At 46.9% G+C, this 53,222-nt stretch overlaps 2 protein-coding genes across 5 annotated transcripts; both read left to right on the top strand.

The window, feature by feature from the left end:
- The first annotated feature begins 2,886 nt into the window (after positions 1-2,886).
- LOC104557022 (galactosylgalactosylxylosylprotein 3-beta-glucuronosyltransferase 1) lies at positions 2,887-34,331 on the top strand. Of its 4 annotated transcripts, none has more exons than XM_062005033.1 (7): positions 2,887-3,064; positions 7,041-7,099; positions 22,786-22,934; positions 24,490-25,028; positions 26,341-26,637; positions 27,132-27,239; positions 31,045-34,331. In XM_062005033.1, the coding sequence occupies exons 3-6, from the start codon at positions 22,823-22,825 to the stop codon at positions 27,216-27,218; spliced, it is 1,035 nt and encodes a 344-aa protein (XP_061861017.1). In that variant the 5' UTR covers positions 2,887-3,064; positions 7,041-7,099; positions 22,786-22,822; the 3' UTR covers positions 27,219-27,239; positions 31,045-34,331. The 4 variants fall into 4 exon arrangements, with proteins under 4 accessions (XP_061861017.1, XP_061861043.1, XP_061861026.1 ...); XM_062005059.1 differs by having other exon boundaries at positions 24,493-25,028; XM_062005042.1 differs by lacking the exon at positions 7,041-7,099.
- Positions 34,332-38,910: 4,579 nt separating this feature from the next.
- LOC104554733 (beta-1,4-galactosyltransferase 3) lies at positions 38,911-52,915 on the top strand. The gene is made up of 6 exons (XM_010197872.2): positions 38,911-39,701; positions 46,666-46,901; positions 47,638-47,828; positions 48,390-48,512; positions 51,211-51,315; positions 52,251-52,915. The coding sequence occupies exons 1-6, from the start codon at positions 39,464-39,466 to the stop codon at positions 52,390-52,392; spliced, it is 1,035 nt and encodes a 344-aa protein (XP_010196174.1). The 5' UTR covers positions 38,911-39,463; the 3' UTR covers positions 52,393-52,915.
- The last annotated feature ends 307 nt before the right edge of the window (positions 52,916-53,222 follow it).

Below are 53,222 nucleotides of genomic sequence, written 5' to 3' on the forward strand. Positions count from 1 at the left end.
ACTGACTAAACTGTGATTCTATATGTAGCAGTGAATCAGTCGTGTCAATGATTGCCAATATAAAAGGGAAGCGCCTGGAGTGAAAGTAAACAAAGCCTTAGTGGTTTGGGCTTCCAGAGTTGCCACAAGTCTTGGATCTGTATCTTCCTCCTGCCTTTTCACTCTGAAGAGACTCCCAGGGCTCAAAGTTCTTCTTAACCAACCAGGGTGTTCACCCAAGGACCATCTCCAACTCACTGACCACACAAGACATCCGTGGCTAATAATCTGTCAATTATCTCCTCCACAAATTTCTTCCCCAGCATAGAGGATAAACTCTCTGCCTTGTGTCAGGAGATGCTGAGACGCTCAAAGTCTTGCAGAGGCAGGTAGTCATAGAATCATAGAATCACTTTGGGCTGGAAAAGATCTTTAAGATCATTGAGTCCAGTCACTAACCTCACACTGCCAAGCCCATCACTAAACCATGTCCCTCAGCAACTCACCTATGCATATTTTAAATACCTCCACAGATAGTGACTCCATCACTTCTCTGGGCTTAATAATCCTCTCCATGACAAAGTTCTTCCTAATCTCCAACCTAAACTTTCCCTGGTGCAACTTGAGGCCATTTTCTCTTGTCCTATCACTCGTACCTTGGGAGAAGAGACCAGCCTCCACCTCACTACAACCCCCTTTCAGGTAGTTGTAGAAAGTGAGCATGTCTCCCCTCAGCCTCTTCTCCTCCAGACTAAACACCCTCAGCTCCCTCAGCCACTCCTCATCAGGCTTGTTCTCTAGACCCTCCATCAGCTTCATTGACCATCTCTGGACACACTCCAACACCTTAGTGTCCTTCTTGTGGTGAGGGGCCCAAAACTGAACACAGCACTCGAGGTGCAGCCTCACCAGTGCCAAGTACAGGGGGTCAATCACTTCCCTGGCCCTGCTGGTCACACTATTTCTGACACAAGCCAGGACGCCAGTGGCCTTCTTGGCCACCTGGGCACACTGCTGGCTCATGTTCAGTTCAACCAACACCCCCAGGTCCTTTTCCAACAGACAGCTTTCCAGCCACTGTCCCCCAATCAATTTATTTGGTGCAGCTTTGTCTAAAAACAAGGCTCTGCAGAGCTGGAGCACCCCAGCTAGCTAGTTCTTGGAACAGAGTAATGCTTCTGCCAGTAGTGCAGGAGTACTTCAGGCTTCTGTTGAGCCATCTGTGGGGAAGCGTCTCGCCATTTCCTGACACCCACATGCTGGCTTTCAGCCCTGAGCATGCAGGGACTTTATGCCTCCAACACTGAGGGATGGATGGATGGATGGATGGATGGATGTCTTTGTTCCAGTGAGGACAGCCTGGGATGCCAGGACAGACTCATGCCGGCCCTCAACACGCTTGCTGAAGCACAGCAGAAATTCATGCCCTGGTATGCACCAAGAGGTGTGTGAGGACATAGACAGTGGGTCTGCACAGCCATGAGCATGGCAAGTCTAGCTTAGGGCATCCCTTTGGCAAGAGGAGAAGCAGGTAAGCAAAGGCACTGCCATGCATACGTCTGCTGCTTCACCTGTGTTTGATTCACCTCTGTGTTGCACTTTGTAAATGTCATTTCGGCTGTAAAATGTCACTTGATGTTTTTCTTTTTGAGGTATTTTCAGCAATATCTGCTCCAGAAACATGACCAAGACCTTCCAGCTAACCTGAGAAGATAGACTTCTCTTGCTCTTCTCCAAGAGCACTTTCCAGACAAGAACCTCAAAACATTTTGTCTTATTTACTGCATCCCACAGCAGGAGCTTTGTTACCTGATGCCAAACTTGATCGACAAGTGCTCTCCTGAGCCTGGGATTGTGCTACCTTCTGTGCCTTATGGTTTGCTGAAAGCTGTGGCAACCTCTTCCGTAGAAACTCCTGGGATGTGGCAGTCACAACTCTCAGCAGGGTAAGTGAGGGGAACACACGTGCTGCCTAGCCCTACATGAGAAGCCTGAAAAGAGGTCTCTTAGAGCAGGGCTGACCTCACTTATCCTTCTACTCTCTGTATATTCAGCCCCAGTGAGAGGTTGAAGAGTTTCTTCATGGACCCCTCTTCAAGCAGCATGGTGACTTTATGACCAGGAGACACAGCTCCTAAGGGAGGCAGGCAGAGGGAAAACAAAGTGGGCTTCTCTTCTGCTCCCACATAACCTACTCCTAGGCAGAGGCTGCTGGACAAAATGTTGGCTGTGGCTGCTCATGTAAGAAATCAGCCAGCAGCTGTTGCAGTGGGAGGTGGTACCACTAACACTCCTTGCCAGCCTTAGAGTTCAGAGGGAAACTGAGGCACACAGCAGCCATGTGAGCCATCCAGCAGTAAGTGGGGAGACTTATCGCTGGTCAGCCCTCACAGCCTGCAGCGATGGCAGGTAGCTCCTCCTTGGAGCAGCCTGAGCCTCGGTAGGGAGCGGGAAATCAATCCAACACCCGGTTAGCTGCAAAACGGGACGGACAAAACACAACCCCCCCAACACACACTCCTCCTCGCCTTCAGCGGGGAGAGCACCGGGGAAGGGAAACCTCCCGCTTAGAGGGAAAAGGGCTTCGCTCCCTTACGAGCGTTGGTCGCTCCGGGCGGCGGGATCAGCGCTGCGGCGGTGCCCGGCCCCGCTCGCCTCGGCCCCCGCTCGCTGGGTTCGGGTCGCTTCCTCGCTGCCCCTTCCCTGCCTTCACCGGCTCCGCTCTCGCCCCTTCCCCGTTTAAGGTGGCCCCGCGGGATGCGCGGCGCGCAGGAGCCGGCTTGCGGGCGGCCCTCGGCGCTCCCCCCACCCCCGGCACTGGGTGGCCTTAAATCGGCTCCGCGCCGCGCGTAGCCGCATCGCCGGCGCCGTCTGAAGGCGGTCGCCGCCATCCGCCGGCAGCGCCGACGGGCCGGTCCCGGTCCCGGTGCCCGTGCTGGTGCCGGTGCCGGTGCCGGTCCCGCGGGCGGGAGGGAGGACACGCCTCCGCCCGGTGGCAGGCGATGCTCCTCGGCAGTCCCCGGCGCGGTGCCGCCCCGCGCTCGGCGCTCCGGCATCTCCGCTGTGACCGGCGCATCTCGCCCAGGTAAGCGGGAACCTGTCGCCCACCCACCCCTCGCGCTCGGGCAGCACGGATTTTGGGGCTGGAGGGGAGCGCCGGGGATGGGGGGGGGTGACCTTGCCATCCCCCGGGTACCCAGCACTTGGAGCTGGGAAGGGAACCCTGCCCCGCGACCAGCAAGCCGGCTCCCCAAACTTCATCCGGGCTCAGTGCCCGAACCGGCGCCGCGCTTCACGGGAAGCCCTTGTTCTTGCACCCCGCCCTGGCCCAGGCATCTTCCAGAGAGGCAACTTCCCATTCCCAGACCGTCATTTTCTAGCTGCAGAGGGATGCCCCCAGTCCCAGTGCCTGTCCACCCGCAGCTGCAGCATCCGCCGAGTCAGTGCGCCCGGGATCTCCCACCACATTACCCAAACGCGAGTCCCGGTCACACCGCTGCCCTTCCGACAGATTTTAATCATGCCTCTTCGTGACAGATACCGGGGAAGCCAACGTATAGAGGGGTAACAGGGGTTGTGTGCAGGCACACACAGCCCTGGTGGGGACCCATCTTGAGTGAACAAACCCATGAGGTGCTCTGGAGAGGTGGACTGGCAGAAGGGAAAAAGCAGGAGACTGCCTCTTTGCACCGTTGCTTGGTACATGGGTGTCTGCCGAGGGATGTACTTACTGGTTTTCTGAAGCAGAGTGGATGTTTCTAGGTGAGTTGGAAAGTACTTTTTTTCACTCTCCTGCTCCTGTCACTCACCCACCCAGCCCAGGGAGAGCAGAGGAGCAGAAAGCTCAGCACCCTAGTGCCATGAGAGGGAGATACCCCCAGGTGCTGCAAGTCTGAAGAGAAGCAGATGGTTCCTGAGTAACTCCTCAGGCAAACCTGCCAAGAGACAATTCCTGTGCATGCTTGGGAGAAGGGGTGTTCAGATTAGCAGGGCAGCATCAAGCATCACCGTAGCAGAGCAATACTGACAAGCAATAAATACCCATCCAGCAACCTGAAACTTGCACAGCTCAGTGAGTGAGTGGGGGAGCACAAATGATGCAGCCTCTGCAGGTGCTTTCAGCTCCTTTCCTGGACACAGAGAAGGCCTCTTTGTGCAAAGCACGGTTAACAGCTTCACACGTGAGTCTGATCCTCAACCTCTGCTTGGGCTCAAATCATGTTGGTGCCAGAAGGGGAAAATGGATGGTGAGGTTCATGCCCTGTATCACTAGACTGTCAGCCAGCCTCAGACAGGGCCAGGAACAGGGACTGTATAGCAAGCTGGGAGGTGGGTGCACAGAGGTGGCAGGACGGGATCCTCACAGAAGGGAGGCTATCATTGCTCTGAAACGAGATACCTTAGTAGGAGCTTATGGGGAGACAAGTCTCAGGTAAATAGAGAGGGTGACAGGACAGGAGGGGGCACTGGCAAGGCTGCGGCTGACAGCCTGTATCACACCTGTCTGCTACTGTGTGTGCGGCCAGTCCCCTTCTCTCTGTGCCTTGAAGCAGAATGCAGGGACCCGGATCGCTTTTGGTCCGTGCCTGCTCCATGATTTCCTGGTAGCTATCTGTTAGCCAACATGCCTGGGACACAGATCTTGTGTGAATGCTCTGTGGCTGTGATTCCTCTCCTCCTCTCCCTCCCAGGAATGACTTCAGTATCACTTTCAGGGCGCTTCAGTCTGCACTGAATTAAGGCTGCATAGGGCAGTTAATGCACAGAGGCAGATGTGCTGAGTGGGTAAAGCAGAGTATCGCGTAGTTCAGGAACCGAGTGAGGTCAAACTAAAGCTCTTGGCTTCTTTGACACTTTCAGTGTAGTAATAAGATTAATAATTGCAGTAATTGATAAACCATTTAGGCAACCTTGCACTCTCAAAACAATTCAACCATCTGACACAGAGCACAGCTGACATGCAGCCACCTTTACAGCAATGGCCTCAGCCTGCCTTGCAAGGCACTTAGCAGCCAAGGGGTAGAGAGGAAAATGATTGGGCTGAGGATGCTTGCTCCCATGAGGATGATCTTTAACAAGCAAAGCTCCCGCACCTTTGGGCTTTGTTACAGTGTCATTTGGGAAGGCTGTTGCCTAGGGAGCTGCAAGGAGCTATGGAGCAGCTAAACACGTGCAAGAGAGAGCATACTTCCACAGTGTACAGCCCTTAAATTCACGTCTTTTCCACGGTTTCGGAATGTCTTTGTGACTGGTGCCTGTGTGCTCTAATGGCATCTCCCTTGCAGAGCGTCCGAGGTGGTAGTGGACAGCTCAAGGCTGTGTCTCCTTTGTACCTAGCATCCTTTCTTCTTGTCTGTGAAGCAGGGGTAGTGGTGTTTTTTGGCAGGGACTTCGCTTTGCTTCAGCAGCAGGCCAGGAGATGTCCTTCGTGGCTGAGAGCAAAGTCGTACCTAGCAGGCAGCATGCTGGCAGGAGCCTGGACTAGATTCATTCCCACCATCCCCCTGGATGGCTTTCCTCCTCTCTTTATCACAGTGATCACCTGCCAGCAGCACTGCCCCACATACCCCTTGTTTCTCAGTGCCTTCATAGCTCTAGTCCTGGCTACTTGTCTCCCTCAGGGTGTCATTGCTGCAAGCAGTGTTGCTGTCCCAGCTGTGAGGAACCACCTCATGACCCCCTCTGCCTCCCAGACCTTCTTCCAAGGCCTCTTCTTCCTCCTTTTCTGCTCCCCTGGTTGTCTTTCCTATTCCTGATATTTAGGAGTAATAAAGAGATCTCTTGACGTATGCTGCAAGCCTTCATATGCATGCCTACGAAGGATGAGACATTTGATAGGCTCCAAAGCTGCCCTTTACCAAGCATGCAAAATTGCTCTGGGAAAGCTCTGCAATTATTCTGCAGGATGTACACAGGAAAGATGATATCTGTCCCCTTCCTCCTTGTATTTAATTGTTCCTAATAAAAGAAGAAGCCTAAAAAAGATGGTGATAAGCCAGATTGAAAGCCAGGTCCCACACACCTGCAGGGGCCCTGGAGAAATCTAGACTCGCTCTGCCCTTTTTTGCTCCTGGCCTTTCTGTCTAACAATAAGCATTATGCTCATCTGCACTGCTTCCCATCCCGAGATCTCAAAGTACTCCGCATACGTGATTAAGAGCACTCCCTGCCCACATACAGAGCTGTTTGTCAGGATGACTACCCCCACTTTGCAAGGGAGACACTGCAGCTGATAGTGTCAGAGCTGAGACAGCCCCAGATCGTCTGTCTCCTAGGCAAGGCCCCTGCATCTCTGAGAAGCACTTGCTGGGAGGCAGCTCAGCCTGACACGGCTGTGATTTAAAACCTACCGGTATCGTGAGAGACTAATAAGTAACAGCGTGCAGTGGAGACCTGTGGGCACCAGCACCCTCCTCTCAGAAGCTCCCTCTTTGAAAGAGACATTGGTCAAACTCCAGTAGATTCCTCCAGGTTGAGGTATGTCTCCAAACTGCACCTCAACCCGTCAGCACGCTTATAAAAAACCTTTTTCCTTTTGTGCAGTTTTAAGCTGTACGGGCTCATAATTAAGAGCTTGAAGTCTCTTCTAGCTCACTCTCATGTGACATTAGTGCTCCCAAAGGTCTTTCCTTAAGAGCTCGAATTTATCTACTTTGCCAACATTCCCAAGTGTTCAATCAGCTGCCTTGTTGGCTTCCTCCACTGTGCAGTGCGAGGGGCTGTCTGAGCTCCATCTCCCTGAGTTAAAATACGTCACGCTCTGCAAATTCTGCAAATCTATAAAATGTGAGCTAAATTTCCTCAGAAGACAAGGTTTCCCAGGGCTGGGTCACAATTACTGGGATCCACCACTCCAGCGTGGAGGCCTTTAGGATTGCTTTGCCATTGATCCCTCCTCTGAGCAGGTAATCTCACTAACGCCTCATGCACATGGAGAGGTTCATTAAGGTGGGGCTAGTTAGCTCGGTAGACAAATGAGGAATGGCATCAGGGTGAAAAGCAAAACAAGCAACAATGTAGAAAAGGGAGAATAAATGCTTCTTTACACGTTTTTTTCTTAGGAGAGGAGCTGGATGGCGTTCAGGAAAAAAATGTGAAAAGTAGCGATTTGATGATAAAAGTAAGTATTTTCCCATGCTGTGTGCATAGTGACATATGGAACTCACTGCTACAAGATGCTGCTTGTGCTGAGTGTAGGATTTGGGGGAAAGAGACATTTTGACAGATAGTAGATCATTCAGCACTGGACAGAACAGTCCATTTGAAATAGATCTAAATCTTCAGGCTTCAACCTCTCACAATCGTCTAGCATAGGATTTCTGGTACCTTCTTGAAACTCACAACATTGATCAATGTAAGAGACAAAGGACAAAAGGAGACAGGCGTGTTCAAGTGAAGATCACTGGGGCGTATTTTCATTTCCATGCAGACGCAAAAAATGTGTGTTTTTTCCAGCCTGTGTGCTGACACTTAGCTCTCATAGCTTTTGTTTTTCTCAGCTAGAGCAGGTTTCAGGTTAAGTTCTGATGAGATTTGAGCTGGTCCAGTGGTGCTTACGCTGCTGCTTCCCCTGCCTGTGCTGTTGATTTTAATAGCCTGCCAGCATCCTGGCAACTTTGTCTGGTGCTGGTTTATGAATAATGCTGCATTACAAAAAGAAAATGGTATTGTCCTACTCTTTGGACATTACCCCTTGGCAATGACAGCAAGGGCATTTATTCCCAGCACGGCCAGCCTGTAGCCAAGCAAAGTGCTGGGATTACTTGGAGCTGAGCAGGGTTAGCAGTCAGACAATCTCAGCTCTGGATAAGAGATTTTTGAGTAGCAACGTTGACTTGTTCTATAAGTTCACAGTAGGTTTGCGTGTGGGAGTGCAGGGCACATGGGAACTGTGTTTTGCTAGCAAAGCAGGATTGTTCCTTGGCAGTCCTTGTGTGGGAGAACTTGGGAGGAAAGGCCAAGGATCGGGCAGGCAGCGGTATCTTACAGACCCTGCACCCCCGTGAGGTGACTCTCCCTCTGTGGTATTGCAGGGCAGCCTGTCTCCCAAAGACAGGGGTAGACAGGTTTTAGCAAGGTCCTCGGTGTCTGACAAAAATCTCACGGTACCTCTTGCTATAAACAGCACAGTTGATCCTTGCCTGGCAGGAGCAGAGGTTGCTGGCTCCTCTCCTTTTCATGCCCCAGTCATTAAAACAGGATAGTTAATATTCATCTCACCCTGAGCCTTCCTTATTCCAAAAGCATGCTAAAAAACAGCTGTAAGGGAATATTTCTTCTATGCCTGGCTGATTTCATTTATTGTTATGGTTATGTCCATGGCTATGAGTCGGGCAACAGTGCTGGGCTCTGTGAAAGCCCTGTCTGTGACCACAGCAATAGGATATCCGTTCATCAGGGCAAAATTGCACCAAGTGCCACCTTGGAGACCAGTGCTGAGTGAGTCTGGGTGGCACCGAGGCACCTTGTCCTCTCTGCAGTGCTAGAAGGGCCTTCCTCACTGGAGATAGTAAAGCCTGGTGCATTCATTGGGTCCTTCCTTCCACTTTCCCCTGCACAGATTGCCAGGATGATCTTAGCTTTCTTCCCCCTGATACCCCAAACGCCTGGATCTTTCTGTCCCGTGTCCCTCCCCCCAGCCCAGATCCACACAAAGGTGAAAAGGAAGGAGGCGCCGATGGCTTTCCTGTATCTGCCAGATTCCCTCTCCACCTCTGACGTGAATGAGGCCCTTCATGTGCTCCTCTTGAGCAAACACAGATGCTTTTGTTTTATGGGCTGGTGGGACGGGATGGAATTAATAAATCAGAGCGCCAGTGCTGTGCTGCCACATTCCTGCAATTTTAAGGCAAAATCACACACACACAAAAAAAAAGACAGAAGCAAAATAGCCAATCTCTTCTGAGAGAGTTCAGATGCTTTGACCGTGCCTCCTGCTTGCTGCCCTGCTTGGTTCCTTGCTCTCTCACTCTTGTTTACTCTTCTTTTCTCCTGCTCTCACTCCCCCTCACATCATTTCCTGTAGTTCCCTCTCCTTCCCTCAGGAACCACTTCCAGTCATGCCTACACCCTTTTTCCTTCCTTCACCTCCCTTTCCTCTATGCTTCCCTTACCCCCATCTTGCACTCAAATACTCTACCCAAGGCTTGTGCTTTCAGCTATGAAGTTCAATGTCCTGCATGCAAACTCAAGAGTCAAAACCACCTTGATTCTCTTGCTGGGGACCAAAATGTCTCCTTTTATACCTGCTTCCTCCACCCTGCTTCAGCTTCTTGTCACAAGGAGAATGGTGCTGCCTGAGCAATTCAGTGAATGACTCTGAAGAAAACCCATGGAGTATGATTGTTCTCCTCTCAGACACGGTATTTAACAGTGTTCCTGTGAGGAAAATTAGATGCTGCCCCAAGAACAGGCAGGCCCTCTTTCTCCTTAAAGGACAACCAGAAATACTTTGCCAGGCTTTGCCTAAAATTAATTTTTTTGAGCCAGTTAACAAGTTTCTAACAGCTCTACTTGACTACCATCAGGTGGTAAGGGGCTAGGAGAAGACCTCTGTAATTAGCCAACTGTATGCTCGGCTTCAGGAGGGCAATGCGAACCACGCAGTTAGTATAAGCTACTGTCAAGGGACACATTTTATTCACTGCAAGGGTTGTTTCTTCTCTAATGAGCTTAGGCACTTGAAAATCATTTCCCTGGAGTGCTTATATATTGTTGTGCTTATCTTACCTGTGGGGGAACTGAGGCACTGAAGCAGGTGAAATGATTTACCCAGATCCACATGCTTATGCATAGTCAAAGCCACAAAAAGAACCAAGAAATCTTGTTTCACAGTTGAGTGCTTTATCCTCTGGCCTCGGAGGAGGCCAGCAAAGACCTTTATCTTGTTTAGATGAGTGGGTAGTCATTCCAGGAGGATGCCAAGGCAAGAGTATCTTTCTGTACTAATATGTGTCTTAATGAGTCCTGTTGCTAAGCGGCTTCAATGATAGATCATGCATCTCCTTCACTAAGCATTGAAATAATTTTTTAATCATTAAAGCTAATACAGAATCCTCAGAAACATCCAAATCTCACAGCAGGAGCTCAAATTAGCAAGCAAACAGAAACCAAATCCTGATTATCCCTGTGCACCTCTACAAAGCCCACAGGCGGCATCTGCTAAAAGTCAAACACGAGCCCGGCTGAGCTATATCTTGGGGCTGGACTGGGCAGTCAGAGGTAAGCTGTCAAATCCTACTGCTCCAAGGTCCACAACAAGTTTCTTTCCTCCCTCTGACATGTGTGCCAGCTCCTCTTCCCTGTGGAGCAGTAGGAAAGGAGGCAGGGGAAGCTGAGGGGTATCCTAGCATTTCTTTGCATTTTGGCAAGTGCTATCAAGCGTCAGATCCCAACCTGGCTGTCACTTCTCCCCCACCCCATCTTCCCATTGGAACCACCTTCTCTCTACTACTCCCATCAACCTCTTGCAGCCTCTGTTTTGTCAACAACTAGAGACTCCGGGTGTCCTCTCCAGTCTAGCCTTCACAGTTCTGCCTTCACTCACACGTCTTCCCCTCTACCATGGGATGCCAGCACCTCTTGCATTTGAGCAGCCCATAGGCTTTTCCATAGCTCCTCCAGTAATCCCAGGGTGTTACACACTTGGGTCAGCAACTGATGCTGTTTCCCATTCTCCTCAAACCTGTAGCACTCAGCAGTATGTTATCAAATGGTAACAGAAGCTTTCTTTACAACAGAAGTGATGTTTCTAACTTCTATGTTAGAATGGGACTTCTGGAGCGTTAAGGAAAACACAACAAATCTCTTATTGCTCGATATGCATCGGCAGCTCCATTACAAGGCAACAAACGGGACACTGCTAAGCACTTTGCTAAGATCCAGTCATCACTGACTGACCTCTGTGCTAAGAGGACTTTTGTGAGTAAATATAGTCTACCCTAAAGGATTCTTTGGGTAAAGATAACTTAAAATTGCTCTTACCATCTCCAGGAGCCTTTGTGCATAGCGCTCCCTTCTCTTGTCATCCTCTTGAGAACAAATCCAGTGCTGTTCATGTGGCATGACCAGTCTCCCCACTTGTGCTTCCAGCCACATTACCCTGCTAGAGGAACTCTGCAGCCTTCATTCCACCTAGCAGCCTCCTTTAGGGCTGCTGCAGAGGACTCCGGTGTCCCTTCTGTCACCACGTGCTCCCATTCAGCAGTAGGTAACCTGCCATCAGCAAGTTTTGTTCATAGTCCAGCAAGCCAAGACATGCTTGGCTTGTCACTCTCTGGAAGTCAAACCAGGTCCTGTAGCTGTTAAACACCAGTGCAAAACAGTCACAAGGTATGATTTCTGCTCTTTTGCGCTCCCTTTTGCATCGTACTTATTTATTTCCCTCCTGAATCCAACATGAGTCCTGACCTGAGCATCAGGACAAACACAAATGGCCTAGAAATTAGCTACAGTGGTGGAACCAGGAAGCCAGTTTCTCCCTTCTTCCTACTCAAGAGGTTTTGGGATGTTTCTCCTGCCTAGGAAGTGCTGCTGGCCCTTTGGGGGTATCTTTCGCAGAGCTGGTAAGGGATGGAAGTACTTTACATGCACATGTGAGAAGCTGGGGATGCCTCAACTAGCTTGTTGATCTCTACAAACAACTATCTTTGACCCATCCTGCTGTATCTCAGAAACACCAAGGTGTCTGTCAGGCTGAGACCATTGACAGAAGACCTGCATGCCAGACACCAGCCAGAGATGCAAGGTGTGTGCGTATTTGCAGGCGTTTGTGAAAGAAGTAGGATCAACCTCAGTAACAGCACTCTAAGGTTAGCCCAACTTGGGTAACACCCACCATCCCTCTGCTGGGGGAGAGTTAATTAGCTGAAGGAGACTTGACTGCAGAAAGAGAGAAAAGACTGTTCACCAGTCACATAATGTACAGAATCTGGTTAAGGACAAAGACTGTGAAAAGCAACCAGAAATGGGCTCTGGGGATGGGAGATCATTGTCCAGAAAGGACTAATCAGACCCCTGTTTTAAGAGATTCCTGAGTTTCTAGAGATCTGTTTTCTAGTTATGCAGCTGCCACTTTTACCAGCATCATTATCCACGTGGAGACTACACACTGACCCAATGCTTGGCAAGCTTTTCAAAAACCGGAGGGTGCTTTCCTCCCCACAACACCAGGAGAGGGCCAGGTTCATGCCCAGAGTCCTGAGAGATTCAGATCCACCTCTGAGATTTACAGCAGCAGCCCATTTCTTGTTTCAACGAGAGACTGCTCTTTGTACACCTTGATGTTTCAGGCCAAGCTGATCTGCCTTTGAAGTGAGCTCAAAGGGCTCTCAAAGTACAGAGGAGGGTTCAAAAAAAGCCTGGCTCATCTTTCCCCTCCAACCAGAAGTATCTGTTCCTCACTTATTCTGCCCAAGGCAATCTGGCAACCCGTGGATGTGGAAGGGAGATAGGAAGGTCAGCACTCCCCAGCAGCCCTGAGTGCAGAGATGTAAGAGCTGGGAAGAGGCATCTCCCAGCATTTCCTTGCTGGTATTTTTTTTCAAAAATCACATTCCAAGCTCAAGGGACAGACAGAGCAGAGAGCTTACCAGCTTGGAGGGTAATATCAACCCTTTACTGCATCCAGGTCTCGAGCAGCCTGAGGCACACTAATTCACAGATAAGCCCATGAGTACAATACAGCATAGGGTGACCTCCCTTCCAAGAATGGGTTTACACATACCATGTGCAAAGACCATCTTCAGCCCAGGTTACTCTCACGTGCAATTCAGGAGCACAGCAGAGAGCAATCCCTACAGAAGCAAGCCCTATGCTCTCAGAGAGAGAGAGCAGAGTTTATTTCTTGTGCTGTGAGCTCATCTGACCTCAGTTCCGTCACAGCCTTCCTTGCTTTCCCCGCAAACAGGCCTCATCCATTTTAACAGTGCAAGACAAAGAAAAACAGAAACTGACGCCTTTTCTTTCTGCTAGGAATGGATTGTTGTCAGAAAGGGGCATTTGGCTTTTGCCACTACTCAGCTCCGTCTGTTCATGCCCAAATGTATCCACTGCATATTTTTATTACAAAGGAAAACTTACTTCTATCATGATGCAGGGTTATCTTCTGGGAAGCTGCTGTCAGTGCCCAAGTTAGGTATTTCAACTTTTGCATGGACTGCTCCCCTGGCATTCACATAAAATGGGAAGTGCATGAAGGTCTCAATCGCAGATGCTCTGGCAACTCATCGGCACATGGCCTGTCCGTGGTCTGGAGTCAACAGCTTCCCTGTTGGGACAGGGAAGGACAGCAGGACAGCCTCAGCAGCACACTGGCCATCACCTTCCCACCCTTTCTTTCCTTCTCTCCCTTCCTCGCTTTTCATTTCACACACAGAGGGCAGAAGAACAAGCACCATCATCTTCTGGCTCTCTGATTTTCATTCTGATGCTTCTTTTAATTGAGCCCAAGCTGTACAGATCAGCTGTGTCATTTAAGGTACAAATCAAGCAGCAGACCATAACGTCTATCTGCTGCAAAACACAATTCTCTAGGTGCCACTTTATTTCCCCGTTCTGCGTTTGTTTTTAAAAGTGTCTGACACTCGGATTCTGCACAGCGTGTGGCAAACCTAATGAGTGCTGAAGATTTATTCAGAGGAAGAAATCAGAATTAGCATTTTGGACCATCTCAGCTAGTTACAGAGCGAGCATATTTCACACGGTTCAAAGAGCTGAAACAGTAAAAATGTCCATCAAGGAGACCAAAGTGGTCTTTCTCCTCTTCCCGCTTCTCACTTAACCAACGCCTGCATGATGTGGTGGCAGCTCATCAAAGCTGGCCAGCATCCTCTCTGTGTTAATCTATGGAGCGGCCACCCACAAAAACATTCTGACCAGATTTGCTCTTTGCACGATGCTTTTATTGATCACATAATTCAGCCAGCATTCCTAAATAAAAAGTCGGGGGGGGATTGTTTCCCATACACCGCACGTATCCTTTGCCCACCGTTGTTTCCACGCAATAAGGGATCTGGGCTCTGGTTCTTCAGGGTGCGAGCACACATGTGTAACCATTTCCACAGGTTTCAGTAAAACAATAGACATCTTTAGCTACATCTGTGTTTTAAATGGCGTCATTGCTGTTCCACTCATTTGCAGTGTGATTTCAGACAGAGCAACTTCTCCTTCAGTTTCTTTCGCCCTCCCTGGGAGTAACCAGGAAGTCCAACAGGGAAGAGCATTTCGATGTTGCCTTTGAAAGTAGGAGGAAAACAAGCTGTCTAAATCAATCAACAGTGTGCATTAGTGATAGTGTGTTCCTCTAGAGGCCTGCATTTGATGTCATATTGACACATAGCTAAGATCAAAGCCCGTCTCTTCATCCTGGATGCTGCCAGTGGAACAGCATTGGCCTTTGGGCCCGACGCCTTTACAAGGACCTTGTGATCAATGTAACATTTTTTTTCCTCCCCTAAAACAAGCACCTGTGAAATGTAATTATCCAACAAATAATGCCTAATGCCTTTTTCTCTGAAACAGTAATTCCTCTCTCTCTCTCTCTTTGAAAATGTTCTGGAAGCAAATACTATGGGTTTTTCCTTGCTGCTTTTGTAACAAACTTATAAAACAACAGCTCCCACTCCTGCTGCACAGGCATCAGCTGTTAACTCGGGAGGGAAAGCTCTGGATGAAATGTACAGACACTTTGGAACAATCCAGTATTGTTTTTGCTTCCTTAGAATTATTTTGCCTCCTCAGAAACCAGAGAGCTTTTTTTTTGGTTGGGTTTTTTTTTTGGACAATGCAGATATTGGGCTGGTTCACGCTGATCCATTTGGAATGATTGTTCTGTAATAGTCATCAGTGTCTAAAAAGGACCTCGGTTCTGCCAGAGCTTGGCAGCAGGGGAGAGAAGCCGATGTTTGAATAAGCCCCCGACTTTCCTTTCAAGAGACGACAACTCCAAGCAGAGAAGTCTCTCAGGAGAGAGCTGGCTTTCTCAGGAGACAGCTGGTACCTCCCGCTTCTGTTTGGGCCTTGAGCTGCCAATCTTTCTCTGTGTATTTCTGGCACCCCTGGATTACAGCTCTGCAGCACAGGGAAATTGGGATGGAGTGGAAGGTTGTGTCCCTCTGAATCACACAGCTCACCCTTGCCAAAGTTCAGGGGGATGGGAAGGCAGTGACAGGTCACATGGGTCGATCGTGAAGGACATTGGGTCTGGGCTGATTAAAAATAGCCCAGTTTAGACCTCATTTTGCAGGCTCTGGAAGGCTCCCTGCATAGCTGGTCTTTGCAGCCAAGTTCAAGGTCTGGTCTATATCCGAACTGGGTTATCTCCATTCCTGCTGATAGCCCAGATAGTGCCTGGATACCCTTGATCTACCTGGGGACAGCAGGCTGAGCCGCACGCTGTCTCAAAAGTATTGGCTCCCATGGGACCTAGCCAGCAGATTTAATTAGCTTCGTCACCGGCTCTTTTTTGTTTTCTGTTGGGGTTTTGGGTTTTGGGTTTTTTTTATTTTCCTTTATATCTTTTTTTTTTTTTTAACTTGGGAACAAAGCCCTGCATAAAGCATCACCCTCCCCCCACCCTGTGCTTCTCAGAGAGAAGAGCCACACGTCTGGGTTAAGGATGCTCTTGGGAATGGCACTGTGCTGAGCTGTTTACAGCCAGAGGTTGGAGGACGATGCTTGACTTGGGTTTGCGGGAGTGGTGGAGGGACGGGGGGTGCACGGTGCATTCCCCAAGGACGAGCCTGCTTTCTGGGCTGAAGTAACTGCAGTCCCATATGGTGAAGGGATCAGAGCTGGCAAGGAGAGAATGAAGCTTTTCTTTACATCTGAGGAAGACGCGCAGGGGCTTGGGAAGGGCGACTTTTTCACTGGGAGTGACTCACTTCCCTGGGAAGTTGTCCCCACAGGAGCCCGCATACTGAGTGACAGAGAGTAGATGGGGCTGAGCCTTGAAACCCCACAGCTGCTGGTAGCTCCGCTTTTCCTGCCCCGGGGAAGGACCTGGCCATCCTTCCCTGTATTGTTTCACTATTTGTAGTTGTCTGAGTTTTGTCTCTTCAGGGGGTTCGGTTAGTTTTGCCTTGTCCTCTGTCCCCACAAGCAGTAGGGAGGTAGCTTGCCTCTCTCAGATGGCAGGCGTTGCTTGCCCAGAGCTATTCACAAGGTCTGTGGGCAGAGGGACAATTAAAATCCCCAGCAGAAGAGCACTCTGTGCTACTGGGAGGTCAAGATCCCAGCTGTGGGTCTAGGAAAGAGCCTTTCTCTTCCCTCACTGAAGTTTCCTTTCCTAGGAAAAAAAAAAAGAAAATACTCTTCCTTCTTTTTTTTGCCCCTTTGCTTTCCAGCCACCCAATTCCAGCATAGTTTTAGAGGCGAAACTGCTACTTATCGAGCAGGAAAGCAAATCTCCCCTTTCCCCTTCCATTTCCCACCCCTACAAGAAATACAGCTGTACATGAACCCTCAGGCATTGTCCTTTACATCTAGCCTGTCCTTTCTGTCCTCCATCGATGCTATTCCTGCAGACCTGTCTTGAGGTCAGAGTTGTCCCGCTGCTGAGAAATGTCCTGTTGTGGCTGTGTTTGCACAGTAATTACCCCTGCTTATCCCAGAGCAATAACCCATTCCACCCACTGCTGTGGTCCCTTGAATCCGTCCTCCCACTTTGTTGTGCACGTCTTGAACAGGCTGGAGGCTGCCGGTGAGGGAAAGCGCTGCAGCATCTTGGCATGTCTCAATTTTAAACAGTATTGAAGCTTTGGCTGAAGGCTCTGATGAACCCGAGGGAATGAGGGAGAGGGGACATCGGCTTCCTGTGGATTTCAGCAAAGCAGAGACAGAGCTGTTGCTGATCACCACAAATACTAGCGCTGCCATGAATTATGCATTCCTTGTTTAAAGAGAGGTCGCTCTCATCAATAATTGAAAGCTCCCCTCTCTGCCTTCAGCATCACATCTCCCACACTGGGAGTTAGGGAACTCATGAAATCTGCATGGACTTCCTCAAGGTGGCCAGGGGCTGATGGAGAGAGGGAGCAAAATGCAGTCAAAACAAACCCAAAATCCTTGCTGACAAGTTTGGCTCGTGAAATTACGAGTCACCTGCACCTGCCATCAGCTCTGCTCCAGTTCTGCCCCTCACACCCTTCTCTCTTTCCCTCTCACGCCTCTCTTCTTTCAGGGCATGAGCAGAACATTCAGCTTCCAAGCATGTTACAAACCAAGCGATTAGGAAATGTTTCTTGAAGCTTCCAACTCCCTTAGCTAAGGCTACTTTGCATTGGGTGCTAGGCTAAAAAGTCTCTGCACTGCTCAGAGGGCTGTTCCCAGGGGACACTTTGAACTGTGAAATTTGTCCCTCTGGGAAGCTAATAATTTTTAGAGTCTGTGTCTCATGACTACAGACATACAGACCTGGGGCTGGGGTTGGTCCACCATTCAGGGTCTTGTAAGCCTGGCTCAGCCAGGCTGGCTGCCCCAAACCAGAGGCTGCAAAATCATCTGTCTTGCAGAGCAAACTTTTCAAAAGGTGTGGTCTCACATTGAATCAGGCAGGTGGAGGTCAGAACTAAAACATTGGAACAGAACTACCAAGACCCCCATGAACCTAACCATTTCTGAGTTGTCAAATTGAGCAGCTTTTTGACAGGGCTATAGGAAGATCACAGGCACCTGAACTCACATATGAGCCTTATAATCCCCAGTTAGCTGGGCCTCTTCACCTTTCTGTCCCATTCACCCAAAATGGCCTTTCATATGTGACCTATTAAAGTTGTATCTGACTGGTGAGGCTGCCTGGGTTACTTTCCAGCATGGGAATGCTTATCCCCTCTTCTGACATCTCAGCCTGTAACAAATTGTAGCTTGATGGTAGTCAGCAGCAGTGGAAGGGAGCGGTCACTTGGGATGCTCTGAGCCTCAGATAGGTCTTGCATCTCTTCAGTATCTGGGGCATTTTGGCTGGGGCTGGGCTCTTACCCCTGTGTGCTTCTCTCATTCTCCCAAATCCTTTCAGATTAATGCCCCCTGCATCAGCACATCAGCTGAAATGGAGAGTGGATGGTGTCACGTCCTGGGAATTGAGAAGTCTGACAAAGCAGCATGAAGAGAGAGTGTAGTATGAGGAACGCTTTGTCACTATCATACTCAGCTTTGTGCTCTATGTGTGTGTATGTTTGTTTATTTTTTAATGGAGAACAGAAGATTGATGGATGAAATTAAGAAGAGAGATGTGTAATTGGAAAACAGCTCAAGAAGGCTACAGGCAGCATATTGAAGGCATCCATCAAACATCCAGCTAACGTTGTTAAGGGTGTGTAACACAAACAAGGGCTGCAGGAGACACTAGGATAAAAAGAAAAGGGAAAAGAAAGGGGAATAGGCAGGAGAGGGGAAATAGTGAGGGAGGAGAAGAGCCAGCAAGAGAGTACAATCAATAATATTTGTATTGCAATTGCATCCAAAGGCTCCTGTTGGGATCAGTGCAGGACTGCACAAGCACATTAAGAGACAGTCCCTGCCCTCTACAGCTTAAACCCAGGAATTACGGGATGATCGCTGGAGATGGGTTTAGACGGTCACAAAATTTGTTCTGATCTTGAATCTCATCTAGTAGGACCTGTTCTGAATGGGTTTACAGGCAGAAGGAAGGTAGCTGGTTGTGCCAAGAATACACAGAGTGATGCCTGCCAGCCAGGCATGCAACTAAACTGAGCTGCTTAGGGGGCTTTGGTTTTAATTATAAAAAGTAGGTAAAAATATGTGCAGTAAACCTCTGTCAGCCTCACTGGGGCCGTCAGCAGGCTACCCAGAGACACTGACATGTGACTGGGGTTTGGCAGCCATGTTTTCAGAAGGATGGGCTGATGCTTTAATGGGCCACTTTGAGGGAAATATTCCATGCAGGGTGGACATTAAGAAAATGCAGAGGGAGGGCCTTTGTGTGAGGAAGAAGATAAAGGCTAAAATTACTAGTAGGAGAGCAGATTACTCTAGTCCTGGAAATGGAGAAGAAGAGAGACTCGAAGGATGGAGAAAAGGCAAGTGAAAGATGTAAGGGAACAGAGAAGCGTAACGGATGCAGGGGGCAACAGTAGGGGACAGAAGGTAATGTTTTAAAGAGAAAATAAATATTCCAAGACAGATTTTCTGAAATGAGGTTAAAGTCAGCTCCTCTGTGAGGTTCACAAGTGTCTGGTGCTTTATGTGGGGTTCAACTTCTTCAGCATTGCATGCTTTGGAAATGAAATAGAATGTGCACGTGGAAACAAATGAGCAAGGAGCACCAGGGGAGCTGCACACACAGACAGCATCTCTACTTGTTTGCAGTGTTCGGGAAGCATGAATAGGGCTGGCTGTGAGGAGGAGGAGGAAGAGAAAGAACTAGAAAGGGCATTTTTTAAAGCTCTTCTAACTCTGAACTGCTCTCCCCTGTGCTCTTTTGGTAACACAGCTTGCACTGCCGCCTCCTCCTCTCTTTCCCCCTAGAAGCAACCTGAGTTTGCAGCAGTGGCAGGCCTACCGCATAGAAACAGTATAATTAAGGCTTTTTATTAACAGAAAAAAGGGGAAAAAAACCCCACCACTGGCTGCCTGACTATAGTGCAGAGATGTTTGTAATTGCAAGCACACTAGATGAGGCAAGAAGCTGTGACGACCCCAAGCCAAGGTCCAGGGGCACCTAAGTGTCTGCTGCTGTCAGGAGCCAGTGAAGAGCCTTCCTTGGATTTTCTTGATGGCTCTGTGTGTTCTCATAGCCCCAGGTGAAGGGCAGCTTTGCTCTCTGCTGCTGTGTTGGTATGGGAAGGGATTTCCTGGAGGGAAAGCAGCCCCTCATGTGGGTAACACCATCCTGTCCTGTGTCCAGCTTAGATCTGTAGCTTACAAAACACCTATGCCTTTGACACTAATGTCTGAAGGAGACTCCTGTACCTATCCAGGGCCCAGTCACCAGAAAGCAATGAAGTTATGCAGAGCTAGCACGTTTGCTGGACAAAGTTCCTAGTGGCATCACTAAAACACTCCCTCATGTCCCTGGTCACAGAGGTTCCTTGTTCTTGAAAGAAGATAAGTGGGCACCACAGTGTTTCTTGAGTGAAAATGTGAAGAAGCATTAGAGATTATCACCATGAATCGTTGGTTAGGGAAGCAGTGGAGATAGGTTCCTCTGAAGGGTTGCTCCAGTGTGGTACCATTGGTGTCTAATAAGGAATGAGCTCATGTTGCAGCAATTTCCTTAATTGGGTTTGTGAGTATCTACTTGCTTTCCAGAAGACTTGCTGAGACATCCTCATCTTATCTCAGATTTGGCTGAAATGGGTCTGATAGTTACTGGTGGTAGGGCACCGATGAGCCCTGGGATCATATAATCCTTGTTTTTTTCAGGACACCAAGGTAAAATCATAGAATCATTTCAGTTGCAAGAGACCTTTAAGCTCGTTGAGTCCAGCCTTTGTCCCAGCCCTACCAACCACTAGACCATTTCCCTAAGTGCAACATCCACCCATCTCTAAACCTCTCCAGGGATGGTGACTCCACCACCTCCCTGGGCAGCCTGTTCCAATGCCTGACAACCCCTTCAGTAAAAAATGTCAGGGAAAAAATAAAGAAGATCCCAGAGGATTAATTTTGAATAGCATCCCCTGATATCTTCCAGGAGTACCATATAGCTGCTGCCACTGCAAAGCAGAGCCCTTTTGGGCCAGTTGTCATGTTTCATCTCACATAATTCTCCAAGGCTGAAGTGAGGCAATCCTTCCCCTTTGGACAGATGAGGAGCTGCTGGGCCCAAATCCTGGGCAAGGAGTTGTCTTTGTACAAAATATAACTATGTCCCTTTGAGGACCTTGCTTTTAGAAGACCAGCCTTTGGTACACTTCAGGAATCCCTGGAAGAGCAGGAATATAGAGCCAAACAACTAGAACCTCCTTTGGATCCCTTATATCAGTGTGATGCCATCTCTCTCTTCCTTCAAACTACCTTCAGCCTAGGAGAACAAGAGTGCCTCGTGGGGTCGTGCCGTTCATCAGCTCTCCAGTTCTCAGACCTTGTGGCTGTAGTTTCCCAACAAAAACCTCTCTTCAAGAGGCTAATGAAAGTTTTATAGTCCCTTTAGCATCCTAATCAGAATCACTGTGGTAGCGAGGAAGTCCACCAGGAAAAGTTTTTGGCATCAGAAAGGTAATCCCAGAGGAAACAAATCACAGATGTTACCAGGAAGGAGAGGAGAATAAAATCCAGCTAACAAAACGTCAGACAGCCTGTTTGGAGTGATAGCAGAAAGTCCTCAGATGATAACAAGTAATTTTGCTCCGTACCCCTCAGTGTTTCTACAGCTGCTGTTCTGTAGCAGAAGCGGTTCCCTCTTTCTGGAGCACTGCTTTTATTGCTGGTGTGTAATAGCATTACTGGGAGATTTCATACCCAGAGAGGGACCAAAGCCGAAGCTAAAAGTTGAAGGAAAGTGTTCTTGACTATACCAGAGCCATACAGAAGGCAGCATATGCAGTGTGGAAGCCTATTTGATGTAGGACTTCCAGAAGTTATCTCTGAGGTCTCATGCTTATATGACTTAATGCACACAGACTGTTAAGGGTCTTTCAAGCAGGTGAGCCGGGACTGGGATCTCATCACGCTATGACTTTACACGGGGCTGAATTACATCCCTGAACACGTAGCCTGTGATAGACATCCAAATATGTCAGTCTGTGTTTTCCAAAGTGGTCATTAATGTTGGATACTTTACTGACAGCACAGCTACCTTTAGAAGACGAGGATATGCTTTTCAGACAGACTGACTGCTCATCAGTCATAGGAACTGGTGGGAGCTGAGAGTGCTGAACAATTGTGAAAAGTCAAGCAGGGGGCGGCCATAGCTTGGACCATCTGTAAATAAGCCGCTCCCTGTTGTCGATGACTCTTGATACTTTTTGCCCTTTATTTCTCTTCATTTTCTTTTAGTTCCTCTCACCTTAGAGGAGTTTTGACAACAAGCATTAGCCATTGCAGTTCCTCAGGTCTCACGATCACGTTACGTTACGGAAACGCCACGAAATAAATGATAGTACTCTGAAATCTGTGATTGAAATGAAATGCTGCAGTGGCCGGGCGCCGCAAGCCAGGCGTAGAAAGGCATGTGATGTGCAATAATTAAATTTTCAGCAGGCATCACCAGCACTGTGGAATGACTGAGGCATGGATTCGGTGGAAAGCTTAGTAGGTGATGGCATGCATCCCTGATTGCCTCCGCATAAGGAGGATGAATTAAAACTGCGGGAGTGAAAGAGATGCCAGCTATCTGGAGGACACTTGACATTTTCTGGCTTGTCCACTTGCATATGTGGGAACAGAAATCTTGCACAGAGTTTTAGAAAACTCTATGAAAGAAGCAAATTAAATGATCACCACAAAGCTCGGGAATGAATGCCAGTCACAGAGAGGGAGCAAGTAACAGCCCTCTCTGGCTTCGCAATCAGCAACGTGAACAACCCGAAGTCAAGGACAATGGGTTCATCGTGGGGCAGATGAGGGTTCTTTGTAGTAACATAAATAGATAAAAGCTTCTGTTCAATACCACAGGAATTGTCCAGGGCAGCTAGATAACGGTTCAGGCCTGCAATGTTAATGAGGCTCCTTGTAAACTTAAACTAATGCTTTGCTAGGTCAGGGTCCAATGTTTATCATGCCTACCTCCAAGCAAACTGAACTCAGTCTATTAGTTTGGCCTCTAAACTTACTGTCTTAATGTTTGTGGTGATATGTCAGAGGCTAGCTCTTTTTCCTTTTTTTTTTCATTTTCTGCTCTGAAAGGTAGAGAGATGCCTGGGCATTGGAAGCTCTCTGCAGCATGCTGAGGAGACGTAACCTTCTTACCACCCTCCTGATTGCCTTGCCATGGGCTCTTCTCCTAACCTTGTGGCACCAGTACCCAACCACCCACTACCTCAGCCTGCTGAGAAGTAAGTACAAGAGCTCTGCTGTCGGTGTGCTGGTGGCTGTGATGATTGCTGGTGCAAGTCTTCAATAGGAGATACTGTCTCATGGGAAGGGTTAAATGAAGTCAAACTTGTCTGAAGGCCCCCTCAGGGTTTGCCTACAGCAGGCACACAAACTGTTCCTAAGAATGTGTTAAACATTCACCTCTAGGCTGGCTTTGGGGAGAGGATCATAGAATCATAGAATGATCGGGGTTGGAAGAGACCTCTAGAGACGATCCAGTCCAACCAGTCCGATCCAGTCTAGGTTCACCTAGATCAGGTCACACAGGAACATGACCAGGTGGATCTGAAAACCTCCAGAGGAGACTCCACACCCTCCCTGGGCAGCCTGTGCCAGGGCTCCCTCACCTGAACAGGAAAGAAGCTTTTCCTTAAGTGGAACTTTTTGTGTTCCAGCTTGTGCCCGTTACCCGTAGTCCTATCGCTAGACACTACAAACAAAAGTGTTGCCCCATCCTCCTGACATCCCCCCTTTAAGTACTTTTAAGTGTTACAGATTCCTTAGGGTCACCGAATCGTTATGGTTGGAAAAGACCTTTAAGATCATCGAGTCCAACCACTAACCTCACATTGCCAGGCTCATCACTAAACTAAACCATGTCCCTCAGCACCTCATCTATGCTTTTTTGAAATATCTCCAGGGATGGTGACTCCACCACCTCCCTGGGCAGCCCATTCCAATGCTTAACAACCCTGTCAATGAAAAAGTTCTTCCTAACGTCTAGTCTAAACCTTCCCTGGTGCAACTTGAATCCATTCCTCTTGTCCTATCATGCATCACTGGACAGAAGAGATCAACTCCTAACAATCCCTTTTAAGCTACAGAGAGTAATCCTATCTCCTCGCAGTCTCCTCTAAGCTAAACATATCCAGCTCCCTCAGCCACTCCTTATAAGGCTTGTTCTCTAGATCCTTCACCAGTTTTTTGTCCATCTCTGGACATACTCTAGCACTTCAGTGTCCTTCTTGTAGTGTGGGGCCCAAAACTGAATACAGGATTTGAGGTAGGGCATCACCAATGCCAAGTACATGGAGATAATCACTTCCTTGGCCCTGCTGGTCACACTATTTCTGATCCAAGACAGGATACCATTGGCCTTCTAGGCCACCTGGGCACACTGCTGGCTCATGTTGAGCAAGCTATCGATTATTGTTGATAAATTCCCCCCTCAGTCTTCTCCATTCCAGACTAAACAGCCCCAGTTCCTGCAGCCCTTCCCCATAAGAAAGATGTTCCAGTTCCCTGATCATCTTGGTAGTCCTGCGCTGGACTCTCTGTAGCCATTCCCTGCCCCTTTTGAGCTACGGAGCCCAGAACTAGACACAGTACTCCAGATGAGGCCTGACCAGGGCAGAGGGAAAGAGAACCTCCCTTAACCTGCTGGCCACACTGTGTGATGTGTGATCACTGACTCCAGATGTGTCTCCTGAGCTCCCTGGACAGCAGACAGCTCAGCAGTAATTAGTTCTCTTACATCTTCCTTCTTCTCGTTCTTCTTCCTTCCTTTTGTCCCAGAAGAGACAGATGAGAACGTGACCTCTAAAGTTCTCCTCAATGGTACCTCTACACTGAGAGAAGAAGGCTTCCCATCATGCATTCGGCAGCAGCAAAGCATACGGGCAACACCTAAAGTCATCCAGAATTATGTGTACGCCAGGCCTCCCCCATGGTCAGACACCCTGCCCACCATCTTTGTTATCACCCCTACCTACACCCGGCCGGTGCAAAAAGCTGAGCTGACCCGCCTGGCCAACACCTTCCTACACGTACAGAACCTGCACTGGGTCGTGGTGGAGGACTCTCCTCGCAGGACCAACCTGGTGTCCAACCTGTTGGAGAAGGCAGGGCTCAACTTCACCCACCTCAACGTGGAGACGCCCAAGAGTCTGAAGTTGGGGCTGTCCTGGATCCCATCTCACACCCCACGGGGGACGCTGCAGAGGAACCTGGGGTTGCATTGGCTGAGAGACAGCTTCAGCAACACCCCACCACCAGAAGGGGTAGTGTATTTTGCTGATGATGATAACACCTACAGCCTGGAGCTCTTTGAAGAGGTAAGAGCCATAAAATTACACAGGACAGAAAAGCAGGATACAGCTGCAAAGCCTTTGCAGGCCAGGGGCACTTGAGAAGACCTCTAAGGCTACCGTGTGGGCTTTTAGCATTAACTAGGAGACAAGGACTCTGGCATGTTGTCGAGCCCTATTTGCCCACTCTATACTCAGTGAGTGCTGGGTATAGTGCAGATGCAGACCTGTAGTTATGCAAATCCGGTAGCCATGCTCTAAGGGGCTGAAAGAGCAAAGAGCAGCTCTGCCATCATAAAGGCTGGAGATGTCAATAGCCACTCACTCACCGTTGTACCAGCTAGAGCTCCTTTTGCTGGGGACCAGAGGAGATATATCCCAGAGTTGTATAATGCTCCTCAGGGGGGACCTGACCTGATTTAAATAAGCACCAAAGACAAACTTCTGCCAAAAAAAAAATTTGCTCTGTTGTAAGGGTATGATGGGTAGGGGATGTTAGAAAAGTTGACCGACTTTCTCAGCCACCTTTTCTCCTTGAATGCCCTTCTACACTCTGAGTTCCAGCCACCACAGCAGGGCTGTGCCCCTGGGATCACAGAAGCTTGCCCAGATTTCTGCTGGAAAGCTGGCTTTTGTGAGATGCCAAGCCTATTGTAAACTTGCAAAAAAATCACTAAACTCCCTTGTCACCAATTTAAGCCAAACTGCACTACATGACTTGAAATACAGTGTTATGCATCAGAACACATTTCCATTTTTCAGAATGTTTTTAGATCTCTGTTAAGCTCATCCTTTCTTACTTCCTTCCAGGTCCTTGCTGACAATTTCAATAAAACTCCACTCTTTCAGGCAGTAACCATGGAAGAAAGAGCAAGGAGGGTGGGGGGATTTGCAATAAATGAAGACAAAGATGCATCAGTCAGAAAAGGAGATTACTTGCACAAGGGTGAAGTTGGAGTTAACAATAGGGAGCTTGAGGCTCAGTGGAAATTGTGTTTGGCATTTATGAACATGATAAATGTCTTACAAAAATGCTAAAAGTTCAGATGAGGTCAGAAAACCAAAAGGTTTCCTTCTTCTGAGCAACTGAACACGGGCATGGAAAAGCAGCAAGTTCGGTGCTGGGAGAAGAAGGGGCCAAAAGAGCCCCGTGGCTTTGTGAGCTGTAGCTCTCCAGTGGCACAAGCAAACAAGAGCTCGTACAGCCTAGAGCTCTGTGATTGTGTGGGAAATCAAGGGGGAAGGACGGGTGGCAATGAAAGCAGAGGATGGTGCACTGCTGGGTTGAGACAACCGTTGCGGGGTTGAATCCTCATGGCACTTTGTTTCTGGCACACAGATGCGCTACACAAGGAGGGTGTCGGTCTGGCCGGTGGCTTTCGTTGGGGGCTTGCGATATGAATCCCCAAAAGTGAGCCCAGCAGGGAAGGTGGTGGGCTGGAAAACCGTCTTTGACCCTAACCGGCCCTTTGCTATTGACATGGCTGGATTTGCTATCAGCATCAAGCTGATTTTGGAGAAGCCTCAGGCCAGTTTCAAGCTGGAGGGAGTTAAAGGAGGCTACCAGGAAACCAGTCTGCTGAAGGATCTAGTGACTATGGATGGGCTGGAGCCCAAAGCAGCCAACTGCACGAAGGTGAGTAGGATGAGAGAGACCTTGAAGACACATCTTCCTTGCTGGGTCCTGGCTGCTTTTGCAGCCTCCTGTGATGCTCCTCCACCTTGCACCGTGCCTGCTCTGTGCTGGCACACATCGGTGCCAAACGGTGCTGGAACAGAGGGATAGAGCCTGCCAAATTCTCCACAGATGCGAAGCTCGGAGAACACTGAGGAACAGTTAGTGCTGTGCACTCTCTGTGTTATTAAAGAGCCTCAGGCATGCCAAGATTGCTTCTCCAAAATCCAAGAGGAATGGCAGAGGACTGAGTCTGGGGTTTCAGTCCAGAATGATCCCTCCTGCTTGTCACTGTTTCACGTGCCTGTGAAGTCTCTCTCAGTCTCAACACCTTTGAATGATGTGGTTCAAACAGCTGCAAGCCCCGAGTTGCTGAGGTTCCCACCTGATGGATGCGTTGCTTTTGGCATTTACCTGGCATCCAGAGCCCCTGAACTCTCTGTCATTCCTTCTAGGTGTTGGTCTGGCACACAAGAACTGAGAGGCCCACTCTGGTTAACGAAGGCAAGCGTGGATTTACAGACCCCAGAGTAGAGGTGTAAGCAGAGAGCCAGCTCCAGGCCGTGAGTACCCTTGTCTGTATTGTCTTTGGCAAGGCAAATAATCTGTACTTGTTTCCTTATTTATGCTGTTATTTTCTCAAAGACTGCAGTGTGATTGTCCCAGTGACTCCTTTATCATGACACCCTTTGCACAAGAAGTAAATCTCACTCAGTTACAATGACAAGCCAAATCCCTTGCTCCCCAGTTTCTGCCAGCTCCAAACTCTCTCTAGCGTGGGGATTGTCCTACAGTGTGGAAAGAGATCAGAGTCCTGCAGATTAACTTTTTTTTTCCCCCAGAAGCCCTGCCACCTCTGCAGCATTCCATGCATCCACCTTCAGCTTTTATCCTGCAGCAAGGAAAGGCTGATGGGACACTTGGACCACTTAAAAACAGGAACCAGATAAGGACAACCTACACAGACTCTCATGGAGTTTGAGGGGCTCAGAACTAACATTACAGGAGTTAGGAATACATCTGCTGCTGAGGAGAAAGCGTGAAGGCACTAGGAGTGCCTCTGTGGCCCACAGAGAAAAGTTCAGCAGCAGAAAGGAGGATTACAGAAACCATCACAGGTGAGGGCAGGAATATATTAGAGATCAGTGATACATTCTTAGAAGTAGAGACTGATGAAAGACAGGCTGTAGAGGAGCTATGACCTCCTTTATCTGCTGCCGTGCCCCCTGATCCCAGTGTCTGCCCTTGGCAGACTCCTAGCCCAGAAGTCCCAAAAGAATAAAGGTACCCAATTTGGAAGCACTCAACTCTTTCTGGAATGACTCATATCTGTGGCAGGGAATGGGATGCTGGATGATTCACACGTACTTTGGAACATATTCCAGGGCTGCTTCCAATTTTGACCCCAATATACACCTCATCTCAGCTTTACCAGTGGAAATCAAACTGATAGCTTTTATGCAGGCAGTCATGATTATTTCAACTTCTGTACTGATCTGCCATGTGCACTACTAGTAGCTGCATACAGCATTCCCATATCATCTTGTCACCTCTGAGAGACAGCTGTACAAAGAGCACAAAGCAATCCCGGTACCTGCACACCCAGCAGCAGATGAGAGGGATGGGAGACGGTTGCCAAAACATAGACACCTAGTGGAACACCGTAGAGACCCTGGGGTAGCCCACCTGGTGTTCCTGTAGGGCACAAACTCTTTGCCATATCTGCCAGCTTTGCAATGATATCTCAGACATCCTATCAACCTATAAATGGCGCTTAGGCAGCAGCCTCTCTTTTAACCTGTGCTGTTGTGAGATCCACCAGCAGCAACAGTCTCATTTCACCTGCCCAGGCAGGCTCTGCAGTAGGCTAAAGCTATGATTGCCCAAACTCAGCTCATAAGGACACTGAATCCAGTTAACTGGTCTGGAGGTAACACTTATTTTATAAAGGATGAGCAGGCTTGCAAAAACTCAGACAGATTAGACCCGTCTTGCCCGCTTGTCAGGGGAGAGATTGACTGCTCTGCTACAGATACAAAGTGTGGATGTGTTATTTTCATAAATGTGCCATTTATAAGGCACATTTGTCTACTTTTGTCCTCAGACTCTCAACCCAGTTAAAACTTCAGCCACCCTCTATGAGAAATGCCCCACACCTGCTGTGGGTTGTCATGGGAACAGATGCCCCTAAGTCATCTGTTGTGGAAAAGGGAAGCAGCCAGTCTGAGGGATCAAGACTCTGCCAATCGTTCACGAGCAGGACTTGTACCCTTATCTAGAAGCATCCTCTCAGATGCTTTCAGAGTGTTAGCTGGGCCGGCTCTGTATATTTTAAAGGAGTTTTCCACACACATTAGCGGAGAATTTGACCGCAATCCCTTCTGCACCACCATCTGCTACGTGAGGCAGCTGCGTCCACTCCAGGAGACACCTGCAAGGTAAATTGCCTGACTGGGCAGTCAATCAAAGTCAAATTCATTGTATTTTCCCCTTAAAGCTTTAAATTGAGATCTCTGCTGACAGCTACAGTGTTTTGGAAGTCCTTACTATCAAGGCTGCTGAGCTTCAGAACGTTGATAGACATGATCTAGTTAAGCCAGCACTGAGGAAAAAAGAAGAGGTAAAATTGCTCCCCTGAGGATGTTCTGTTCTTAAACACAATAGGGAGAATATTTCTGTCTTTCCCTCCTGGCAATTAGTTTGCATTGAAGATCAGATCAAGCCAGTCAAGTTCCAGACCTCCCAGAGGCCTCTTTCCTCTTTAATGCCTGCAGATGTGAGCCAGGCAGACGTTGCTTGGTGTGGGATTTGGTGCTCTGTCAGTCTCTAGTCGGACCCCTTGCACGGTTGCTTAGCACATGTGCCTGATTGCTACATTGCCACAGACACAGCGCAAAGGGACCTGCTGATCAGCAAACTGTGAAGACTGGGCTTCAACAGGTGCTGCATTAATAGCAGTTCTTTTTTGTCCCAGATGGAGTTCTCTCTCTTCCTTGCCTGCATACCCACCCCCCTAGCTGTGTCCAGCTGAGTCTGAGGGAGACAGAAACGTGCCAAATCAGAGTAGATCTGCAAAGGGGGAGCAATAAGACTGGCCAAGGTTTTGCCTTGCACAAAACACAGCACTTTAAAAAAGAGCAGTGTTTTTCTTTTCTGCACAAGAAATTCTGGGTTTTTTGCTGTACCAAGAACCCCTAGACAGGATCCAAGATGTGCTGGGATTGAGGACCAAGGCTGAAGTCCTCAGATACTTCCCCAGTCTCTTCATGGAAAGTGGAGGGACAAAAAGGGAGTCTCTGAGCCCATCTCCAGCTGGACAAAGGCTTTCACTGTGGAGATGTTGTGGAAAAGGACTGTGTGTTTGATCTCTGAGAAACACTGCAGGAAGAGGGGTTAGTAACAGGACTAGGAGTAATGGACATAAGTTGGAACACAAAAAGTTCCACTTAAACACAAGGAAAAGCTTCTTTCCTGTGAGGGCAAGGGAGCCTTGGCACAGGCTGCCTGGGGAGGATGTGGGGTCTCCTTCTCTGGAGGTTTTCAAATTCACCTGGACGCATTCCTGTGCGACCTGATCTAGGTGAACTTGCTTTAGCAGGGGGTTGGACTAGATGATCTCTAAAGGTCCCTTCCAACCCCTATTATCCTATGATTCTAACATACAGAGTAGGAAAGGGAATGTGGAGGATAGGAAAAAGCCTTGATACTGTCTGTATTGCAACACGGGCCACAGAGCAACCAAAAGCTCTCACAGCATATGTCCCTGCCAAGTGTATTGAAGCCCTCTAGAAACATAGGCTTTGGCTTTTGACAGCAGGATGCAGACATTAATTTCACTTCATCTTTTTCTTCATTAAAGCCCTGAAAGCTATAATGCTCAGATCTGGTGTTATAAAAGCAACGTATTCTTACTGCTAACATCTATTTACAGGCATCTGAGTTTGCTCAGGTTAGTATAGGACTCCTGCTGCCTTGTGATATTTAGAAACAGGAAAAGAAGTTCACCTGCATTTCAGAGCTTCCAGACAGACTAAACAGGGATCCTCAGATCTCATTCTCCTCCTCTTTCTTTTAAAAAAACCTTTTAAAATATTGATTTTGGGGGAGGAAAAAAAAATAATCCTTCAAAAAATGTTTTTCCAATTCATAAATAAAGTCTCCCATCTGGGACTCTGTAATGCAGATAAAACAATCAGCTCTCCAGCATAAAGTTGTGTGTAGCGTGGTTGAGGAACCTACTGATGCCTGCCTAGGGTCCACTGAGCCAGGGGACAACCCTGTTGGAAACACATCCCCAGCCTTACTGTACTGGATGTTGTATCAACACCTCTATCTCCTTCTTACCTCATCTCATGTTTGTTTTGACAGAGGCAGCGGGCAGTGATTGTTCCCAAGGTTTGTCAGCAACCACAACAGCTTGGCGCCCTGCCTGCTCTGCCCCACGCTCTGCTCCATTGCTGGAGGATAATCAACACCCTCAAACGTTTCCACACCGATCAGCTCCCATTGCCCCAAAGGTGGTAATGAGCAGGGACAGAGCTGATGTGGTACCTACAGCTCTTCACCTTTGACTTCCCACCTGGGAGAGGAGCGCCTCCCTTCCCCTGCAGGCTCTGTTTTTAACCAGTCCTTAAAAGCTATTTGATGCGATCTCCATCCTCTGCTGTGCCAGTGAAGAGGCTGGTCCAGGATGGATGTGGGTGTCTCTGAAGGTTTCTCCTGGCGTATTGCAAAACCTGAGCAGCAGTGGTTCAAGAACAGGAGTTGCTGCAAAAGCACAAATGTGGACTTGTTGGCCTGAGGCTGGTGTGCTCTCAAAACAGCTTTAACAAAAACATCTAGCCCGAGAGAGGCTCTCCCTCTGAAGGAGGCACTTGGATACCTACATGGATCAGCCTTCAGAGTTGGAGAGGGAGCTCTGCTGAAGCGACTCACGTGGGGTTTGGGAGTTCAGAAGGGATCTGGTATGAACGCCTCAACCGAGAACTTGAACTGCTCTCGCTCTAAGGTTGTTGTGGAAAATGCCATCCCAGAGCCCCAGACCCAGAGCCCTCTGGATAAAATTCCTCTCCCACTCGGGGAGACCTGGCAGGTACTGTACCTCAAAGGCCATGCCTCTGTGTCTCACTGCAGAGACCAGAAAGCAGGGGCAAAAATGGGTGGACTTGAAGGTGTTGTTCCTAGCCTGGAACCTTGCTGCTGCACCATCAGGCACTTCAGTAGCCTAGAGACTTGCTTCCTAGTCCTCCAGAGAGGAAGACATCTCTCTAAGGTGGAAGTGGGTGAGAAGTGCTCAGAGAAGCAGTCTGCACTCATCTCCTTTGAGTGAAACATCGAGGAATGTGGAGAGACATCATCGAGGAAAACATATCTTGAGCACATAGATGACAACTGAAATAGAAAATGGGACAAGGTTTTCCAGTGGAACTTTGAAAGGCATGTGTGGCACTGTGAAGAGAGAGTGTCATGCAGAAGGGTTTCCCTTTCCCTCGATAAAACAGGAAGACAGCCAGGTGGAAGCCAGCCCACAAAGTTGGAGGTGGCAAATGAGAAGCGAAGGAAGAACGCACTGAATTAAAAGCACAAGTGTTGGTACTATGTGTGTGCGTGGGGAGTGGTGTCGCTGTGACTTTTCCAGGAAGACTCCTCAAATGACCCAGAAACCCCTCTGAGTGTATCTTAAACACCATCTTCACTCGGGCCATGAGAAACAAGGCTTTAGGTATTCAAAACACATCCAAGATTTCATAGCTGGGGGAAAGTTATGAGCAATTGAATCATTCCCCCGCCCAAGAAATTCTGGGCTGGCAGGAAACTTATTTATTTGTTGATTTATTTATACTAGAATTCTTCTCTGCCTATTCCTTGTTTAGTTTTAGTTTTTAGCTTGGATCACCTGACATGTTCATGAAGAAAGAATATTTCTCCCCTCTCCCGAGAACAGTACAGCTTGGTGTTCGCTGATGAATGTCGTATGTTATGTTCTCCCTGGGGTTTCTCTACAACAGTGTCTTAAACTGGCAAAATAATCAGAAACACAGCGAGGGGGGTGTGGGAATACAGCAAAGAGAATTATAGTTCCTTTATGCAAGAAACATGGGTGGCACTAGGTTTCTGGCTCTCAAGCAATCACAGCGAGGTAAAAACACGTGCAAAGGAGTACCTCACTCAGCAGATAGTTTGCCTGGGATCTTAGGAAGCCTTCATACCTGAGGGGTATCTGAGAGGGTGACATTGATCTGTGTTTCCTCAAATAGGGAATGAGCCGACAAACATCCTGCTATAGGAGAGGGGCTGAAGTACAGGAGGGGGGGAAAAGCGCCTCCTATCAGAAGGGGAGGCAAGAGAAATCAAAGAATACGCAGCAAATAGAGAAATGGAGACTATGTTAAGTGAGGCTTAGGGTGTTTCTGGGTGAACACACTCAGCACTGCAAGGTCAGCCTGCCAGCCATCTCAGCAAAAAGAGATACTGAATGAACTGTGAAAACCATGTCTTCTCTGGGCCCCAGAAAGGTCCTTACAGAGCAAGGGCCTGGCATAGTATAGCACTGGAGAGCATGAAGGAAACCCGGCATCCACACGACACTTTTCTTTCTTTGTCAGAGCTTTGTGTCCTGTGCTTTGTAGGAGGTAACAGCCTTGTTCTCCAGCAGGCTTTGCCAACCCATCCTGCCACCAGGCACGTGAGCTCAATGCTTTCACATAGTATTAAACCAAGATTAAGACCCCTTCTTTGTGGTTTTGATGAATGAGTGAGAGCAAGGGAATAAAGGAGTCTATTTATGATCCTCCATTTTCTCCTCCGAGATGGGCAGAGTTTCTGCTCGTATGAACAGGAGGGGATATGGTGATGAGTCCTTTGGCCTTTAATCTCATGCAAGTCCCACATAGGGTTTTGGTACTGATGGTGGGTGTTTTTAGGAAGGACACAAAGAATACCCACCCTTTAGATGTTTTTAGTGAGCTGTTCCCTCTGTATCCCTATAAGAAAGCAAAATTATCATTCTTATTTTTTCCCACTGGGGACCTGGATTCCAGTGATCTGCACTACACTGTCAGTTCAGTGCCAGACAGAGTCTGCTCTCAAGACCAGCCCTATCGTACCATCTCCATTCTTTCCCCAGTATGCTCCTGCGGGGGGGAATTTCTGTGATAAATTGTGTTAAGACCAAGACCACGTATGGACAGTGTGGATGTACAAAGATAATGTTCGAGGCTAGCAGACATTTGGACCTGTTCACCATGAATACTCTTTTCTTTGTAGAGTAGCCCAGGGATAGCAGGGACTGCTGCTGACCTAGGTGTAGCAGCTAAGGGTAAATGAGTAACAGAGAGCACAAGGTAAGCTGGTTGTTTGTTTGCAGAGCTGGGTGGGAGAGTCCCAGAGCAGAGCGATGGGCAGAATGACAGGCTTCAGGGAATGCCATAAGGAGGGGAGCTGCAGGTCAAGCCTGAAGAATTTAAAGAAGAGAAGGCATCCCAGCACCTGGTTTCTACTAGCATATTAGTATCTGATAGTCATGTTCTCTGAGATTCATCCAATTCACCAACCAATGAATATTACTAACATTTCCTTGTTGCAGGAAATACTATCAACAAGAGAATGTCAAGGAAGTACTTTTTAATGGCTATTTATTTATATTGAATGGTACTAGAGCATTATTAAATATGATGTGAATAGTACAACGTTGCACCATTGTCTTGTCTTGCAGCGTAAGGGCTTACTCCTTCTCCAGGAAAATACACCAGACTCTGTAACAGAGAATGTATCCGTTTTAGTTGTTCTCATTTCAAGGGTACTTGCTTCAGTCTCCATTTGACCCAAATATTACAAGACAAAGTCAAGAAAAAACATTTCAGGTCCCTGAGACTGGTGCCCACATTACAGAGGTAACAGAAAGAGACAGGAGACAGGAAAATATAGCCTAAACTCTGCAGTCTCATGTCATCTCTAGCTGTCATTTGGTGACACGGTGACAATCCCTACTGAAAGTGCTCTGCAAAGGTGCCAACACCACAATGCAGATGTGAGTGGCGGTCAAAACATAGGGCAGGCAAGCAGTTCTCTATCACAGGTAGAGGGGGGAGGTGCCACAAGCTGTTTTGTCAAAATCATAGAATCATAGAATGGTAGGGGCCTTTAGAGATCATCTAGTCCAACCCCCGAAATGGCAAGCTGTATTGCATGGTCATGCCTAAACAGGGCTGCTGCTGGCAGTGAGAAAACCACCTGATTTCTGTGAAAGTCTGCTAGGTGATGTTACTGAGCTCTGCTCTACAGGGTGCACTGTATCCCCTCCAGCTCTGTTGGGTCAGGCAGTTCCTGTGTGCTGTCCTCTCCTGCTGTCCTCCCCTTTGGGAAGAGCCAGGGCAAGCTCTCCTGGCAGCAATATGGTGAGACATAAAGAATCTCCTGCAGGAATGTGGTGCCACAGTCTCTCCCTCTTGTTCTGGAGGCCACAAAACCTCTCAAGAGACATTTCTCAACTTCCTTCCCCTTGGAGGAGGATCAGTTGCTTAGGACAGCATGTAATGGGAAGCAGGTGAGTGCAGTAGCTTGTGGCTCTCTGCAATACAGTCCGCTGCATCTTCTGGGCAAGGAGGAAGACACCCAGGAGCAGCACCAACAGGGTAAGGAAGCACAGGCTAAGGCATTAGGCAAAGGTGGTACAAGGTCTAGTCTTCCTAAACAACTGCACGCTGTTTCAGTCCCTGCTTCTGACAGCCCCTGTAAGCGACAACCCACTGGGAACGATGTACGAACTTTCACCAAGGTACCAGATGCTCCTGCTGCTGGATCAGGTAGGGAAACAACTCTAGCTTCTTGGTTCTTTCTCTCCATACCAGAGGAGAATGGGCCTGTTTCACAGGAGCCCATTGCTGGCTTATCCACAAGCCTCGGAGAAGCCAGTACACCCAGGTCTCGTTTCTAATGCTCTCACTGATTTACTTTGTCATTCGGTCAAGGTACGTGATATCAGCTTCTGGGACTTTTTTAACAACAAAAGATCCACCTTCCAGAAACAAGGAAGCACTTTTAAAACTCTTTTGAGGAAGCATTGCTTACTAGAGTACAAGCCAAATCCATACCTGTGTAGCAAAAAAACCCCACATTCACAAAGGTGTTGCTTGAAATGCAACATGAAATTTACATGCCAAGATCCTGTGAAAGGCTGAGGAAGAACCACTGTGTTTGAAGGTGCTGAAATGTCCACCCCACTAGAAAACAGTCAACCCTCAAAAAAAGAGGTGGGCAGCTCTGCTTGGCTATAACAGCAGAAGCTTCTACGATGCCTGTACAAGAACTAATGCTAACTTCCTCGACAGAAACCCAGGGGACTGGGAGGGCAAGGGATAAGACACATTGACTGACACTGCATGAGCACCCTACCTGGTATCACTGTCTTACACCAACGCATTGTTTCTGCTCTCCTTGGGCCCAGTTTCACAGCCATTCTTCTGCATTTTGAACAGGGATCTAGTGCAGGCCCCAGGAGACAAGACATGGAGGAGAAGGGCAAAGAGAAAGAACAAGCAAGAATGAATCTTATTAAGCGAAGCGAAGTATTCTTCTCAATCTCTCATCACGTTTGAGGCTGATTGGAGATGAAATTGCATTTGGAGAGAAGAGAAGCCCCCCCTCCCTTGGGACAATCCAAAGGCTCTCGCACAAACTTAATTTCAAGCTCTGTTGAAGATGGTGTTTGTCTTTTTGTGTGTGTGTGTATGTGTGTGTGTGTATGCAGTCATTTAATTTTTCAGGCAGACGTGTGAAAATGAGAAAGGCAGACCTTTGACTGTGAAGGCAGCCCAGTGTCTGCTTCTTACAGATGCAGTCTCACATTGTTTTCCTCCATCACTGCCCTCAATAAATCTGTGCACAGGGGTTGCTAAAATGCCTGCCACCTCCCTTCCATGCTTCAGTGGAGGCAGTTAAAGTTCTGTTGTTTTGTTTTGTTTTTTGTATTTAAGCAATCCAGTTTATTTTTAATTCAAAACACACCCCAGGTTTCCACGGCTCTGTTTAAAACAGCACTGCGACCTTGAAAAGGCTCGGACCTGCTGGCATCGTGAAGTTCTCATCAGCCCACACAGCAACACACGCTGTTCAGCTCCTCTGCAAACAGTTGGTCTGGCTAGTTGTATGTTAAGTTTTCCAATTTTGAAAACATATAGACACACAGTTAAAATAGATAGTGGGGCAGAGAATGACACAGGGTGACGGTTTTTACAACTAAGCCCTGACTAAGAGGAAGTTGGCAGAACTGCCGCTGCAGGATAGTTCCAGTGGGTTTGGCTTCTTCTTGCCTCTGAGACAGGTGGAGGCAAACAAGCCTTGTTCAAGTTGGCCCTACATCGTGACTTCCTACTGCAACCCAAAGGAGGGTTGCAAGCAAAGCATAAAGCAGTCCCAGGCCCTAAAACAATTGTTGTCTGCAACCCCAGGTCATACCACAGAAATCTTGGTTCCTCTGTTTCATGGCTGACGCAGAGATTAATTCTTTCCTGTCTGGGGCACAGTACTCACTGGAGCTTTATGAAGAGCAGTGAGCATTGCTTTATTTTATGGAGGAGAAGCCAAGCAGGCTGGGTTTGACATAGTCATGGAGAGAATGGCAGAGAGGGAACGTAAACAGTAAAGACTCGCAGCAGTGTGCAAGAAAAGCAATCTTTGCAGCCCCAGAATTAGGTGAGTTTCAACAAAGCAAGACTTTGCCCAAGCAAAAGAAATGTTAAATACTTTTTTTTTTAATTTTTAAAATCAATTAAGTTAAAAATAAATGTGAAATTATGACAATTTGCATCCAGGCCTTAAGCAACCCACCTAAATTGAATAACGGGTTGTTCTGCACAGCAGAAAGACTGAAGTCAAGTTTCCTATAGGTATGTCACCTTCATCTTAGTCTAGCTCTGAAGCAAGAGTACTCACAGCTCCCAAAATAAATTCTACCTTCCTCTCTATCTCCATCTTTTTCCCATGCCATCTCATTTGACGGGCAAAGGGCAGCACATTCTTCACCTGTTTTGTTGCCAGGCACGCTGGGAGCAGGACAGGAGGCTGAGCAAAGGGCACCTGCCTCCTCTTGCAGGCACTACTGCTACTCTCCTCAATGCAAACCCAGATGATGACTTTTCTTTGAAGCCTTGTGGCAATGTAATATCTGTAAGACTTCTGCCAAACTGGGAAGTGGGCAACATGTTAAGAACCTGTTATGAGAGCAGGCGTAATGCAAGTCTCATAAGGCCTATCTCAAGAAGAATTCAGCCACTAAAGTGATGGGTGTGAAAGCCAAGATTTTTATGGGCAGTGAGGCCGTGACAGGCAGTCCCTTCCTGTGGAGGCTATGCTGCTGCAGTCCCTTCGATACCATAAAAGCTGGGCTAGGAAAACTCTCTCAGACTCAGTGTTGGAGTTTTAGAAAGTGGGCATTATTTATTGAGGTGCCGGATGCAGAAGGGAGAGTTCCTCTTAGCGTGCATACCGTATGTTGCATCAGGCAACATTTATATTACCCTATTACATATATATGTATTAATTTCATCAGAATGTGTATGCATATTCATTATTTTCTCAGAAATTATTTACATTAGGTACATCCCCTTTGGACACGCACTCGTAATCACAAAGAAGGTCTTTGGGGTCTTCAGGACCCTCTGGTGGTCCTCGTCTCGATGTTATTTCGGTCCCGAGTCTGTGCATTATCAGTTTATTTATATACCTTGGTTTTTTTATTTTCACAGTCAGCAGTCTTTGAACACAAAGTTCTGGTATTTTAGTCTGTGTCTTAGTCTGCATCTACATTTGCATCCCGGATGTCTCAAAACAGTTGACACCAGTACCCTGGATGTTTTAAGACAGCTGAAGCACGCACAAATTAAGCTTGTAACATTACAGCAGGAATGAAACTTTATAAGACCATATGCATCACCTTCAAGTGTAGGCAGGGTGTAGTGCACTCATTTCGGTTCCTCCCTCTCTGCTCAGTTCAACATTCAATTGAAAGCCAGCTGAAGGGACAGCTGCCGTAGGCTGGCAGAGGAGAAAAGCCCCAGTCCAGCCCACCAACCGCCCCCTCCCCGCGCCGCGCCGTTACCCGGCGGCGCCCGCTGACGGAACCCGGGGCCTACATCTCCCAGCACGCCGCGCGACGGCACCGCGCCGCCGGGGTTCGCCCCCCACCCCGCTTTGCATGCTGGGAGCTGTAGTCTCGCCGAGTCGATTGCGTGACGGTCGGGCGGAAGCAGCTGCCGCCGCCCGCCTCCTTTCTCCCTCGCTCGCTTTCCCCGCCGCGGCGTGGGGGGCTCTCCCTTCCTCACGGCGGTCTGGGGCGGAGCGCGGGAAGGAAGGACGGGCTGCCGGGAGCGTGCGCCGGGCTACAGGCGAGCCTGCTCTGTGCTCCTCCGTCCCGCCGCCGGCCCTGTCCCGCGCCGGCCGTGTGCTGCTCTGTCGCCTGGAGCCGCCCGAGTGCGCTTCCCGCAGTTGCCTCCGCCTCAGAGCCGCGTCCCGTGGCGGGGACGGGGGCAGGCGTGAGGGTGTGGGAGGGCGGGAGCTGCGCTCGCGTTGCTACCTGCCGCGTGGCCTTAAACGGCTTTTCCTCTCCGCCACTCTGCCCGCAGAGCCTGTGGCGGGACGGGGTGTTTTGCCTCCAACGTCCTGACGAAGCCAACCGAGAAGAGCAAGCTGCTGCCTCAGAAAGCTGGAAGAGGAGGATGTCTTCAGCGATGTAGCCCTGGATGTAGTAGTGAAACTCACCGGCCTGGTTCCGGAGCATGGGCTAAAAACTATGTCCCTCTCTCGCGTTGAAAATCCTTGTTTTCTGCTGTTTCTGTTTGTCTTCCAAGCAATATTTATCCTGATTCTCTACCAAGGCGGACCTTCGAGTGTGTTTCGTGGGTTTTTAGACTCGCGGCAGATTCTGGATTACTCAAAAACTCACGATGTGTATACGAACCTCAGCTTGTTTACCCGGGCTCCTCATGAAGAGACCAAGCCTTACTGCTCAGCGCAGTCACCGATATTTGGTAGGTACCAGCCTGGAGCGTTTGGAATAACTGCTTTCCTACGTGGTTGATAATAACGAACGCTTTGTAAATACAAGTTGTGTGGTATTCAAACTCTCCCGCTTTAGAAGGAGTATGCACAGATGTGAAGCTTAACACTGACAAAACTTTCTTGTGATAACTTATTGGTTATACGTGGAAAAGTGTTTTACTGCCCTAAAATGTTCCAGCGTTGCGGATTTAGCTCCATAGAGATTGCAGATTGGTTATACAACAGAAGGTGCTTTACTGATCTAAAAACTTCCAAGATTAAGGGTTTGCTTGCATAGAGATTGTAGAACAAGAGTGAAAACAGCTTGTGGTGTTAATACCGAGTTAGTAACATGGAGGGGGCGGGGGAGGGTGGGTTTTTTTTTGGTAGTCCTGTATAAAATGTGCCAGTGATGGTATTTGACTAATTGACCTCTGTCTTACTGTAACTCCTGGCTTCTTAGCTCAGCCTTGTATCAAGCCTGTAGCTAAATATTGATTAAGTTTGTGTTAAGTATCACTTATATGAGAATGTTGCTTGGTACCTCACTCTTCATGGTGATCATTTTGGCCTGTGATTGTTACACATCCTTTAGACTTAGAAACTTCACCCTTAGACTCAAAAGTCGGGTCTCAGATTAATTTGTATTTACACTACGACCAAATTAGAGCTGATCCTAGAAGCACCATTCATTCAGCTAGTGCACTACTAGAAAATTCAGAAAGTTTAAGCAAATTCAAAGTCAAACCCATAAAGAGAGTTTCTTGGTAGTAAAGTGATGCGTCTCTGGTTACTAGTGCATCAGTTTGACTCGGCCAGCCAAGAATGGGTGAGTTCTGTAAGAATGCACTTACAGCTGGTTTGTAGACACCTACTTGTTAGAGTCCTGTGTAGTAAGTTACCCTTGTCTGGTTTTCTGTACTGCACAGGTTTCTGCATATCTGGGTCTTGCATACAGTTAGTCTCAGAGCACTACTTAGTCGTTGCCCCACTGCTGTAGGAAAGCTGATCACAGCACGTGGAGCATAATTAATAAGAGCAAATGGCTGGCCTTGGTTCAAAGGTGGAAGTGACATAGGACAGTGCTGTGATTACTGTCTTGTCAAGCTGCTTACTAAGGTTAGAGAACTCTACTGGGACACTTTGAGCCTTTTTTTTTACTGCAGTCTTCATAAGATTCCTGTCCTTTTGGGAGGCTTTTCTTCTTCCCCCGTTGCTGAAGTTAAATTAAATACATGCAGTACGCACACTGAAACTGTATGATAGCTTTTGGGTATATGCTTCAGCATTTCCCTTGGAAGTAGCTCTACTAAGTAAATATTGAAGTACTAATAGTACAGAGCCTTTTTGGTACAGTTGATAGTTGTAGTGGTCTTAGTGGAGTCTCTGTTCCTCATGAGCTACAGCCCATCAGTTGTTTTGGGAAGCTACAGTTCTGTGTTTCAGACTTAATTGTTTTATCTGAAAAAGCACAGCAGTACAGCCTGTCTCTTGTCTCTGCTTCCAATGACTCTTTTCAGGACAGTTAATTTTCAACTGAGAAAGCTTTGGTCTCAAAAAAAGAAAACCATACAAAGCTAGGTGCAGTTCTCTGCAACTTGCCTGCAAACCATCAGATAAGTAAGAGTAGTGACGTATATGGAGGCACCCACAGAGTAAAATTACAGTAATTGATGCACTTAGAGCTGTGAAATGTGAAGACCTCTTCTTCTGCCCATCGCTGAGAGTGCTGAGAATGGAAGGAGGTTGGCCCACATGCGGTACTTCAGAGCTCAGATGAAAACAGAATGTTAGTCATAGACAGAAACAAACAACACAGTCTACTGCGAGGGGGGGAAAAAAAAAAAGCAAAAATGAAGGCAAAGTAATTCTGGAACTTTTCCTGCATAGAAATTAGAGTTGAGCATATGAACCATCATTGCTGTGAAACACAAGTGATTTGAAGTGTTGATAAAAAAATTCAGCTTGAGAAAAATAAACACTTCGCTTAAACTTTTATTTGGTCATGCTTTCCTTGTATAAGGAGTAAATTATTGCTGCTGGTATTACTACCTCTTCTGGGTGGTTTTTCCCCCCCTTCCCCCCACCTCAAGAAACCCATGCTTCTCCACAAGGTTCTTGTTTTGTATGTCATAGGCACATATTAATAGGTATAGAAATACTTTATAAATGTCTTGATTGGTTATTATCATTGTCTCTCATGGGACCAATCTCTCTTGGAAGTGTTATATCAGAGAGAATGATGCCTTTTAATATTCATTTCATAAACTCCATTAAATGAGTTTTCAAATCAATTCTTGAGGACTCCAGTCTCCAATTCAGAGCTGGTAATAAGTCACTGCGTCCACTCAAAGCGTGTTAAAGTACTTGGAAGAATGCCAAATGGCTTAAATGGTTTCTGCATCAGGGCTTTTATGAAGTGCAGCACTTCTTCCGCTTATGTATATAGTTGATAATTTCAGTACTGTTTGAATGTAAGATCAGCTTACTGCTCATCTATCTTTTTCCTGACCTCTTGAATCTACAGCATCTTGGTTCTTCTAGGGCTGTGCAGCAGGAATTAAAGTATAATTGCTAAACATCTCTGCCCTGGAGGAACCAGACTCTTGCTGACTGACTTTTTCAACTCTTAGTGGTGTCCATTGAACCTCTTGTGATTGACAACTTGAAAAGCATTGTACTAGATATTTAGTGTCTTCATTAATATTGTGAATCAGTTACTCAAGTTCCCCTAAAGGTTAAAGCTTCTACACAAATAAACGGTTGCCTGTTTCCTCTCCCTTTGTTTTTGAAAGAGCAGAGTGTTTATATGCTGGAGGTGTGCTTATTCAAACTTAATGAAGTAGCATTTTGGTTCAAAACCTGACTTTCTCACCTTGCACACAAGAGGTGTTTGTTTCGGTTCATCTCTTGCTAGGAAGAAGCTTGATGCTAGAGGAGTCGGGGTTATATGAAGTACTTCATGCATGATATGTGCTGAATGAGTTGGTTTGGCCCTCGAGGACTTCAATAGTTGAAAATTCTGCCTGTAATTGCTATTTTAAATATGCTTATGCTATGCAGGAACTTTTTTTTCCAAGCCCTTCTTATAGTACTTACTCCTTCTTACTGCCATCTGTCGTAACCTTTTCATGAGCGTGACCATCTGTTGTGGCAAGGAGTAGCTCCTGCTGCATTTCCTAAAGGCTGCTTTCCTGCTAGAGTTTCTTCTCTCCAGTTTCAGATATTAAAAAAGTGGTAATGCTGAGATTAAATTTCTGCTGCAGTTGAGGTGGCCTTGTATTCTGTCATTAGAAACTGGTGCTTAAATTAAGGCGTCTGTTCTGCTGTAGAATCATACAAATATGACTTCATTAATGCAGTGTGTGGTGCTGCACTTTCTCAGTGAGGTGTTCATCCGTGCAGCTGTTTCTGTTTGTTCAGCTTGTGTAAGTTCTGCTTACTCTGGTTGAACTCAGCAATTACAGCTGCTATAACTCTAAAGGTGTAGCAGGAGCTTAGAAGTCATTTAGATTGTTTCTTAAGGTGAGATAGGTGTGGTCAAAATCAATAGATCCTCCTGACAGTCCAATGTGTTGCCTAGGCAGTAAAGCAAGCAGGGAGTGTGCTGTCAGTGGCTAACAGGATAGGCAGGGAGGAAACTTTTAAGTGTGTAGAGTTAAAACTGACAGGTTTCCTATTAACTCCCTCAGTGAGATGATTCAGGCACAGAAAGAGTTGAGGAACTGGACCACAGAGAAATTGCTTGGACACTTCGGGGTGTTGATTCAGTACCTTGTCTGAATCAGGGCGCTGTGCTTTCTAGCACATCTAGGATGGGGATTTCCTCCTTTCACGAAGCAGCGCTTTCACCATTTTCTTTCTTTTTGAGCCAGCCTGCAACTGCTCTATTCATGTCTGGTGTTTAATTGGATTACAGTGCATTTAGCCTTTTGTGAGTTAGGCAGGAAGGAGGCCTGAGAGCCAGAATTTAGCTTGTAGCCAGAGACTTTGGGGGTGTAAGTCGCAGACTACTTTTTATTTTTCTCTGTTTCCTTGGCATATACTAGATTGAGTTGCTTGAGATGTGGAGCCAGGCAGCTTGGGAGAACACGACAAAAAACCTGGAAAATGTAGATATTACCCTTGTGATCATATGCTTGGGTATGGAAGGAACCACTAGGAGTGAAACTATTGCACATTATCTAACTCATACCCTCGAGTCCAAATTGAGATTTTGGTAGTTAAGGATGATCACTGCAGAATCTCACTCTGCAATACAAAGAGCCCTGATTGCATTAAAAAAAAACAACAACTCAAAAGCCTGCCTTTGTGGATGAAGAAAAGGGATTAATTCCCTTTCTTATATTTTCCTTGGAGCAATGATCTGCAGTTGAAATCCAATCTGAATATAACAGTTCTTTATTGAGCTCCAGTTGTCACCAAAGAAATGCTTAATGGTGTTTTAGTTAAAAGGTCTGATAACCAGGGAGTTCATAAATTTAAAAAGTAACATAAATTACAGGTTAAAGGCAAGGTTGACTGAATGGGATGGTCTTAAAGGTAGAACGGGAAGCTGTCTGTGTAGAAGTGGGTAATAACATCACAAAATCTAACAGTAAATGTGACCTAGATTCATGGGCCCACAGCATGATTCTCTGAAGAGCTACTTTTCTGTTTCAGGTACAAAGACATGGCAATGTACTTGAGCTTCCTGCTGAGGGTAATGCAGTCAAAATCAAATTCCCCCTGCATTTTAGATACTTAGGGAAGGGCTGAAAAGTGATACTTAACCTTGCAAGATCTCGATGACAAGCAAAAATATGGTTTTCCTTTTAAAAACAAACAAACAAAAGTTAAAACAACCAACAAAAAGCATGAAGTGGGATTCACAGTGGCTAGATTTTTTTGACAGTGTAAGGTATGGGATCTGTGGCTGTTCAGAAGAACCTTCTGGAAATGCCATTTTGTGTGTTCCTTGAGGAAGAGGAGGACATGCTTCTCGAGGGTAGGTTTGCCCATCGGAAACATGAGGTGTACCAACTTCACACTAGCAAAATGTTCCCCAGTTCTGAATGGTCAGCTTCAATCTTATGCGAAACTTAGTCCTGAAGCCTTGTTAGCACTCAAAGAAAAAAAAAAACCCAAAATCAACAAACTCACACCCAAAAACAGTGGTGGGATGTTTTGCCTTCCTGTGTCAGTTAAACAGGATGTGGGTGAACTCGGGTTCATTTTCTTTCCTTAGAATTGTAACAGACTTGAATGTAAGGTGGTCTGGAAGAAGCATCTTCTGGTCTCACCTTCTTAAATACTTCATTAAACCTGACACGTGTACCTTTCTCTGCTCAAATGAAAGCTGCTAAACACCAGGCCTACACATTTGTCCTTTCTCTCTCAGGCTTCCTTACCAGAAGTTTCGAGAGGGGATAATTTCAGTGATTTATGAGGGACTCTGATCTACAAGACACTGAAAACTTGTATCAAGACAGCAGTATTTACTCTAAGCCTGGAAGGAGAATCTTGCTCAGATCTATTTAAAAAACAAAACAAGAACACCAAAAACTTGGCCTCCCAGACTTCCAGTACAAAAAATATTTTGTCTTTGGGTAGCAAAGAATTGTTGGCCCTACTTAAAATTGTAATTTGAAATAGTCAGCTTTTAAATGAGCTAGGAAGAAACTTTCACCTAAATCACAATCAAGTAATAGATTTTGATCTTGTTCTGCATTTGTGCTTTATTTTCTTAGAAACAGACAGTGTTTGGGAAACCATTAGAACACACTGATTTGTGTATAACTCTTCTGCTAGTTTTTCAGCCTTTTCTCACTACCTAGATGGACAGACATTTAAATAAATACTTGCAGAATTGGTTTATTCATATTGTAACAATATGAGACTTATGTTAAAATGATGATTAACACTTTATATTGATTTTTTCTTACTTGTGACAGCCAAGCCTTTTCCATCTGAAGAATGGAAGGATTTATATGAAAATGCAGATTTTTTTAATTATTATTATTATTAGGTAAAAATTGTTGAAGTTTTGTATTTAAAAATCAAGGTGCTGGGTAGAGGAACTATCATTTGTAGTTTCTTTTCCTACCCTGCACCTGCTCCTGAAGATACTACATCTCTCTTCTTCCCCCACAGTTCTGTCATCTGCTTCTCCAAAAATTTTGAAGAGCTGCCTGCTTGTCACAATGTATGTAATTATTACGTATTGGAATGAGCTACTCAGGGAGTCACCATCCCTGGAGGTATTCAAAAGACACATAGATGAGGTGCTGAGAGACATAGTCTAAGTTCCACTTAAAGAAAAACTTCATTCCTGTGAGGGCAAGGGAGCCCTGGCACAGGCAGCCCAGGGAGGGTGTGGAGTCTCCTTTTCTGGAGGTTTCCAAACCTGCCTGGATATGTTCCTGTGTGACCTGATCTAGGTGGACCTGCTTCTGCAGGGAGGTTGGACTAGATGATCTCCAGAGGTCCCTTCCAACCCCGACCATTCTGTGATTCTCTGATTCTGTTCAGTTCAGTGATGGGCCTGGCAGTGTGAGGCTAGCGTTTGGACATGATGATCTTAAAGATCTTTTCCAACTGTTGCAATTCTATGATTTTCATCTCAATTCATTTTCAACACTGTTCTTACAGCAAAAACATTCATTCAAGGATCCCATCTCGGCCACATAATACAGAAGGTTTGCTTTTGTAGCAGGGAAGAGCAGGCTGTGCAGGAGCCCACGGAGGCTTGCTGGCAGTGCTGGGGCTTGAGATGCCTCTGGCAGACTGCCTGGCAGCCTTGTGCTGAGCCTGGCACCCCTCGCTGTTTAATTCATCGTGTGGGCGCATCTGCTTGGCCTTACTAACTGCTCTGTGGGAGGGCTGGTGTCTTAAATAGCACATGTATGTATGAGAGGTTTGTACAAAGGCTGAGGCATCACTTATCATATTTTTCTTTTCTCTCTCTCCTTACAGTTGGTCCGTTAACGATCACTTTCAAGGTGCTCCCAAGTGAAAGAAGGATCATCAAGAAAAACCCTTTTGTTCAGCCTGGGGGCCACTACAGGCCACCCCACTGCTTGGCCCGCTACAAATCAGCCATCCTTGTAGCCTACAGGAACCAGGAGAAGTACCTGCGCCATCTCCTCTACTACATTCATCCTTTCTTGCAGCGGCAGCAGCTCGCTTACAGCATCTATTTGATTCAGCAGGTAAATCTTGATGTAAATCTTGACATTTGATGTATCAAATGTGTCTGCTGGTGTAGCTGAGCTTCCCAGTTAAGGCTTAGGTTCTGAACGTGAAATGTGAAGCTTCTAACATGGAAGTAGTGTTTTGTGTGTGGGTTGTTGTAGTTGAGTTGTACACTGTCCCATCTCCATGGCTGCTGATGATGGAAGTATCACACCACGTTGTCAAGATCATCATTCTGCTATTGATTGGTTCTGCTTTTTTGTTTGTTTGTTTCTAGAGGGAGAAAGTTGTCATTCAGTGGTAACCATCTGGCTTGGCCCTGCTATGGGGCAGTCTCTGCTGGTCATTAACTGCACCATTGTTAACTGACACGGTTGATGAGGAGGGGGAACAAGCTTTTTTGTTTGATCAAAATCGCTTTCCCTTTTTCCCCATTTTTCAGCTTTAATAAGCAGCCACAGGGCAGAAGTGTTGATATGCATACATACATCTGAGGACCGACTTTCTGATCTCTTAAGTCATCTTTCCTCAGGTGCTCAAAGTAAATAGCTCCTGTCGCAGCGAAGTTTAAAATTGTTGAGAACACTGTGAAGAGAATGGGTCTGACATTTTCAGAGTCCGGGGCACAAAACATGCAGCCAGTATTTATTCATCCTGGTGGCATTCAGTTGAATGAGGCTTCCTTCCTAACAGATTTGAATTGAGTCATGGCCTCTGTTGCTTTGCTGCAGACCTGTAGAGTTTCTTTTCCAGGTGGGGAATGGTACATTTAACCGAGCAAAGCTGCTTAACGTTGGTGTCCGGGAGGCCCTGAAGGACGAGGACTGGGATTGCCTGCTCCTGCATGATATCAACCTCGTGCCTGAGAACGATTATAATCTCTATGTTTGCGATGAATACTACCCCAAGCACATGGCGAGTGCCTTGGATAAATTTCAGTACACGTAAGTGCCTCCATTTGCTTTGGGGTCTGTGTATTCTAATTGGCTCACTTTCTGCACAGAAGGTATGAACAGGGACAGTGAAACCTTTAAGAGGTTTTCTGTTAGCTTTGCAGTAGTGACTTCCCCAGCAAAGGGTATTCTTGACTCAAGCATGCAATCTTGAACAGTTCCTTGCCTGCAGTTCCCCTTCCACTGTTAGCTCAGCTTGGCAAATGATGAGCAGGTTTCTGTTTGCCTTGTCTTCCAAAATAGAAGGGGGGGGGGGGGGGGGGGCGGAATTATTGGATCCAGTGGAAGATGTGTGGGTAAGATGCAGGAAACTGACCCAAGATGTGAATTTCAAAAGCTGCTTTTGTTTGGTCTGCTGGTGGGAAGGGAAGAAGGGGGTGGAATGACAGGGGAGGATGGAATAGGATCGGATTGACAGTGGTTTTGCTATTTGGAGTTGTGGCATTGCATGCGATCAGTACATGTGTGACTTGGATCACATTGTTGTTTGTGGAGGACTGGTATTAGCCTTCAATATTGATGCTTTTATTTTTTTTCCCCTTTCTCTTTTAGTTTGCCATATAAGTCCTTTTTTGGGGGTGTATCTGCTCTGACTCCAGAACATTACATGAAGATGAATGGGTTTCCAAACACATACTGGGGCAGTGGTGGTGAAGATGATGACATTGCTACAAGGTACTGATGCACAGAACAGGCTTAAAATAGAACTAAGACGGGTATTGAAACGTGTAGCATTACCCTAAGAGAGGAACCAAGATGCTTGCAGTAACATTATGATCCAAAGTGCTGTTGTCATTGGGAGTGGTGACTGTCAAGGGATGCCCATAATCTGAGAACTCAATCCCTGTGTGCTGGGAGGACAAAGCTTTGCTCGGACTCTGGAGGGCAGAATGTTACTTCACATCCTTATACCTTCAGTCACTCTGGAGTGTGTCCAAGGGGTTATAAGCACCAGTTGTTGACAAGTGGCCCTGTTGACTTGAACAGCCCCAAGGGAAGGAAGGAATCTGCAAGCTTGATGAATAAGAAAACTAGGAAGGTACTAAGTAGTTCTCAGACAGTTGGGAATTTAAGTTATGTGAAGTGCATCCAGGTTGCACCTGTATCACCAATACCTGGAGTTAAAGAACACAAGGAATTGTAACTTCCTGGGTGCTGGGTGATGGAGAAGCCTGTGTGCTATTTTGAATCAGTAACAGCAAGAGCTGATGGGTTTTACCCTGTACTGTAGTTGCCATGGCAGCGGCTTGCTACAGAAATGAATACAAGGAGTTTAGTTGCAGGTACTCTGCCTAATGTGCATTCTTCAAGTGCAAAATCTGAAAAATGGCTGTAGCTTCTTTATGAAGCTTTGCAGTCGCCCTGAGTGCCTTAATCATCCTGCACTGAACCGAGCTAATGGACAGTTTGTAAAACTGACAATCAAGGCCTTGTGTGGTTTTTTTTGGTCTGGCACGGTGTGACAAGTTACAGAGACTCGGTGGAATGTTCTGTTTGAGGATGGTAGGAGTTTTTACAAAGCAGTATTCTTCTGGGAATTAAAAGTCAGATTTTCTACCATAGAATTCCTCCATTTCTTTTCAGAGAAAGCTAACTAAAAAGGGTATGTGACTGTTTGGAGATTCAGCATTTACTAAAGGAATGGAATGCCAGGAAAATAGATCGTTACATCAGACCCTACAATGCTGGGTCTATTTGGCTGTTCTTAGCACAGCTTAGGTACCTCGTGGCTTTCAGTACCAGGGGTAGTGTCGTGCCAGGAGTCCACTTCCTTACAGAAATCTCAATGTAGGTCCCAAAATTGCCCTTTCTTGAAGGGATCTAAATCGTGTGTTGTTTCTCTGAAAACTTATAATAGTGATTAGCAATGTTACGGCCCATAGGCACACGGAGGCCATGGACAGTGCCTGTTAATGATTTACTGACATACTGGAGTCTCAACCTGCAGACGCTAGGAACGAGCTGGCTGTCTTTGAGATTTGAGAGTTAAAATTTAGGAGGTGCTCAAGCACTTCTTACCACATGGCAACAAAATTAACTAGTATCTGAAACTGGGCAGTACACAGGACTTTTTGACACTTCAAAGGTTGGGTTTTTTTCCTGGCTTACTGCTTATTAAAGCAGAGTTTGCAGACTGCAGAGTATTAATGGTATTAGTCCTAGCAAACAGCAGGATCTAGCTTTTATTAGAAGAAAACACTAATTGGAACCGCTTCTATGTAAAAATTGACAACTACAGGAAAGTCTGTTGAGTTCTTCTGAACAGTAAATGACTGTATTAACTGTGTTTCATGGTGGTTTTAGTTTAACCTAGCAATGCAAAAACTAACAGCAAAGCTCATTTAGTGTTCTTACCTTATCTTGATGGAATATGCCATAAACTTATGTTTAGAAGACAAGAAACCTTGTCTGAAACTCAGTCTGGAATAATAGCATGTTACGCTGTCAGTGAAGGGTCAGAATCCTTTGATGGCTCTAGACTAAGAAGTATTTTCAGGTGCTGTAGCCTCTTTTAGCTTTGCAATGCTCCTGTTTCAGTGCAGCTTTTTGCCATACCAAAACTCAATAGAAGGCCATGAAAGGTTGCAAACATGCCAGGTAGATAACCCTAATTGAGCAAACATTCCTTCCTGCATTCGCAGCAATTTTCTGGGCACACGCTGCCCTGTGATAACGGAGGTTTGCTCACCCTTGTCCTGTTAAAGGGACTTACTTAGAGATGCCATCAGCAAGGGGTGGCTTGAAAGTCACACAAAATACTGGGTTTAGGAGTCTGGAGTCCTGAGCCTCTGGTTCCATTTTTCCTTAAGTGCCATGCAGCTGAGCAGCTCACCCTTGTTTGTCTGGCGCCTGTACTGATCGCTAATCTTTATGAAGCCAGACCGCTAATCAGGCCATCTGAAAGAATGGCACTTCTCACAGAACACAGAGAGGCCTAATGTGGATCTGAAACTCAGGACTGGCCTCCTTTCAGAAACTCCAGGCTTGGAGTCGAGGTGTTTTGTAAGCTCAGGTGATGGACCTCTTGAGGCAGTAAAAGCTCTGCTCTTACAAAGAAATGAAAATTAAGCTCAGTTGTCAGGCTCGTGGGAGTTGCTCTCCAATGCTCTGCATGCCGTTGTTCATTCCCTGCTTGCTGTAATCCTCTTTGTACCCCGCTGAAGCATGCAGCAACTGGGAGCTTTCTAGCACCAGCCTGGTGCTAGAGCCTGGTGCTGGAGAAGAGAATGTGGCACTGTGGTGTTAAACTCACTCCCTTCAGTTTATGCATTTTGCTTTGATTGCATTAACACTGAAAATCACCACTGACTTTGAGCTTGCCTAGAAATGGCATTTTTTCTGCATAAGGAAACATTCTATTTGTTTTTTAAAGGATTCAGTTGGCGGGAATGAAAATAGTCCGGACATCACCTCAACTTGGACGCTACAAAGTGATGGACTACAATGAAGAGAGACAGACACGAGAGCCTTGGAGAAGGTAACTGTTTGGGGAGGGGGGACAGGTAGGAGACTACTCGTTGCCTTGGGGCAGGTTGAGTGTTAGGATCATCCTCAGAACAAGCAGTCAAGATGTCTAATGCTAGTGCTTGTTTTTCTGCTTTCACATGGGCTATTTAAAGAAGACTCCCAGTCAGTTTGAACTGAATTACTCTGCAGCTGTCTCTGTTTTGAAGGGTTTCTTAGTTTCCTACTGTTAAGGACATGTGCTAGCTAGGAAGCTAACATATACCAGACTTAAGCATCAAATTATTTAGGGGATAAAACTCAAAAAAAGCCATCTATCCTGTAAATAAGGGAGGGTTCGGTTTGAAGAGGCACTTTGTTGCAACTTCCCAAGGGTAAAAACTTGCTCTTCAATCTGTGTGGATTTCTACTGTGCTGTTACAATGGTGGAAAGTAGGATTTGAGTCTGAAGACATGAGCACAGTGCTATGAGAGACCTTAGCAAAGACCCAGCTTTGCATAAAAGAGCTAGAGGAGGGTGGTAGAGGCTTCTCCTGGTGGCAGTGTAGATGTCTCTCGATCATCTCAAAACTCAGGTTTCCATAACAACCCTGCCTCCAGCAGCCCATGCGCACTGTTGCTGCAAGCCTCTCTGCTGCACCCTCAGGCCTCTCTGAGCTCCTGCCAGTTTCTTGGCTTTTTGCAGAATGTAGCTGCCACCTCACTGAGGTCTCGCTGTCAGTTGTCTTCCTTTGTTAGAATAAGCTGTGGGAACTTACTGTAATTTATTGATTCTTATAAAAATGCCTTCTGTCTCCTGTCTGTATTATGTGAGAATCCTCTTGGGGCTTTTCTGTTAGCAGCTTTCATCTGCTGAGTCCTTGTCGTCTCTGGAAGACTCTTTATTCTGCAGCTTCAGCTGCAACCTTTTTTCTAGCTCTCTAACTGCAGCTATTCTCCTTCCTCCAGGCCTACTTCTCGCCACAACACTCAAAAAACATGGAAAGATGATGGAATGAATTCCTTAGAGTTCAAGCTCCTTTCCAGGACCAAGCATCCTCTTTATACTAACATCACTGTGGACATTGGCTATGTTCCTCCATTTTCTTAAGAGACTGCAAACAAGCACAGGGTTTGGGCTCAGCATGGCAGCATGCGTATGGGCATTCAGCCCCAACCTCCTGTGAGGAGTGGAGTCTGCACCACCCCACACTAATCCTTTTGTCTTTTATGCAGTTCACCATTTTCTTGTAAGTGGTTAAGCTTTAGAAGAAAAGGCCTCTGGAAGGGGGTATGGTAACTAACAAACAGGCTGTGGCTTACTGTGAAGCTAACTCTGGGGCCAGAGCCATCTCCCAGCCCTTGGGGATCAACATCTTGGTGACGGTAAGTGACCCAAGTTTTCTGGAACCTCAGTTCTATAGCTGGAGTGCTCTGTCCTTCATACCCAAGTAGGAACTGGGATGCAAAAGCCATTCTGGCAGCGAGCTCTGCCTTGAAAAAGGGTTGAAACCAGTTGCACTTGTATAAATATATTTTCTGATTTGGGTAAAATAATTACATGTTTGAGATTTTATACAATATTTAATACTATAATAAAGGAAAAAGTTGTCCTGAAACCAGAGAAAGCCAGAGCTTGTGCCCTTGTTTTGTTTGTTTGTTTGTTTTTTTAACAGTGCAATCAGGCCAAAAAATGGTTTTTAGTGTAGCTGTAAGTAATTCAGGCTGTGTGGGACTCAGGGCTGTCACCTTGTGTAACCTCCTGCTCAGAGGAGGGAAATTAATCTAGTATTTCAGCTGTTGCTCAGACATTAATTATCTTTCAAGGTTGATCTGTCTTCAACATAAAATACTTCTGAGAAATGGAATACTAGAGGAAAACCTAAGTCAAACGTGTGCCCAGCGGAACTGTGACCGGGGCAGGAACACATTTGTGCTTGC

Source organism: Colius striatus, chromosome 1 (genome assembly GCF_028858725.1).
Source record: "Colius striatus isolate bColStr4 chromosome 1, bColStr4.1.hap1, whole genome shotgun sequence".
Classification (NCBI taxonomy): Eukaryota; Metazoa; Chordata; class Aves; order Coliiformes; family Coliidae; genus Colius; species Colius striatus.

Coding starts and splice junctions, on each gene's coding strand:
- LOC104557022 (XM_062005033.1), top strand. CDS start 22,823: ATGCTGAGGAGACGTAACCTTCTTACCACCCTCCTGATTGCCTTGCCA. Junction 22,935..24,489: donor CTACCTCAGCCTGCTGAGAA/GTAAGTACAAGA, acceptor CTTTTGTCCCAG/AAGAGACAGATGAGAACGTG. Junction 25,029..26,340: donor GCCTGGAGCTCTTTGAAGAG/GTAAGAGCCATA, acceptor TCTGGCACACAG/ATGCGCTACACAAGGAGGGT.
- LOC104554733 (XM_010197872.2), top strand. CDS start 39,464: ATGTCCCTCTCTCGCGTTGAAAATCCTTGTTTTCTGCTGTTTCTGTTT. Junction 39,702..46,665: donor AGCGCAGTCACCGATATTTG/GTAGGTACCAGC, acceptor CTCTCCTTACAG/TTGGTCCGTTAACGATCACT. Junction 47,829..48,389: donor TTGGATAAATTTCAGTACAC/GTAAGTGCCTCC, acceptor TTTCTCTTTTAG/TTTGCCATATAAGTCCTTTT.